Source organism: Camelina sativa, chromosome 15 (genome assembly GCF_030686135.1).
Source record: "Camelina sativa cultivar CO46 ecotype springtype chromosome 15, ASM3068613v1".
Classification (NCBI taxonomy): Eukaryota; Viridiplantae; Streptophyta; class Magnoliopsida; order Brassicales; family Brassicaceae; genus Camelina; species Camelina sativa.
Window position 1 is genome coordinate 23,132,606 of NC_141894.1, and position 63,715 is coordinate 23,196,320.

The 63,715-nt window shown below is 40.7% G+C and overlaps 5 non-coding genes across 5 annotated transcripts; 2 read left to right on the forward strand and 3 right to left on the reverse strand.

The window, feature by feature from the left end:
• Nucleotides 1–8,749: 8,749 nt before the first annotated feature.
• Nucleotides 8,750–8,856, reverse strand: LOC147926960 (small nucleolar RNA R71). Its single transcript, XR_015583056.1, has one exon. It is a non-coding gene; the product is annotated as a small nucleolar RNA R71 (small nucleolar RNA).
• Nucleotides 8,857–17,870: 9,014 nt separating this feature from the next.
• Nucleotides 17,871–17,979, forward strand: LOC147926961 (small nucleolar RNA R71). Its single transcript, XR_015583213.1, has one exon. It is a non-coding gene; the product is annotated as a small nucleolar RNA R71 (small nucleolar RNA).
• Nucleotides 17,980–20,261: 2,282 nt separating this feature from the next.
• On the reverse strand, nt 20,262–20,368 carry LOC147926962 (small nucleolar RNA R71). The gene has a single exon (XR_015583215.1). It is a non-coding gene; the product is annotated as a small nucleolar RNA R71 (small nucleolar RNA).
• A 14,842-nt stretch (nt 20,369–35,210) lies between these two features.
• Nucleotides 35,211–35,317, forward strand: LOC147926963 (small nucleolar RNA R71). The gene has a single exon (XR_015583100.1). It is a non-coding gene; the product is annotated as a small nucleolar RNA R71 (small nucleolar RNA).
• Nucleotides 35,318–38,255: 2,938 nt separating this feature from the next.
• LOC147926964 (small nucleolar RNA R71) lies at nt 38,256–38,362 on the reverse strand. The gene has a single exon (XR_015583072.1). It is a non-coding gene; the product is annotated as a small nucleolar RNA R71 (small nucleolar RNA).
• Between the last annotated feature and the right edge of the window lie 25,353 nt (nt 38,363–63,715).

Here is a 63,715-nt window from a genome sequence, read left to right on the forward strand (position 1 = left end):
ATCAAACCCTACCCTCTCAGTTATAGGATCAGCATTAAGACCATCTAGCCTAGAAGAGATTCTACCACAATCAAGCTTGACCAATTCAAACAAACCTCAAACACAAGCCAGCCTAACCCATCCTCAAGATCCTAAGCAACTACTCACAAGAACACATGATGAACATCAAAGTCATAAACCCCGAAAATACTGAAACTTGCATCAAATCAAAGATAAAGCAAAGATCTACAATATTCAAGAAGGAATCAAACACGAATTCTTAATATCTTGAAAGTTATAGAACCAACAAAATCCAAGAATCTTATGTTTTCTCCTACAAAAGAAGGTACAAGATCTAAGAAAATAAAAGTGCAAAAGGAATAATTCCGAAAAAGATAAAAACTAGGTTTTTGACTATCTAAAAAGCTGGACTCCTTGGTGGCTGCAGGGTACAAGCCCTTATATAGAAAAAGTAGTGGAAGCCCTATAAATGCTAAAAGACAAAATAGCTAGGTGGCTCGGCCAACTCGACCCGGTGCTCGGTCGAGTGACCGGTCGAGTTGGCTTCTCTCGTTCATCTTCCACTTGGTCGAGTCTCTCTCTGCACACGGTCGAGTGTCTGGTCGAGTGGGCGGTCGAGTGGGACTCTGGACCTTGGTTCTTCAGCCTTAACTCTCTTGCTTTCCCTTCATGATTGCTTCAGTTCTCCTCAGCATTGCATCCATGCTCCTTAAGCTCCAAAATCACCTGATTATGCATTAAAAGATGCAATTGCAATGCAACTATACTCTAATGCATGATTAGTCCTAAAGCTATGCAATAATGGTCAAAATGGATAGCAAAATGTGAATATACTAAGGGAAAACAGGGTAAAATATATGAACATCAGTAACCAAGTTTCTTTTCCTATAAAAACTCATGTAAGAGCAATTGAATAATCAACCAACTTTTTATCAAAACCTTTTCTTTCTTTTTAAGGGATTCTATTCTGTTCTTTGTGAAAAACCCAATTGTTTGCTGTGATTCCAAATATCAAAACCTACTGCTTGGTGTGATTCCAACAGTCACAAACCGATCTCCTTAGTGCAAGGCTGAGAGATCCGATCTTTTTGGTACGAGGCTGAAAGATCAAACCGGCATATCAAGAGTCTTTCCGCAACTCTTGTGCGACCATTCATTACACCATCTTTATTCTTGAGGCTTCATTGTCTTTAGAATCAAGTTGTCTCTATCTAGCAATTCGAAGATGCCGATTCCATGGGAGGATCATATCAAGTGGTATCGGAACATCACATCAAGTGGTATCAGAGCACAGCCTTGAGTTTGAAAAAAAAAAGACAAAGAAAAGAAAAAGAAAAAAAAAAGCAAAAAATAAAGAGAAAAAAAAAAGCAAAAAAAAAAAAATGTGTAATGATCTACAAGTTCAAGCACTTATGGGAGAGATACGTCGGTTGATGAGGGTTGAGATGAATACCATCTACAAGAGGTTGGATGAAGTTCAAACACAAGCACAACTGAGGCAACCACAAATTGTGCATCATAAAAGAGAAGGAGATCAACCTAGAATAGCAAGGGCTAATGATTATTACAGTAAGCAATCATCAAGAAGAAGCTATATGAGGTCACAACATAGAGATGACATGGATCAAATTTATGACAACATTGGAGGTAATAAGCTGAAGATTACATCTTTTCAAGGGAAAATTGATCCAAATGCATATCTAGAGTGGGAGAAAAAGATTGAGTCGATTTTTAGTTGTCAAAACTATTGCGAAATGAAGAAGGTACGAGTTGCAGCCACTGGATTTTGTTATTATGCTATTACTTGGTGAGATCAGTTGGTGATAAGCATGAGGAGAAATAGATAACACCCTATGGAGACTTGGGTAGAATTGAAGTTGATGTGTGTAGAATTTCACTCCAAATCTTTTACCTGAAAAGACTACACGACGACTGAAAGTGCACAGTTAATCAATTGTAGTATTTTTGGATCGATCCCACAGAGAGTAATAGCAAACACAAATTGAATTAAAAGAGAAAGAACTATGGCTAAGACTAAAGAATAGATTGGGGTTTTGGTTTTCCTAAAAACTATTGCAAATAAATAAAAACGGTTTGAAACTATAAGACTAGGGCGTTGGGCGTTTTGGGAGTCATCTTAGGGTTTTCATGGTTCTAAGCAATATTAACTGTAAGATCTAACAAGTAAATACTAATTTTCGGTTTAGGTTCTCAACTACAAAACACTAATGAACTAACAAGCTATTCTCATAGAATGAAAGTCTAAAGTCTTCACACTTCGTTACTCAACTTTCGCAGGCAACGTCGCATGTCAACCAGCTAGTTAAACAAGTTCGATACATTCACCAAACTTCGCAACTCAACTTACGCAGGTTACGAGCAAGGCTTCGGTATAACACTAGTTCAGAGAAGTCGGATAACGCGGTTAGCGCTCCCATTCTCTAGATCAGTGCTTGGTGATCAATCCAAGCATAAGCATTAAGATAAAGATGTCCCAAAAGAACTCTAATATAAAACCGAAATTAAGATCTAACAACCTAATTGAAGCGAACCTATGAATTCCCATTGAATCACCCCATAGAACCCAACAAAGTAAACTACTGGCTCATGATGCAAAGAAACAACATTTATATTATGAAGTATAGCATCAAAAGTGAATCAATAAACAAAAGGGGGTTCAAAGTAAACTTCTCTATTTGTCACAAAAGTAACTTGATCCCAAAGCAAAGTAAGTATGAAAGAGTAGAAAAAGTAGAAAGAGAGAGATGGTGGATCTTCAAGCTTCAATGGAACGCCGAGCAAGAGAGAGCTTCTCTGGTCGTCTAGGGTCGCACGGCAGGGGCAGTTTTGGAGGCAATGAAGAACACACCTTGAAACCCTAGGTCTTAAGAGTATTTAAAGGGTTTTGTCTTGGATTAGGGTTTGTAAGGTTAGAAACGTCTTTTCTTCTTGAGTGCAGTGCAGGACAAGGGGCAGCGAAATAGGGTTATGGACCGTGGAGGAGTCTTGGACTGGGCCGCCGTGGTGGTCAGTGGTCAGGCCTTCAAATAAAAGCCCATGGGCTTGATGGTTCTTCTTAGGTCGGTTTAAGGTACGTCTCGGTAAATCGGGCATAACTTCTGGATGGTTGGATGGATCGACTTGATTCCACTTCGAGGAGAAATATGACTCTTCCAGCTTTCCATAGACACCAAGTACGTTGAAATGTGAGTTCTGGAAGTTCTTCAAACGTTGCCCGTTCTTTAAAATTCTGAAACTTTCCTAAAAGGTATTTTCCTTTCGTTTTGGACCAAATTGCTATAAAATCTGTAAAACCTTGTTGAAACCTGAAATAGTTGATAATAGACCTTTTATACCTTAAATCTCATCAAACTCTTCCTAAATGCATATGAAAACTATAGCTAATATGAGTAAAATAATGATGTTATCAACTCCTCCAGACTTAGTCTTTGCTTGTCCTCAAGCAAAAAATCAGAATAAATCATGAAAAAGAGGTTTTGAAAAATGGGAATTCACTTATCTTTGGGGATATTGTCTTTGCACTCTTCTTCACCTTGACATTAGGAAATTACATTTGTAATCCACCATGAGAGTCATCAACGCTCCTTGATCCCACAATTCTTTAGAGTCTCCAGAATTTCCATTGTCATTTCTTTACATAGATTAAGCAATAATAAAAAGTGAAATCTTACCATGGGAAAATCGATCAATGGCTTACAGACTCACTTCAAGACAAGACTTTCTTCATATGATTCCTTTCCTCTCCCTTTTCTCACTTCTTCTTTTTTTTTTTTTTTAATCAAAGGTGTAGGCGAATATCGGGGTCATCGGTAATTTACCTACCCCTCACTTCCAAGCTTTGTGTGATCATTTGACTAGAGAGTAGAATAATGAGGTCACGGGTAATTTACCTACCTCTTTAAACTGATCAAAATCATCTCATCTTTTATTCTTTTTTTTTCTTTTCTTCTTCTTTTTTTTAAGTATTGAAGGGAAGAGAGAGGGGAACATACTTTTGAAGAAGTGCAATGTCTTGTGTGGCTTGAATGTAGAGATCTAGTCCAATGAATACCAATTCCCTGGGCTTGAAAATTAAGTCCGGTTTAGGTCTTATAAAAGTTAGAGACAACGTTAGATCATCTAAATATCCATCGAATAGGGACTTGGGGGATTGTTGAGTCGGCTCACAGTCTTTCCAAACTTTGGTTCTGTTGTCAAGCATAATCAAGAATCATAAGAGTGTTAATCCAAATCAAATATACCGTTATAATAAGATCATAATCCCCTACTAGTTTTGACTCAATAAAAAAAAATGTGACTCGATAAAAATGTCAAAATTATTGATGTAAAAAGTGGAAAAAGGTCTCAAGTCAACAAAATAGAAAGTAGCGTTAGTATAGGATGAAACATCCTTCCCTCCCAGACTTAAATCACACCGTCCTCGGTGGGAAAAAAGAAAGAGATGAGGATTAAAAATGATAAAAAAAAGTGTAGGGTTTCAGAACAATGTCACCTTGATGGAATGTGTTTGTGTCGACCCTAAACGTTTTATGGTCGCCCAAAAATTGTCTAGAGGTCGGCTGTGGAATGAAAATGTGGTGACTAACCGTTTGTAATTGCTTTGGTTGCTTGGTATCGAGTTTGAACTAGGCTAAGTTCATTCGAATTCTATTTGATATATCTCTAAATGCATCCTCCTTAAAACAAAAACTTAAAACCATCAATAATAATGAGGAAATAAAAATAACAAAAACATACCTAAATAAAAGAATGGTGATGGTAGGTGGTGAGGATTGTGGTGGTTCGGAGTTGTCTCGCGGTACACGGATGAATGGTCGCGGACATAAGCAGCAGGTACGGTGGCCATGGTACGCGGTACATAGAATGTGGTACACGGTACGTAAGACATGGCATTGGCTACGGCTGGTACAGCTAGTGGGGACTCTCGGCATCAGTCACTCAAGGATGGTGATGATCCGTCGCCTTCGGCATTCTTTGGTCACATTGGTGGTGCTTGCCACTAGATATGGTGTGCATTGCCAATCAATGGACTTCTTCTTCCTTCTTTTTGGCTTTTCTATTTTTCTATTTTTTGTGCTTGTTTTTTTTATAAACCTGAAACTAAAATGCAAAAATATCAATAGTAAAAGAAAATAATTCCTAAATATAAATACTTACTAGCTTGGGTTGCCTCCCAAGAAGCGCTCTTGTTTAACGTCGTTGGCTCGACGGTAGCGGCCAAGTTAGGCTTGAGAAAAGTCATCTTCGGGAATCAATGCTCCTTCAGCTCCTTTGATATCTTGATAGTCTGCTCCAGCTTCAATGACAAGTTTTCCTTTTGTAGAAGTTTCAAAAACTTTAGCATGAAGAAGAACTTCTTTAGTATGCCTTATCATCTCTTGGATCTGTTCCTTGCTCTCGTTGCTTAGCTCAGGAGGAACTATGATCTTTATCTTGGAAATTTGTGGTGGCTTAGGCTGTTTAGGTGGCTTGGGTAGCAGGTTGTTGGCACTTGTGGATGCAGAATGGTCGAATTGCTTCAGCTTGTCAATGTTAGGATCCATCGGTTCTTCATGTAGAGAGTAGGTCGGCCATGGCTTCAGCTTGGAGAGAGTCAGATATGACCTCTTCTTGTTGATGTAGGCAAAGGTTGTCCTCTTTGACTTGTGGTCTATGATGGCTCTAACAGTAGCTAGGAATGGTCTTCCTAAATTGAATGGTCTCTCGGTCTTTTCTTCCATATCTAGGATGTCAAAATCGGTAGGAACTATGCAGTCTCCTACTACAAGTTTTAGGTCTCGAACAAATCCCTCCGGAAACTTTTGTGATGAGTCTCCAAAGACTAGACTGAGGTTGGATGGAGATATGTCTCGCAATCCTAGTGTATCGGCTACACTTCTTGACATAACATTAACATTAGCACCAGAATCACAAATAAAGTTAGAGAATTCAATGCCTGTTATGGAGCATGAGCAAACAAAGCGTCCTGGGTCTTCATCAAATGGACATGTCATACGAATAACATCTTCATAAGAGTCAAAGAGTGGTACCATAGGCTTGGCGTCACGGTAGGTGAAGGCTGGTACGGCTGAGATAGCATTGCAATATCCTTTAGGATTCTCTTCGTGATTTCCCAGAAGTACAACAACTTGGCGTGGAACGGCATTAGCGGTTTGAGCAACTTGGGTTTCTGATGTTCATATATTTTACCATGTTTTCCCTTAGTTTATTCACATCTTTTGCATCTTTTGTTAGCCATTTTCACCATTATTGTGTAGCTTTAGGACTAATCATGCATTAGAGTTTAGTTGCATTGCATTTGCATCTTTTCATGCATAAACATGTGATTTTGGAGCTTAAAGAGTATGGAAGCAATGCTGAAGAGAAGTGAAGCAATCATGAAGGGAATGCAAGGGAGTTAAGGCTGAAGAACCAAGGTCCGGGGTCCAGCTCGACCAAGCACTCGACAGTGTGGGAAGATGGACTCGACCGAGTGGAGAAAGCACGAGAGAAGCCAGCTCGACCTACCACTCGACCGAGCACTGGTCGAGTTGACCGAGCCGTTGACTACTTTGACTTTTCCCATTTTTAGGGCTTCCACTCCCCTTCCTATATAAAGCCACCAAGAGGAGTCAGCTTTTTAGATATTCCCTAAACCTAGTTTTTACCCTTTTGGGATTTATTCGTTTTGCAATTTTATTTTTCTTAGATTTTTGTACTTGAAAAAGACTAGATTCTTCAATACTGTGAGTTTCATAACTTTCTTAATATTGAGAATTTGAGTTTGATCCTTTTTATCAATATTAAAGATCTCTGTTTTATCTTTCTAATAATGCAAGTTTCAATAATTTCTGGGTTTTTGATTTGTTTCATCATGTCTTGTTGTGAGTAGTCTTCCTAGGATCTTGAGGATGGTTAGGATGGACTGATCTTGTGGTTTGTGTGATTTGGTCAAGCTTGATTGTTGTAGATCTCTTCTAGGGTAGATGATCTTAATGCTGATTCTATATCTGAGAGGGTAGAGTCTGATTTCAAGCTTCTTAGCATCACACCAATGTTTAGGAAGCATAGATAAGGCTAGATCTAGAGCTTACCATTAGGCTTGCTAAGAGATTAGGAGTCTTGTTTGGTTTGAGATGTATTGCTTAATGCCTGCTTGTGTAGATTCTTTACTTTGTGAGAACAAGTCTAGAAGATGCTCAGGCTTGATTGTTTCTTGACCATGAGAGTGGGAGAAACTTGTCTTAGATTCATATGTCTAGAGATTAGCTCATAGTTTGCTTGAGATTTGTTGACCAAGTTAGACAGCCACAATGATCAGTTCATCCCATGAATCCATCCTCAGGACCTTCCTTGTTTATTGATTTTAAAGTCTTAATCTTGTTGCTTGCTTGTTGCTTGATTTGGTTTAGCATTACTCTGTTTTTATTGCATTGCTCTGTTTCCCGGATTTGACTAGCTCGACCACCCACTCGACCTACACTCGGTCGAGTGCTGCTCGAGTTCATCCCCAGAACTCTGTGTTTTATGATTTGTGATTGTCCTGTTTCATTCCTGTTTCATTCTAGTTGCATACATTTAGTTTTCAGTTTATTAATTGTCTTGCATTAGTTCATTAGTAGTAGTTTCTATTTCTGTTCTTGCATCATTTCTGTTATAATCATCTTGTTTTATTTGCATCTAGTTCTTAGTTCTTGTAGTTTACTTTCTGCTTTTTACATTTTAATTTTAGGATTGTTAGTGACAAACAATCTTTACATTTGGCTTGACTTAGATTCATATGCATATTTTGATTGTTCACAAACACTCATTTAGGATTGACACCGCTTATACTACAACTGCATAAGGGGAATTGAAACACCCATCCATCCATTTTATATCTCATCATCATACACATTCATCTTTCACCATCCCACAAATATTCTTGTTTCAATTTGGCGCTGTTGCCCATTTGAGTGTGTTTTTGTGACATTTAGGATCCATATTAGTCAAAGATTAAGTTCTTTTATACACTTGTGAGGTTGCTGCACTCGAATCTTCTGTTTTTGGGTTGAAGTTCCATTTCAGGTACCACTCAACCAGTCACTCGACCACCACTCGACCGAGTCGTGATCGAGCACCTGCTCGAGCCAGAGGCCGGATCCCTATAACCCTCTTTTTCCTATCGACCTACCCTCCTACTTGAGCCTGTGCTCAGTCGCTTGCCTGGCAAAAATCGTTTGTGTCTGTTGATGCACACAAGGTCCAAAGGAAAGGACAATCTTCTTAGGCCTATTGACAACATCAACAAGTTGACCAAGAGTTTGGGAGCTAAGCAAAGGAGAGTTGTTCAGCAACAACAAGAGGTTATAGTAGCTATGGATCATCAGGATCAGGTCCCAAGACCAAGAAACAATTGTGCTGGAGATGCACCCAACACTCACAACCAAAGAGCTGGCATTGTGCCACCAACTGTTGCCAACAACAACTTTGAGATCAAGAATGGATTGATCTCAATGATTTAGGCAAATAAGTTTCATGGATTACCTATGGAGGATCCACTAGATCATCTTGATGAGTTTGCAGAATCTGTGGTCTTACCAAGATCAATGGAGTAAGTGAAGATGGTTTCAAGCTGAGGTTGTTCCCTTTCTCACTTGGGGACAAGGCTCATTTGTGGGAAAAGACCCTCCCTACTGGTGCCATTACTACTTGGGATGCCTGTAAGAAGGCTTTCTTGGCCAAGTTTTTCTCCAATGCTAGGACAGCAAGGCTGAGGAATGAGATCTCTGGATTTACTCAAAGGAGCAATGAAAGCTTTTGTGAAGCTTGGGAGAGATTCAAGGGGTACCAAACTCAATGTCCTCATCATGGTTTCAGTGTGGAGTCTTTGTTGAGCACATTGTACAGAGGAGTGCTTCCCAAGTTCAGAATGCTTCTTGATACAGCCTCCAATGGAAACTTCCTCAACAAGAATGTGGAAGAAGGCTGGGAGTTAGTAGAGAATCTTGCACAGTCTGATGGGAACTACAATGAGGACTATGACAGAACCATAAGATCATCATCAACTGATCAAGAAGACAAGTACAAGAAGGATCTGAAAATGGTGAATGAAAAGCTTGATAGGATCTTGCTCAGCCAGCAAAAGTCTATTCACTTTGTTAGTGAAGAGGAGCTTCCAGTTCAAGAGGGGGAGAATGAGTTTGCTGAGCTTTGCTATATGCAAAACCAAGGAGGCTTCAAGGGTTATAACCAAGGAGGGTTTAGGAACAATAATCTGTCCTATAGGAGCACAAATGTGGCCAACCCACAAGATCAAGTCTACCCTCCTCAACAGCCTCAACAGCCTCAACAGCACCAAAACTATGTCCCCAAACAACAGCAACAGGTGTTCCAGCCCAAGGCCAGGAACAAGACCTTAGAGCTATGATACAGCAGCTGTTGATTGGTCAAACACAAGGGAAGATTGAGGAAGCCAAACAGTTTGCTGAGTTGAATCAAAGGCTCACATCCCAGTATAATGACCTGAATATGAAGTTTGAAGGTCTTAATTACAGAGTTAAGTATATGGAGAGTAACATAGCCTCTTCTCCAGCTCCAAAACCCAACCAACTTCCTGGAAAAGCTGTCCAAGACCCAAGGGAGTTCACAGCCAAAGCCATTCAAGTTCATGAGGAGGAAGCCACTGAGGACAGTGCAGTTCAAGTTTGGGGGAATTCATTAGTTACTGAAGCCCCAAGTGATGTTTGTGCAAGTAAATTGGAACTCGCACCTAAGCTCGACCATGGACTCGAGCAGCCACTCGACCGTGTGCGTGCTCGAGTGGTCGATCGATCTGGACAGTCCGAGGCTGACAAACCTGCCAAGTACATTCCTCCTGCCTACAAGCCTCCACTACCTTTTCTTGGGCGTTTCAAAGCACAGAAGATTAAGGAATTAAGGGAGATCATTGAGAAAAAGGCAATGTTGGCTAAGCAACAAGAGGAAGAAAAGGTTTTGAATGAGGAAGCTGTGGTTGAGAAGAAGGAAGAAGTGTTGGCTATACAAGAGATCACCATTGCTTACCAAGAGGAGGAGAGAGGACCTGCCTTGGAACAGTATGAACCATATCCTCTCTACAAAATTTTTTTGCTTGATTTGTCTAAGAAGAAGGCTGAAGCTCAAGATGAGAAGGATCTTGAGAACCTTGGAGGAGTGATCATTACAATAAAGCTTAAGGACCCTGGACCTTTCTATCTGCCCTGCACAATCAGTTACCTTCACTACAATCAATGCCTTTGTGATTTGGGAGCTTCAACAAGTGTCATGCCATATTCCATAGCTCAAAAGCTTGGAAGAACTGATTTCAAATCCACTAATCTCCATGTTTTCCTAGCTGATGGATCAAACAAAGAAGTAGTTGGAAGGTTGGAGAATGTCCCAATCAAGATAGGAAGAGCAAGGATTCATACTGATTTTGTGGTGATAGAGATGGACAAGGAACCTGAGGATCTAATCTTGCTAGCGAGGCCATTCTTAGCCACTGTTGGAGCAGTTATTGATGTCAAGGAAGGTCTTGTGACCTTGAACATTGCTGAGGATGTAGTCATGAAGTTCAATATCTACAATCCAACCAACCTTCCCACCATTGATGACCAGCCTTTTACTATCAAAGACAAAGGTGGTCAAGAAGGGTTAAGTGATAAGGCAACTCCAAAAGTTGAGTTCCCACTTCAACAGGATTCTGTGGAAAAGCTTAAGAGGTCAGTTCAAGAGTTGACTAGTATGGTTGAGGATCTTCAAGTTAAGCTGAACAAGAGGTCTTTGAGGAAAGCAAGACCAAGACTCAAAATGAAGAAGAAGTATGGTTTTTGTGCTAAGGGTGAGGTGATCAAGGATCAGCTTCAAAGTGACCAAGAGGTTCCAGGGAGGATTTTATCACCTCCTTGGTATTTGAACCAAGTCTAGAAAGACAACCAAAGTCAAGCTTAGTGACTTTAAACAAGCTCACTAGGGAGGAAGTCCCTAAGGTATCCTTTGTAAATATGGTTTAATTTTTTAGTAGTTTTGATGTGTTTTCTTTTATGTTTTTGTTGGACAGGCTTTTTAGTGAGAATGTAGTTGGGTAAGGAGAGTTGTGGACTTGGAGAAGAAGACTCGCAGGCCCACTCGACCAGGCCACGAGGGGTACTCGACCGAGCTGGATAAGAATTGAGGCCCATTCGATTCCCATTCTTCTAGAATGATCGAGTGGAGGGAAGAACAAGGAGAAAAATATTCGAAATTTCAAATTTGGTCAAGGAGCTCGACCACGTGCTGGTCGAGTGTGGGGTCGAGTGGCAGCCAAAAGCAAGTCAAAGATTCCCAATTCAAATTTTGAATGGTAAGGACGCTCCACCCTTGTCTCCTTGTCTCCTTACCTTCTTTATATAGACCTTGCTCGATCCTATACCTCTCACATTTTCTCATTTGCTCAAAACATTTAAATTCAAGCTTTAAAATCTCTTTCAAAGTTCATCTCTTGCTCTAGCTTTGTTCTTTCAAGTTTTTGGGTCACTAACCTATTAACTTTGAGCTTTGAGTCTATTCCCTTCAGTTTCTTTTGAAACTGTCTTCCAAGATAACCAAGAAGTCTCACAAAACCGCTGCAAGCTCCATGGAACGTCGTGATGCTGACCTTGAATCAAGAGGTGAAGCTGGGAGAGCCACTCGACGGTCCACTCGATTTACCACTCGACCGAGTGACGGTTCGAGCAACCGGTCGAGCCAGGTGCCGAGTCTTAGGAGAAAATCAGTTGAGGAGGATCCTGAGTGGACTGAGAGTGAGGAGGAAAGGAAGCCTACTCTTGATGAGATGATAAGGAGACACAAGGCCAAAGGGAAGAGGCCAGCTGTTGAAGTTGAACAAGAGGAGAGTTAAAGTGAAAGTGAGGAAGAAGAAAGTGAGGATGAAGAGTTGTTGGATGATGGAGAGGCTGAGTCTTGTGGATTGTCAAAGAAGCAGCTTTATGATGCTTTCATGAGAATGGAGTTCTTGGGAACTAGGTATCCACGCAAGGAGACCATGGAGAAGCTTGCCATTGATGAGGATGTGGAGTGTCTCTTTGAGAAGAGCAGCCTTACCAAATTCATGGGGCTTTGTATGGAGGGCTATAGAGAGGAAAGCAGTGAGTTCCTAGCCACTGTCAAGCTGCACACATATTTGAGGAAGGATGCTGAAGTAGGAGCTGGTCATATCTCCTTCACAATCAAAGGGAAGAAGCATGAGTTTTCAATGAAGAAGTTTGCTGATGTGTTTGGTTTTGAAGTTGGGAGCAATAGGAGCCTTATGGTTCCAAGAGACGAATTGTATGCTGTATGGGAGACCATTGGGGACAACAAGCTTTACTCATCCTCCAACTCCAAGAGCTCAAGGATTAGGAGCCCAGTCTTGAGGTACTACCACAAAGCTCTTGCCAATACCTTCTTTGCTAGGAAGGAAACTGGAAACATCAATGAGGGAGAGCTAAAGATGATTGACTTGGCTCTCAATGGAGTTCTTCTTCAAGCAAGGAATGGAACCATCATCCTTGGTAGCACTGTGGAGACTGATCTTGCAATGGTGCTGATAGACCATATGATATATTTGAGAAGTTGGGTAGGCAAGCTTGAGAACAAGGGTTCAAGAGGAGCACTTACCATTGGAGGCATCATCACTCCAATCCTTCAAGCTGCTAACATCCCACATAGAGGACAAGGGGTCTCACCAAGATGGATTGACTCAAGCTACCTTACCTCCACTCTCATCCTAGCCAAGGAGATGCATCAAGGGAACCACATTTTCAACTTTGAGCTTCCAACACTTGGGAAAAAGCAATTCATATTGCCTAACCAAGAGCTCACCACCATTCAAGAAGGAGCCAACATTGACTTTTGGCCAGCTGAGGAGCATTGGTTTGATGGAGTGGTTCAACCTAGAGTTGAGGAAGCTGGGAATGCACAAGTGGCTGATGGAGAGGAGCAGTTCTATTTTGAAGACTATGAGCCCAATCCAAGAGATAGTAGAGGAGTGAGGGAGAATACAAAGAGAATGACTCTTTTGCAAAAATGGAATAAGTGGCATGGGAAGAGGTTTGACAAACTGAAGAAGAAGGTGACAAACTGAAGAAGAAGGTGACTAACATGGCTAAGTCCATCAAGGGACTAAAGAAGGAGATTGCTGAGCTGAAGAGTGGAAACTCAACTCCAAGCCATTCAAGCCCTTTGAGGAGAAGTAGCTCAACTAGAGCACTTTCAAGAGTTGCAAACCCCGTGGAACCAGCTAGGGCTTCAATGTATGAGCCAAATCAGAGGAATAGGCGCTCAAGTACCCGATAACAACAATTTTCGAGGCACTCGACCGGGTCACTCGACCGAGCACCCCCAATGCACCCGGTCGAGCACCAGCCCAGATCACCCTATGGCTTCCCACCTCCAGCTGCTTATCCAGGTTATCCATATTACCCTCCCTTCCCACCCCAATACTTTATGGATCCAGCACTATACCAGCAAAACCAGTAGTACCAGACTCAAGATATGGAGACTCGCGGTCCAGCTCGACCCCCCCACTCGGACATGCACTCGACCGAGCCACGGTCGATCTCTATCGTCGAGCTGCCCCAAAGTCCATCTCCGAGCCACCAAGAGGACCCCAACTACTCATATGACAGCATGCAGATGGATGTGGACAACTTCTTCCACAGTCCCTAAGGTACCATCATCACCTTCACTTGTATATATCATTGCATTTGATGTTGTATTTTGTTGATTTTTAGTCTTGAATCCTCAATCAAATTTCTTTCACACAAGGGACTGTGTGATTTAAGTTTGGGGGAGGGTTTGAGATAGCATTTGATGTTGTGTTTTGTTTTCTTATTTCAAATTTTTATCATCATCATGTTAGCGCTTGCATAATCATCTAAGGCATAGAAAAACCATAAAAAAATTTGAAAATTTTTTGCAAAAATCTTTATAAAAAGAGTGTTCATGTAGTTTGCATTGCATATTTAAAGTGTTTTGTTTAGCATATAGGACTGTTTGCATTAGGGATCTATAAAGAGTTTTTCCTTGTTAGCTTGTTTAATTCACTAGACTAGGATCAATGCCCAAATTAATAGTACTTTGATGCTAGTTGAGTGGTTAGAAGCATAAGATTGAATCAAGCCTTGAATTCCTGCATTGCATTTGGTCTAAATTGAAGCATGTTGTGATTTGATTCCATTTCCTATTTATAAGAACCTAATATTGACTTTTAATTATCAATGTGTGCATTGCTTTAAACTCATGGATACCAGATACATATTTGGATCATCTCTTCCCTTTTTGCCACTCTTGTTGATGCAAGTAGCTGATTTTCACTTTTAAATCAGTTTCCCCTACCCCTTAACGAAACCTTCTTTCAAGCCTTGTTTATTCTTGTGTGTGTGAGGCCTATTTTTGGGATTGAGCTTGGTAGAAAGTGTTAGGTTTGAACTGACAAGATTAAGACCTTGTGTAGTTCTAGTTTGCAATTTTCAAACTAGATAGGACTAGGTGGTTCACTTGTTGGATTTGGGACTTGGCTGTTTTGAAAAGGAAAAGAAAAAGAAAGAGGAAAAAGAGAAAGAAAGAAAAGGGTAGAGTCTTTAGGAAAGGAATGTGTTTAAGTAAAAGCTAAAGTCTAGTGAAAGGATGGGAAGTAAAAGTTGTTATCTAATATGGTTCTAGTTAAAGAAAAGAAAAGAAAGCAAAGAAAAGTTTAGCAAAAAGCTTATATGTCTTAAGAATAAGAAGAAAAGAGAACCATAGCATTCAATTAGAATCCCCCATTCCACTAGAAAGATCAAAGAAGAAACCTCTCCTAAGACTTGAAAACCAAAAGAGAAAAGGGATAAAGAGAAATGAAGAAGTTAAAGGGTAGCACTAGGATCATTTGGGTTTAGATTGTTAGGATAAACACTTTGGGCACCTTTGGATAGACAAGGTTTTGTTCTTGTATGTGTCTAAGTGTTCTTACCTTTAGAATTCTTCTAAAGCTCAATCCATTTCATGAGAGAACCTTGATATTGACAAGCCCCACTCTAAAAAGAGACCATCTTTGTCTCAAAACCCTTATTACCAAGCCAAATGAGTTTAAGCATTGCATAGAATTGATTCATATTCTTGATTAATGAATGTCAAAGGAAATGGTTGATTTGAATGCATGTGAATATCTAAGGCTCAAATCAGTAAAGGTTGTGATGTGCTTGTCTAAATTTTTTTAAGTAAGGCTCTTCACCTTGCATCTTAGTACTAGTAACTTGGACATTGATTCTAGATGGTCTATTTGCATGCTTTAGGAGCTGTGATCCCACTTTTAAACCTCATCTACCTTCTTATGTCTTGTTTATTTGCTTGAGGGCAAGCAAAGACTAAGTTTGGGGGTGTTGATGTTCATATATTTTACCATGTTTTCCCTTAGTTTATTCACATATTTTGCATCTTTTGTTAGCCATTTTCACCATTATTGTGTAGCTTTAGGACTAATCATGCATTAGAGTTTAGTTGCATTGCATTTGCATCTTTTCATGCATAAACAGGTGATTTTGGAGCTTAAAGAGTATTGAAGCAATGCTGAAGAGAAGTGAAGCAATCATGAAGGGAAAGCAAGGGAGTTAAGGCTGAAGAACCAAGGTCCGGAGTCCAGCTCGACCAAGCACTCGACCGTGTGGGAAGATGGACTCGACCGAGTGGAGAATGCACGAGAGAAGCCAGCTTGACCTACCACTCGACCGAGCACTGGTCGAGTTGACCGAGCCGTTGACTACTTTGACTTTTCCCATTTTTAGGGCTTCCACTCCCCTTCATATATAAAGCCTTGTACCTGCAGCCACCAAGAGGAGTCAGTTTTTTAGATATTCCCTAAACCTAGTTTTTACCCTTTTGGGATTTATTCCTTTTGCACTTTTATTTTTCTTAGATTTTTGTACTTGAAAAAGACTAGATTCTTCAATATTGTGAGTTTCATAACTTTCTTAATCTTGAGAATTTAAGTTTGATCCTTTTATCAATATTAAAGATCTCTGTTTTATCTTTCTAATAATGCAAGTTTCAATAATTTCTGGGTTTTTGATTTGTTTCATCATGTCTTGTTGTGAGTAGTCTTCCTAGGATCTTGAGGATGGTTATGATGGACTGATCTTGTGGTTTGTGTGATTATGTCAAGCTTGATTGTTGTAGATCTCTTCTAGGGTAGATGATCTTAATGCTGATTCTATATCTGAGAGGGTAGAGTCTGATTTCAAGCTTCTTAGCATCACACAAATGTTTAGGAAGCATAGATAAGGCTAGATCTAGAGCTTACCATTAGGCTTGCTAAGAGATTAGGAGTCTTGTTTGGTTTGAGATGTATTGCTTAATGCCTGCTTGTGTAGATTCTTTACTTTGTGAGAACAAGTCTAGAAGATGCTCAGGCTTGATTGTTTCTTGACCATGAGAGTGGGAGAAACTTGTCTTAGATTCATATGTCTAGAGATTAGCTCATAGTTTGCTTGATATTTGTTGACCAAGTTAGACAGCCACAATGATCAGTTCATCCCATGAATCCATCCTCAGGACCTTCCTTGTTTATTGATTTTAAAGTCTTAATCTTGTTGCTTGCTTGTTGCTTGATTTGGTTTAGCATTACTCTGTTTTTATTGCATTGCTCTGTTTCCCAGATTTGACTAGCTCGACCACCCACTCGACCTACACTCGGTCGAGTGCTGCTCGAGTTCATCCCCAGAACTCTGTGTTTTATGATTTGTGATTGTCCTGTTTCATTCCTGTTTCATTCTAGTTGCATACATTTAGTTTTCAGTTTATTAATTGTCTTGCATTAGTTTATTAGTAGTAGTTTCTATTTCTGTTCTTGCATCATTTCTGTTATAATCATCTTGTTTTATTTGCATCTAGTTCTTAGTTCTTGTAGTTTACTTTCTGCTTTTTACATTTTCATTTTAGGATTGTTAGTGACAAACAATCTTTACACTTGGCTTGACTTAGATTCATATGCATATCTTGATTGTTCACAAACACTCATTTAGGATTGACACCTCTTATACTGCAACTGCATAAGGGGAATTGAAACACCCATCCATCCATTCTATATCTCATCATCATACACATTCATCTTTCACCATCCCACAAATATTCTTGTTTCAGTTTCAAGCTTCTTGACATGGATAGAAATGCTTTCAAACTTCCCATTCAGTTCGGTATATATGTTATCCATCCTTGAGTTGATATCTCTTGACTGCTTTTGAAAAGCAACAAGGAGTTCTTGAATCTTTGTGTCGGTATTAGCGTCAGCTTGAGTGGTAGGCGCCTGGGTTGGTCCGGATTGGAAAGGCGGCTTGTTGTTGTTGAATTGAGGTCTCGGCTGAAAGTTGTTGTTGTTGTTTCCACCAAAGTTGTTGCTTTGAAAGCGGTTAGCTTGCTGAGGATAGTTCTAATCTTGGGGATTCTCCACATTTGGGTTCCTATAAGAAAGGTTAGAAGTGTTTCTAAAGATGTTGTTGAAGTTGTTGTTGTACCCACGGTTTTGGTAGTAACCTTGAGCACCAACATACTTCTTCTTCTTGGTCATAACTTGGAAAGGCTCCATGTTTCCATTGTTAATAATCTCACAAGAGTTTACTCCACGTTGTTGATTCCTTAGAAGTTGGTTCATCATGTTCTTGAGGTCGGCAATCTCCTTAGAGTCAGAATTGCTAGAACGGATGCTTCTATCAGAATTGGTGCAAGTGTTGCTACTACTTGCGGCAAGATTGTTGATGAGAGCTCTTCCTTCTTGAACGGTTTTAGTAGTGATATCTCCATTGCTGGCCATGTCGAGTGAAAGTTGATACTTAGGGTGCAGTCCTCTATAGAAAGTACTTAAGAGGTTACATTGAGCAAAACCATGATGGGGGCAGTCACATTCATAGTCCTTGAAACGTTCCCATGCTTCATTAAAGGATTCGACCGGTCCTTGTTGAAAACTTTGCAACTTGTGGCGAAGAGAGTTGGATCTTGACTTGGTGTAGAAGGGGCTAAGAAAGGCTGTCTTGCATCCTTCCCAGCTTGTAATCGATCCAGGAAGTAGAGACTTTAACCATCTATGAGCCTTGTCGGCTAGAGAGAAAGGAAAAAGCTTACACTTCAAGAAATCTTCGGGAATTCCATTGGTTCTTGTTGTAGAGCAGATTTCTTCAAACAGATCAATGTGGTCCATCGGACGTTCGGTAGTAAGGCCATGGAACTGATTTTGTTTCACCAAACCAATAATTTGAGGTTTAATCTAGTAGTCACGTCTTGGGGGATCAGTGATACGGATAGCAGCGCGGTCTTGAATAAATTGGTTAGGAGCATCATAATCGGCTATGGTATGGTTACGTGCGGCACGTCTTCGCGGGTGCACATAAGCATGTTGTCTTCCGCCAGCTTGAGGTAGTGGTGGATTAAGGACAACAGCAGGCTGGTGAGGAGGAACATCGAGGTTATCTCCCACCCCTAGAGGACTAGCATCATGAGGAGCTTGTTAGTTGTCTCGGCCAACTTCAGAGTCGAGTTGCGGATCAGCGGCTACAAGGTTGGGGTTACCACCTTGTGTGAGAATTGGTTCTCCTTGCTCGTTGATATGTCATGGTTTTGTGGTTTTTAACCATGATATAAAAAGTCTTTTAGTGTCTTTTGATTTGTTTTCTAGGATGTTTTTGAGTCTTTACAGGTTTTATAGGATTTTGGCATGAAAGGAGTGAAATTGAGCAATTTGGATCGTTTTGGAGCATTTAATCAAAGAAGTCAATTTGGAGTCTGATCAACTGACCAGTGTCGATCGACACTGAAAGAGCATCGATCGACACCCAGTCCAAACCGACGAGAGAGCCAAAAATTGGAAGTTTTACAATTTAGACCAAAGTCTTTCATATTTGCAACACAAGTCCCTGCCGTGTTTTAGGACATATAACTAGTATTTTTAGGTTTTACAAACCATTAAATTTGATTCTAGCAAGTTTTTATTTTTCTGCAACCCCGTGAGATTTTGAGAGCTTTGGAGAGAGAGAACTGTTTTGTAGAGAATAATTTCTTGAACTCCCTTTTACTCTTTTAATTTCAATTGCTTATTATTTAGAATCATGTCTTGTTCTTCATTAAATATGTCTGAGTAGTTTGCTTGTTAGGTTCAGGGTTTTTCATAGGGGTTTTATGAATTATTAGATCTGTTTATTTAGGATTCATTATCTATCTAGATCTTCATCTTTGGTTGTTCTTCATATTAATTCTTGATTGATCACCTAGAATTAATACTCTAGGAAAATAAATTGATATGAGAATATAATTGATTTTCCTGATAAAACCTTTTGATGAGCAAAATTACTTTCTGCAAAGAGATTTGATTTAGTAATTTTGTGAACAATCTAAACTTGTTTTTAAAGCTGATTTTTAACCTAGAATTTTGCAATGAGATTTGGATTTTCTGGTTTTAAATTTAGATAATATTTGCAGTAAGAACTGATTTATTTTACAAGAGTGTTTAGAGTTCTAGATCTGATCTTAATTGCTTGAATCCTAATTTATTGATTGATTTAATATTCCATAATTTTCTAAGAAATTTCCTAGACCTAGCTTTTTAATTCTCTGAATTTACAACAGTTTTATTTAATATTTTACATTGCTTTTATTTTACAGTTCTAGATCGGGGACTCTTTGATGTACCATTAGATTTGAGTTTTTGATTTTGTCTAAATTTTTCTTTTTATTTGAAATTTACACGCTTTTGTTTTCTTTTCTCTTGTGTGTTTCAAGTGTATGCCTAATAAGCCTAACACAAGGAGCAACAAGACTGGTCCAAATATGAAATTTTCAAACCAAGAGTTGGGAAAACTTGAGCGTGAGAACCAAAAAGCAGCCAAATCCTTGAAGATGGTTAACACAATCATTCTGATGTGTGATGAGGATGGTGCTATGAGGGATCAAGAGGGCCACTTGCGCAATGAGCTGGGCCAAAAGTTTGATGCAGAAGGCAATGTGATTGCTGAAATTGCTGTTGTCGACGAACCAGCTGATGGTGTCGATGGTGTCGATCGAGAAGCCTTTGGACCACATTGAGCACTTCCCATACTCACTTGACCAGTATCAAGGCTAATGGAGTGACTGAAGATTTCATATTCTGTAAGCTCTTCTCATACTCACTTGCAGGAGAGGCATCTCAGTGGTTGAAGCAGTTTCCAGCTGGATCTTTGACAAATTGGCATGATATCAAGGTGGCTTTCCTCAACCATTTCTATGATGATGCAATGTCATATGAGCTGAGAGTCAAGATCTCTTCATTCAAGCAAGGACATGATGAAGCTTTCAAGGCAGCTTGGGTGAGATTCGAAGCTTATCAGAGGGACTGTCCACACCATGGTTTTTCAAGGGTACAACTGTTGAGTATCTTCTTTAGAGGGTGTGACTGGAAGTATCAGTTAGCTTTGGATGCGGCAAGTCATGGGAACTTCAAGACAAGATTTCGAGAAGATGCTGAAGTTTTGATTGAGAATTTAGCTTCTAGCAATAGCACTAAAAGAGCTGATGCTGAAAGAAAGAGACTGCATGGAGAGTTCGATTCAAACCAGCTAGCTTCTTTTTATGCTAAGCTGGATTCAGCACACAATATTCTTATGGGTAAGAAGTCAGTCCAATTTGCTGCTGAAGTTGAGACATTGGAGCCAGAGCCAGAGAATACAGAGGAGAATGTCAAATATGTGTATGGAGCTGGGTATCAGGGAGAAAGATTCGGTAATCAGCAAGGCAACAGACCTTACAATGGTGACCAGAAGCAGCAACAGCACAATGGCTATACAAGAACCTATGGGAATTCATCTTATCAGTCTCCACCTCCTAAGACTTCTTCTGAGAGTAGAATGGAGGCCATGCTTGAGCAGATTCTTCAGGGATAAGAGAATTTGACAGTGACATTCAATGGAAATATTGACAATGTCTATACTAAGCTGAATAAGAAGATAGAAGCATTGAACATTCATGTCAAGAAACTAGAGAATCAAGTTATTCAGACTGCTGGGTCTATTAAACGACAAGAGGGGTATCTTCCTGCGAGAACTGAGTCAAACCCCAAGCATGCTTGCAATGCCATATCAGTGAGAGATGAAGATGATGGTGAAATTGCTTCTGTAGAAAAAGGAGAGAAACTGACAAGTCTCTCGGTTTCAGATGATGGGTGTCGATCGACACAACCTGGGTGTCGGTCGTCACTCATCCCAGACGAACCCAGAACCTGCAAAATCTCAGGTTCCAACAGTTGAGAGGGTGTATCAACCTAAGGTTCCTTTTCCTAAGCCTAGGAGGTCTAAAAAGGAGCTTGAGGAAGCTATATGCAAGGCTATGATGGACAAGGTGATGATTGAGATGCCTTTGATTGATGCAGTAAAGCTTTCACCACCCCTTAGGCGCTATGTCAAGAGAATGGTATCAAATGGTTTGAGCCCTCAGGAAGGAGCACTGCTTACTAAGGATGTCAGTGCGATTCTGTTAAATCAGCCTTCACAGAGGAAGAAGGAAAAGAAGCAAGAGGTGGTTTTCTCAAAGGAAGTGAGTGCAATCATTCAATGTAGGACTGCAGAGAAGTTACCAGATCGTGGAAGCTTTGTACTTGATTGCTCTATCTCCACAGGAAGGTTTGCTCACTCACTTTGCGATCTTGGCTCCAACATCAACTTGATGCCACATTCTGTTGCTGTGAGACTTGGGATGACAGAATTCAAGCGAACTCAGATTTGTCTAATCCTAGCTGATCGATCCCGAAGAATTCCTGAAGGTGTTTTAGAGGATATTCCAATTAAGGTTGGCAACTTCATGATTTCCACTGACTTTGTGGTGCTGAAGTATGATACAGAGCCTAAAGATCCTCTCATCTTAGGAAGATCTTTCTTGGCTACAGCTGGTGCCATCATTGATGTGAAGAAGGGGCACATAGCACTGAATGTGGATTGTTTGAGTATGAACTTTGAGATGGATAAGCTGATGAGGGCTCCTACTATTGATGGATTATGTTGAAAAAGTTTCTGCTACACGAGCAACAGGCTCAGTGTTGATCGACACACCGTCAGCATCGGTCGACACTCCTCCACATCCGAGACTGAACTTGTCTACAACTGATGCTTCAAGTCAGAAAGCTGTTCCCAGACAGAAAGCCCCCTCACTCCACACTCTAAGGTCCTCAGGTAAGGCAAAGGTATGCATATTCTTTACCCAAACCTCCTCTTATCATCAATAAGACCTTCAAAGATACAAAAACTGTTTTACAGTTAACCAAGCCACGAGATTACCGTAAAGTGCTTGTTTCTTCTGTTGATGATTTTGCAGGGCTTAAAAGAAGCAAACCCATCCCTAAATCCCGCCCTGGTCCTGTTCCTTGCATACTTGGCAAGCCTCATGCACCTAAAGCTTATACACCACCTTGGATGAAGAGGTCATTCACTCAGAGGCATTCACTGCCACGTTCTGATCCACCGGATGCCTGAGCTTAAGCACAGTCAAGCTAATGACTGAAAACAAGCACTTAGTGGGAGGCAACCCACTTATAGGTTTTTCTTTTCCTTTTGGGTCATTTTTGTTTTTGCATTGTGTCAGTTTGTGTTTGAAATTTTTTTGAACTTATGAACTATCTATCTATCATGTTGCTTTTGACTTGTGTTTGAGTGTCTCTTAACAGAATAATCATCCAAGGATTGATCTAACAACTCAACAACACAACTAACTGCAACTAACAAGGAGTTACGGCCAAAATAACAACCATTCGTGATGAGTGTCGATCGACACTAAAATGGTGTCAAATCCCAAAAGAACTCTAATATAAAACCAAAAATAAGATGTCCCAAAAGAACTCTAATATGAAACCAAAAATAAGATCTAACAACCTAAGAACTCTAACTTCCGGATGGTTGGATGGATCGACTTGATTCCACTTCGAGGAGAAAGATGACTCTTCCAGCTTTCCATAGACACCAAGTACGTCGAAATGTGAGATCTGGAAGTTCTTCAAACGTTGCCCGTTCCGTAAAGCTCTGAAACTTTCCTAAAACGTATTTTCCTTCCCTTTTGGTCCAAATTGCTATAAAACCTGTAAAACCTTGTTGAAACCAGAAATACTTGATAATAGACCTTTTATACATAAAATCTCATCAAACTCTTCCTAAATGCATATGAAAACTATAGCTAATATGAGTAAAATAATGACTTTATCAGAAGTCTATTTTGAGAAAACGATATGTTCCCAACCATCACCATCGTGGTTCAAATCATATTCTAAGGAGGGCTTCTAGACCAACTGATGGAGCGTCTACCGTCACGTAAAGTTACCAACGAGAAAAGACGTCTCTTGTTTCTAAGGAAGAGAAAGTTGTATTTGATTTGTCATCATCACCAAAGGAGCATAAGGAGTTGCTGGTTCAGGATAATCTGTTGGAAATAACAAATTCTCCGAGTGAGCAAATAGAAGCCGAAGAACCAAAGCATTAAGAGGTCAGCAAAGATTGGAGTGAGGAAGCCACAAAGGAAAGCATGATCATTAACAACCTTCGCAGTATGGATGATTCAGCTAGTGCATCAACAAAGAGGTGTCCAATATTTTCTACACTTGAAGTATATACCATGGATTTCAAAATGGTGGAAGCAGTGGACTTTGTTTTTGGAGATTCAGCATTTGTCAAACCAGAAAAAAGAGTAAAGAGTTTACTAGCAGAGGTTACAGAACCAAGTAGAGAAAAACCAATGTTCCATTTATTGTCAAGCAAGATAGAGCAAGTTTTGGATTTTGTAGGAACCAAGAAAGGTCTCACTAAAAGTAGTGCAATTTTGCCTCATGGTCAACAATATGGAGTCTTATATTCCCTGAAAGAGAAGCCACCAGAATCAGTTCAACACTCTCCAACCCAAGGCCTTATGATGTAGTAATTTTCAGTATCAATTATTTATCAATCCACAATTTGCAATCAACCAACACACCAAGAATACACAAAATGCTTAATCTATTCTTAATCAAATAAAAGTTCTTTTGTCTCCAACTTAACTAATTAAATGACTCAAATAAAGCAAACAAGAAAATGCAATTAAAGGCAAATAGAACACAACTAGCAATAATATTGAAAATCAAGAATTAACAAGAGAACTTTGGGCAAGGTAACTGACTTGGGAGATAGCTAATCAATTCTAGATGTCTAAGCAACAATCAAGAACAATCCTATGGCTAAGAACACTTATGCAAATCAATTCATTTCCATGATAGAGATTCTATGCTAATCAAGTGATAATCAACAATTTCCAAAGGCAATCACAAGGTAAGCATGCATTAATATCAAGTCTAAATACCACTAAGCATCCTAATCATCAATTTCCATTGGCTAGGTATGCAAAGCTCTTGATTAATTTGGTTCAGGAATTTCATCAAACACCTTCTGGGCAAGGAAATCCTAAAGTCTAGATTCAAGCTTTGTCAAGGCTATCTAGCATTATTATCACTAATCAAGATAGGAAATACATAGACAAAGCCCTAGACATCAAAGATCAATCATCTATCTCCCTAATCCACCTAGCCCAAAGTTCTTAAGGATCTACTCACTCATGGTTATGATCAAACAAAGGTAGAGGTTTGATCTTTGTGAAATCATAATTAGAGATTGTAGATTAGGAGATATGAAAGATAAACTGCTATCAAAAACTGGAAAATCAACCAAGAATCCAATAAACCAAGAGTAAACAAGCTTAAGAACCCTAAGTGGCTGCTAAAACAAGAGATAAGATAAGATATAAGGTAAGATATGAGTCTCCTTAATAGGTTTAAAGTATTTATAGGAAAGTAGAAAAGAACCTGGTCAACCCAAAACAAACTGGGTCAAACCCGGGTCAACATTAAAACAAGTGAGGAGATGGCTCCAGCGGCCATGGTTTGGCCGCTGGTCCTTGGCCGCTGGTGTACTCGCTCCAGGCCTCAACTCCTCACGCGGCCAGCTCTTGGCCGATGGTCCTTGGCCGCTGGTGTACTCGCTCCAGGCCTCAACTCCTCATGCGGCCAGCTCTTGGCCGATGGTCCTTGGCCGCTGGTGTACTCGCTCCAAGCCTCAACTCATCACGCGGCCAGCTCTTGGCCGCTGGTCCTTGGCCGCTGCTCCATACGCTCAATGCACGTCCTCTGGCTATATATACGGTCACTAAATCAGGTATATCTCTTTACAAACACATCCGATTGTCCTGAAATCACCTCCATTGCAAAGATGACTCAATTTCGAATAACTTTTGTGAAGAACTCCAGAGCTAAATCCCAAGGAAAGGTCTTTATACGAGTCCATCTTTGAGGGACTGCAGACTGGTTCCGGATCATCAATCATCTTGTGCGCATCCAAATGTGTGTCTTCCATTATATTGCTACTTCTTGACTTATTTAGCTCCATAGCACACTTTTCTTGTACATCTCTACTCCAACACCTGAGATATCAAACTTGATGCAAAATGCAGCCTAAACAGTCTAAATGCTAATGCATATGCACAAAACAATGAAAAATTAAGCTTTAAAATCACATAAAAACACAAGATATCACCTTACAGTTTCGAGGACGAAACTTTTTCAAGAGGAGGGATATGAGATGATCATGAAACCATCCAAGACGACCTTGGAGTCAAAGATGAATTGTTCCAGCCGAACAACCATTTGGGATACATTCTTACCGCATCTAGAGCATATCACGAGGTGGAATCTGTCCAATAGGAGTTCAGATGAAGGAGTTATTCATTTTACAAATGAGGTGAACTCATGGCAACGCGACCTGGAGCTACGAGCATTCAAAGGAGGATTCCGACAAAGCCAGAAGAATTCAAGCTGTGAACCAAACTGTTATGGAATCTTGATCACTCCTTGAATCACAAAGAACTGGAATCACATTAAAATCAGTTCGTACTTGAAAGATATGGATATTTCAAGTCAGTGGATCTGTCCCAGTCCCAGTTTCGCGTCTGAGCCAATGATTGTGTTACACAGACCAACTCATCATCAATTTTGACACGATGTCAATGGATCTCTTATGTTTCCAACAACCTAAAGAACACAAGATTTGGTCAACAAACCACAAAGATACGCCCCATTTGCCAAAGGAGGTCAATATAGTTCTTCACTTGAAGAGTTTTTAATCCAATTGGTTTAGGAGCTTCCAGAATTATGTTTGGCAACCAGTAGTTGTTTCTACTAAACACAAGGTCAATAAATGGTACAGCCCATGTTGTTTATCATTAGCAAATTGGACCAAGGAGTCAAAGAGCTAAGAAGCTAAGGAATGCACTTAATGGGCTAATTCAAGAGATTATGGGCAATGAGAGCATAAGAATTTTTATTGGGATGATGTATATCAATTCCAGCCCAATTTGAGCTTAATTCAAGTCCAAGAAAGCCCAAAATAATCACTTCTGAAACTTGTTATTGTGTGTGGGTGATGAATGATGAATGAGATGATAAACATGTGGAATGCAAGGAGTTTCAATTTCCCTTATTCTGTTGTAGTATAAGAGATGTCAATCCTAAATGAGAGTGATGTAAGCAATCAGGATGTGAATACTTGTCTAAGTTAAGCCAATTATAAAGAATGTTTGTCACTAACAACCTAATGATGAATGTAAAATGCAGAATGTGAAAGCTATTAAGACTAGATACTAAATGCAAAGAGAACATAGTGATTAAAGCAGTAATGTAATGAAAGAGAAACAAAAACTACAGTAATGCAAGACAAGTAATGAACAGGATTAAACAGGACTAAGATAAATGCAACAGAAATGGAACTACAATGAAACAGGAAATGAAACAGGACAGATGCAGAACATAAACAATAGATACTGGAAGGAGCTCAAGCAAGCACACGATCGGATGCTTGATCGAGTACTAGGTCGAGTGGGTTGAAATCCCAGAACAGAAACAGATCATCAACAAAACAGAGCAGAACAAAAGTAAAGCAAACAACAAGCGATTAAACAGGATTCAAACAGGTAAATCAATAGATAAGGAAAGTCCTAAGGATGGATTCATGGGCTGGACTCTAGCTATGATTATCTAAAACTGGTCAACAAGCCTCAATCAAACATGAGCTATCTCTAGACAATGATCTCCTAATATAAGTTAATCCAATCTCTTGGCAATAACAATCAAGCTAAGATACTCCCAGTCTAGCTCTCACTAGCAAAGATCATATAAAAGCAGGCATTAAACAACAGATCATTATAGTCAAAAATCAACAAAACATCTAATCTCTTAGCATGCTTCATGATAATCTCTAGATCTAGCCTTATCTAACAACTTAGACATTGGTGTGATGCTAAGAAGCTTAAGATCTAACATTACCCTCTCAGATATAAGGATAGCATAGAGCATATCTAGCTTAGAAGAGATCTATAACAAACAAGTTTGACCAATCTAAAGAATCACAACCATCATCCAGCCTTAGCCATCCTTAAGATCCTAAGCCACTACTCACAATCACAAAACATGATGAAAAAAGTCATAAACCCAGAAATCAATGAAACTTGCATGATTAGATAGACAAGATAGAGATCTACAATATTGAAGAAAGAATCAAACAAGAATTCTTAATACTTTTAGAGTTATGGAACAAGCAAATATCAAAGATTTCTTATAAATAAACAAAAGTGGCTAAGAGATCTAAGCAATAAAAAGCAAAAAGAAATAATTTCCCAAAAGGGTAAATACTAGGTCTAGGTTTTTGTACTCTAAAAGGTCTCTCCTTTGGTGGCTGCATGATACAAGGCTTTATATAGAAAAAGGAGTGGAAGCCCTGAAAATGCTAAAAGACAAAATAGAAGGACGGCTCGGTCAACTCGACCCTGTGTTCGGTGGAGTGCATGGTCCAGAGGCCTCTTCTCCTGCTTCTTCCATCCGGTCGAGTCCTTCTCGCACACGGTCGAGTGGACTTCCGGACCTTGATTCTTCAGCTCTAACTCCCTTGTTTTCTTCTCTTGATAGCTTCACTCCTCTTCAGCATTTCTTCCATGTTCCTTAGGCTCCAAAATCACCTGTTTATGCAAGAAAATATGCAAATGCAATGCAACTCTACTCTAATGAATGAACAGTCCTAAAGCTATACAATAATGGCCAAAATAGAAAGCAAAATATGCAAAAGATGTGAATATACTAAGGGAAAACAAGGTAAAATATATGAACATCAACACCCCCAAACTTAGTCTTTGCTTGCCCTCAAGCAAATAAATAAGACATAAGAAGGTAGGTGATGTTTGAAAGTGGGATCTCAGCTCCTAAAGCTTGCCAATAAACTAGCTAGAATCAATGTCCAAGTTACTAGTACTATGATGCAAGTTGAATGAGCTGTACTTAAAGATTTTAGACAAGCCTACCACAACCTTTACTGATTTGAGTCTTAGACATCCACTAGCATTCAAATCAACCATCTCCTTTCACATTCATTAATCAAGAACATGAATCAACCTTATGCAATGCTTAAACTCATTTGGCTTGGTAATAAAGGTTTAGAGACAATGATGGTCTCTCTTTAGAGTGGGGCTTACCAATATCAAGGTTCTCTCATAAAAAATGGATTGAGCTTTAGAAGAAGGCTAAAGGTAAGAACACTTAGACACATACAAGAACAAAACCTTGTCTACCCAAAGTGTCCTAGTTCTACCCTTTATCTTCAACTTTTCTTAAATACCCTTTTCTCTCTTGTTTCTAAGCCTTAGGAGAGGTTTCTTATTTGAATCACTAGTGGAATGGGGGTTTCTTTCTTATTGCTATGGTTCCCTTTTCTTCTTAATTCTTAAGACATAAAAGCTTTTTGCTCTACTCTTCTTTTCTTTCTTTCTTTTCTTTGACTAGAACCATCTTTAAACAATCTTATACTTCCCATTCTTTCACTAGAGCTTTACTTAAACACATTCCCCTCCTAAAGACTTTAACCTTTTTCTTTCTCTTTTTCCTCTTTTCTTTTCTTTTCTTTTCAAACAACCAAGTCCCAAACCCAACAATAAAACCATCTAGTCCTATTTAGTTTGAAAAATGCAAACTAGAACTACACAAGGCTTTACTCTTGTCAGCTCAAACCTAACACTTTCTACCAAGTTCAATCCCAAAATAGGCCTCATACACACAAGAATAAATATGGCTTGAAAGAAGGATAGGTTAAGGGTAGGGAAACTGATTCTTAATGAGGAAATCAGCTACTTGGATCAACAAGAGTGGTAAAAAGGAAAAAGATTATCCAAATATGTATATGGTATCCATGAGTTTAAAGCAATGCACAAGTTGATAATTAGAAGTCAATATTAGGTTCTTATAAGTAGGAAATGGCATCAAATCACAACATGCTTCAATTTAGACCAAATGCAATGCAGGAATCCAAGGCTTGGTTCAATCTTATACTTCTAACCACTCAACTAGCATCAAAGTACTATTAACTTGGGCATTGATCCTAGTTTAGTGAATTAAACAAGCTAAAAAGGCAAAACTCATCATAGATCCCTAATGCAAATTATAAAACAGTCCTCAATGAAACATTCTAACAAGATCCTAATATGCAATGCAATCTACATGAACACTCTTTTTTTTTATAAATATTTTTGCAAAAAAATTCAAATTTTTAGGTTTTTTCTATGCCTTAGATGCAATGCAAATACTAACATGATAATGCTAAAAATTTGAAATAAGAAAACAAAACACAACATCAAATGTTATCTCAAACCCTCCCCCAAACTTAAATTACACAGTCCACTGTGTAAGAGAAATTTGGAAGAAGATTCAAGACTAAAAACAAAACACAACTAGATATGCAATGGTATTTGCAAAGGTAAGGTGATAGTGGTACCTCATGGATTGTGGAAGAAGCTATCCACATCCTCATTCATGCTGTCATAAGTGTAGTGGGGGTCTTGTGGTTGACTTGGAGATGGAGAAGGAGGCAACTTGACTATGGCCATTGACTGGTACTCGGTCGAGTGCCGGGTCGAGTGGGTGGGTCGAGTTGATGCGCGAGTCTTCGTTTCTTCCTCTGTTTAGACTCCCTTGCTTTCCTGACCGTGAAAACACCAAAACAAAAAAAAAAAAATTCCTAAGGAATATAGACAAAGATACCTTAGGGACTTCCTCCCTAGTGAGCTTGTTTAAAGCCACTTAGCTTGACTTCTTCTAGTTTTACAAGCCTGAGGAGCATCCTTGAGAAGCATTGTATTCTTCACATGTTTCTCCTTTTCTCCCTAGTACTTCTTAACCCTCTGACCATTAACTGTGAACTCACTACCATCTTTGTTGAGAAGTGTGACAGCTCCAAATGGTAGGATCTCTTTTATTTCAAAAGGACCTCCCCATCTACTTTTCAACTTTCCAGGAAACAGTTTGAGCTTTGAGTTGAAAAGTAAAGCTTGGTCTCCAGGCTTTAGATCCTTAATGAGAATCTTCTTGTCATAGAAAGCTTTTGTTCTTTCCTTGTAAATTTTGGAACTCTCATAAGCTTCCAATCTGATCTCTCCAAGTTCATGCAGATCAAGGCTTCTCTTAGCTTGAGCTATTTCTAAATCCAAGTTCAAAAGCTTGATTGCCCACAAAGCTTTATACTCAACTTCAACTGGGAGATGGCAAGACTTTCCATAGACAAGTTGGAATGGAGTTCTCCCTATTGGTGTCTTGAAAGCTGTTCTATAAGCCCAAAGTGTTTCATTAAATTTGCTAGACCAATCTTTTCTTGTTGCTCCCACTATCCTTGATAGAATGCCCTTGATTTGCTTATTTGATACTTCAACTTGCCCACTTGTTTGAGGGTGATAAGCTGTTGAAACCTTGTGTTTAACCCCATATTTCCTTAACATTTCTTCAAAGATTTTGTTGATGAAGTGTGTCCCTCCATCACTAATCACAACTCTTGGAATTCTATATTTTGGGAAGATTATGGTCTTGAAGAGCTTTAGAACCACCTTGTGATCATTAGTAGGGCTGGCAATAACTTCTAACCACTTGGAAACATAGTCCAGTGCTACTAATATGTAGACATTCCCATTTGAAGGAGGATTAAAAGGTCCCATGAAATCAATTCCCCACACATCATATATCTCAACCTCAAGAATTAGATTTTGGGGCATCTCATTCCTTCTTGTGATATTCCCCATTCTTTGGCAAGCATCACACTTTGTGATAAACTTGTGAGTGTCCTTGAATAATGTAGGCCACCATAAACCAGCTTGTAAGACTTTCTGGGCTGTCTTGAAAGTTGCAAAATGGCCTCCATAAGCAGAACCATGAAAATGTCCTAACACTCCTTCAACTTCATTCTCTGCTATGCACCTTCTAAACAAACCATCTAATCCCTTTTTGTATAAGTAAGGTTCATCCCAATAGTATCCATTGATGTCCTTGAGGAGCTTCTTCTTCTTATAAGGGTTCATGTCTGCTGGAATTTCTTCACACACCTTGTAATTGACTATGTCAGCATACCAAGGTAGATCTTCACTTTCAAGTGCCATCCACTCCTCCATCTTATCCTGCTCGACCGCGTGGCCAAACACACTCGATAGAGTGTCTACTCGAGTGGTAGGTCGAGTGACTTCAAGTTGCATCAATTTCTCCTCAGGCATTGAATCGTCGATTGGAATTTCATCCTCTATCCTCATCCTAGAAAAATGATCAGCCACTCAATTCTTTATACCCTTCTTATCCTCTATTTCCATGTCAAACTCTTGGAGAAGTAGAATCCATCTTAACAACCTTGGTTTGATGTCCTTCTTTGAGTAGATGTCCCTCAAAGAAGCATGATCAGTATACACAATTACATTGGATCCTACCAAGTAGCTCCTAAATTTTTCAAAGGCGAACACCACTGCAAGAAGCTCCTTCTCTGTTGTTGAATATCTTCCTTGAGTTTCATCCAACGTTCTACTTGCATAGTGAATAACATGCAGCTTCTTATCTTTTTTTCTGGCCTAGAACTGCTCCTACTGCAAAGTCTGATGCATCACACATAATCTCAAATGAAAGATCCCAGTTTGGGGCCTGGACTATTGGAGCTGAAATCAAGGCAGATTTGATCTCCTTGAAAGCCTTCAAGCAATCTTCATCAAAGTTGAATTCAGTCTCCTTGCAAAGCAACCTTGTTAATGGCCTAACTATCTTTGAAAAATCCTTGATGAACCTTCTATAGAACCCAACATGACCAAGAAAGCTTCTTATATCCTTAACTGTCTTTGGTGGTTGAAGTTGAACCATGACTTCAATCTTTGCTTTATCAACCTCAATACCGTTCTCTGAAATTTTGTGACCAAGAACTATCCCTTCTTCAACCATGAAGGGACATTTCTCCCAATTCAAGACTAGATTTGTCTCCTCACATTTCTTTAAAACCCTGCATAAATTAGCAAGACAAGAAGAGAAAGAGTCTCCATAGACAGAGAAGTCATCCATAAAAACGTCAACCACATCCTCAATAAGATCAGAGAAGATTTACATCATGCACCTTTGAAAGGTAGCTGGAGCATTACATAACCCCAATGGCATCCTCCTATATGCAAATGTACCATATGGACATGTGAATGTTGTCTTCTCTTGATCATTAGGATGAATAGAAATTTGGAAAAATCCAGTATATCCATCCAAGAAGCAGTAATGGGTATGATTGGCTATTCTCTCCAACATTTGATCAATAAATGGAAGGGGAAAATGATCTTTCCTAGTAGCAGAATTAAGCTTCTTATAATCAATACACATTCTATGTCCTGTTATGGTTATAGTAGGAATTAACTCATCATGATCATTCTTTACTACAATAATTCCTCCTTTTTTAGGGACACAATGCACTGGTGAAACCCAAGTACTATCAGAAATAGGATAGGTTACACCAGCATGAAGCAACTTAAGAATCTTCTTTTTGACTACTTCTTTTAGGTTGGGGTTAAGCCTTCTTTGAGGTTCAATGCTAGAGTAAGATTCATTTTCAAGATGGATTCTATGCATGCAGAGACTAGGTGAAATTCCTTTAATGTCATCCAAAGAATAACCAATAGCTTTCCTAAATCTCCTTAGCTCAACAACTAGCAAATCAAGTTCCTCTCTACTCAATATAGCATTTACTATTACAGGATAAGTTCTCACCCTAGAAAAACGTACCTTAGCCCAAATGGGAGAGGTTTAAGTTCAACCTTTGGTGCATTTAGCTCAGACCAGTCTTCTGTAAGAGTTTTGGCAATGCACTCGGTCGAGTGGTTATGGTGCTCGATCGAGTGCGTATTCGAGTGGGTGGTCGAGCTTTCTGTACTTGCTACTTGAACTGACCAGACTTCCTCTCTTAATGCTGGTAACCCCTCAAAAACCTCTGGATGTTCTGATTCACTACAGGAGTCTAGTATCTCTTCATAGCCCTTGGTTTCTTTATGGATGAACCCTTCCTCTCCACTTTTGGTCAAAACAGTTCTAAGGTGATCTTGTTCTGCTAGCTTTCCATCAATTGTCCTTATAATTTGTCCAACTATTCAACCCAAAAGACTTGTCCTCCAATTATTGGTTTCTTCATAGCCTCTACAATGTCAAATGTCATTATGAGGTCTTCTCCCAAGTTGAGATCAATCTTTCCTTGTCTCACATCAATTATTGCTCCTGCTGTAGCTAGGAAAGGTCTCCCCAAGATCAAAGGATCTTTTGGTTCTTTATCCATTTCCAAGACTACAAAGTCTGTTGGGACTTCCACTGCTCCAACTCTAACTGGTAGATCCTCCAAAACACCATGTGGTAGTCTTACTGATCTATCAGCTAAAATCAGAGATATGTTGCATGGCTTAGACCTTGTAAACCCTAAGCGCTTAGCAACTGATAGAGGCATTAGGCTTACTGAGGCTCCCAAATCACAAAGGCATCTGTTGAAGGTCAAAGGGCCTATAGAGCAAGGTAGACTGAAGGAACCATTATCTCTTAACTTTTGAGGGTTCACTTGCTTTTGGATTATGGCACTACACTCATGGCTAAGAATCACCATCCCTTGAACTTCTTTGATCCTTTCTATCACAGCATCCTTCAAGAATTTTTGGTAAGGAGGGATCATCACAAATGCATCTATTAGAGGCATCCTAAGCTCAATCTCTCTAACTTGTTTGTCAAACAATGCCTTGTATTTTTCGACCATCTGTTTCTTAAATCTTCTTGGAAAATGTAGTGGAGGCTTGTAAGGAGGAGGAATGAACCGAACTTCTTTTTCTTTGGTGGAAGCTGGCTTAACTTTCTCCTGAGAGACTGCTCAATCAGCTGCTCGATCACCCACTCGATCATGTGCGCGGTCGAGTGGCTCATCGAGTTCAGTCATCTCCTTATTCAGAGTCTCTTCTTGTTGAAAACCCTCCCCAACTTGATCTACACTGTCCTTAGTGTCTGGTAATGCTCCTTGTCTTGTTGGTAAAACTCTTCCACTGCGGAGATTGATAGCATTAGCAAACTCTATAGAGTGCATAATAGCTTTGCCCTTGTTTTGGTCTTGCTTAGGGGAAGAATCCATTCTGGTCTCCATAGTCTCAATCCTGGAAGTCAGTGTGTCAAACTTGGCATGTAGTTAACTGTATATATTTTCCATCTTCTTGTTTATCTCAACAAATCTGTTTGCTGCCTCAAGCTGCTCATTTGCTTGCCCAATCAACAATTGTTGCATCATAGCTCTTAATTCTGGTTCTTGGCCTTGGGAGGTCTGAAACCCTGGAGGGGGACACAATTGAGGCTGGAACCCTTGGTGTTGTTTCTTGGGTGCATAGTTGTTTTCCTCTTTAGGCTGTTGAGGTGGGTAGACTTGATCTTGAGGATTGGCTACATTGTTGCTTCTATAGGAGAGATTGTTGTTTTTGAATCCTCCTTGGTTGTAACCATTGAATCCTCCTTGGTTCTGCATGTAGCACAACTCAGCAAACTCCCTATCTCCATCCTGAACAGGAACCTCTTCTTCACCAATGAAATGAACGGCCTTTTGTTGGCTGAGTAGAATCTTGTCTAGCTTCTCATTGACCATCTTCAACTCTTTCTTGTACTTCTCCTCTTGATCATTGGAGGTGAACATATTGTTCTTTCATAGTCTTCATTATAATTCCCATCTGACTGAGCTAGATTTTCTACCAACTCCCAGCCTTCTTCCACATTTTTGTTGAGGAAGTTACTAATGGAGGTTGTATCAAGAAGCATCCTTATCTTAGGTAGAACTCCTCTATACAAAGTCCTGAGCAAAGACTTATTGTTGAATCTATGGTGAGGACACTGAGTTTGGAAGCCTTTGAATCTCTCCCATGCCTCACAAAAGCTTTCATTATTCCTTTGTGCAAAACCAGAAATCTCATTCCTCAACCTTGCAGTTCTTGCATTGGAGAAGAACTTGGCTAGAAAAGCTTTTTTGCAAGCATCCCATGTGGTGATAGCTCCAGTTGGAAGTGTCTTCTCCCATAGATGAGCTTTGTCTCCAAGTGAGAAAGGAAAAAGCCTAAGCTTGAAGCCAACTTCACTAACACCATTGATTTTGGTGAGTCCACAAATCTTGTCAAACTCATCAAGTCGGTCGAGGGGATCTTCCATTGGCAAACCATGGAACTTATTTGCTTGAATCATAGAGATCAATCCACTCTTTGGTTATGTGTGTTTTGTGCATCTCCAGCACCAATGTGCCTTGGCCTTTGAACTTCATTAGCTTGTTGCTCCATTAGCAACTGATTCTCCTGTTCTTGTAAGATTCTTGTTCTCTGCTGTCTCAGATCTCTTAGTAGCCTGTTGATGTGGTCAAGGAGCTTCTGAAGATTTTGATTACCCTTGGACCTTGTTTGTATCAACGGACTCGAGCACAGACTCGGACAGACACTCGGTCGAGCACAGGCTCAAGTGGATGGTCGAACTGACTGAAACGAGACGTCTAATTGTATCCGGGTCTTGGCTCGATCAGGTACTCGATCGTGACACGGTCGAGTAGTGGTCGAGTTGGTGGTCGAGTTTGTGCCTAAAACTCAACACAGACAGGCATATGAAAAATCGAGATTAGTAGTGAACAAGGGAACAAAGGAACTTAATCTTAGACTCATATAAATCCTAAATGTCACAAAACAAACTCAAATGGGCAACGGCGCCAAATTGAAACTTGTTATTGTGTGTGGGTGATGAATGATGAATGAGATGATGATATGTGATGATGAACAGGTGGAATGCAAGGAGTGTCAATTTCCCTTATGTTGTTTTAGTATAAGAGATGTCAATCCTAAATGAGTGTGATGTAAGCAATGAGGATGTGAATACCTTTCTAAGTTAAGCCAATTATAAAGGATGTTTGTCACTAACAACCTAATGATGAATGTAAAATGCAGAATGATTAAAGCAGTATCGTAATGAAACAGAAACAGGAACTACAGTAATGCAAGACAAGTAATGAACATGATTAAACATGACTAAGATAAATGCAACAGAAATGGAAATACAATAAAACAAGAAATGAAACAGGACAGATGTAGAACATAAACAACATATATTGGAAGGAGCTCGAGCAAGCACTCGATCGGATGCTCGATCGAGTACTAGGTCGAGAGAGTTGAAATCCCAGAACAGAAACATAGCATCAACAAAACATAGCAGAACGAAAGTAAAGCAAACAACAAGCGATTAAACAGGATTCAAACAGGTAAATCAATAGATAAGGAAGGTCCTAAGGATGGATTCATGGGCTGGACTCAAGCTATGATTATCTAAAACTGGTCAATAAACCTCAATCAAACATGAGCTATCTCTAGACAATGATCTCCTAATACAAGTTAATCCAATCTCTTGGCAATAACAATCAGGCTAAGATACTCCTAGTCTAGCTCTCACTAGCAAATATCATATAAAAGCAGGCATTAAACAATAGATCATTATAGTCAAAAATAACAAAACATCTAATCTCTTAGCATGCTTCATGATAATCTCTAGATCTAACCTTATCTAACAACTTAGACATTGGTGTGATGCTAAGAAGCTTAAGATCTAACCTTACCCTCTCAGATATAAGGATAGCATAGAGCATATCTAGCCTAGAAGAGATCTATAACAAACAAGCTTGACCAATCTAAACAACCACAACCATCATCCAGCCTAACCAATCCTTAAGATCCTAAGCCACTACTCACAATCACAAAACATGATGAACAAAGTCATAAACCCATAAATCAATGAAACTTGCATGATTAGATAGAAAAGATAGAGATCTACAATATTGAAGAAAGAATCAAACAAGAATTATTAATACTTTGAGAGTTATGGAACAAGCAAGTATCAAAGATTTCTTAAAAATAAACAAAAGTGGCTAAGAGATCTAAGCAATATAAAGCAATAAGGAATAATTCCCAAAAGGGTAAATACTAGGTCTAGGTTTTTGTACTCTAAAAATTATCTCCTTTGGTGGCTGCAGGGTACAAGGCTTTATATATAAAAAGGAGTGGAAGCCCTAAAAATGCTAAAAAACAAAATAAAAGGGTGGCTCGGTCAACTCGACCCTGTGCTCGGTCGAGTGCATGGTCGAGTGGCCTCTTCTCCTGCTTCTTCGAGTCCTTCTCCGCACACGGTCGAGTGTCTGGTCGAGTGGGCGGTCGAGTGGACTTCCGGACATTGATTCTTCAGCTCTAACTCCCTTGCTTGATAGCTTCACCCCTCTTCAGCATTGCTTCCATGCTCCTTAGGCTCCAAAATCACCTATTTATGCAAGAAAATATGCAAATGCAATGCAACTCTACTCTAATGCATGAACAGTCCTAAAGGTATATAATAATGGCCAAAATAGATAGCAAAAGATGCAAAAGATGTGAATATGCTAAGGGAAAATAAGGTAACATATATGAACATCAACTTCATTTTGTGGTTAAAGAGGAGTGACAAAAATAGAGATACATGCACCAAGAATCACTTATGAAGAAAGGATACATGCACCAAGAGTTAACTATCTATATTTATTTTTTTTAGTTTCAAAACTAGTTAATACTTGGCTTTGTTACCAAGTTTCTTTTCTGATGTGATTCTTACAAGGAATCGACGGTCAAAGTTTCATGGTTTGGCAATGGAGGACCCCCTTGATCACTTGGATCAGTTTGATAGATTTTGTGGGACTGTTAAGATCAATGGTATCTCTGAAGATGATGTCAAGCTACGCCTCTTCCCATTCTCTCTTGATGACAAGGCTCAGATTTGGGAAAATAATCTGCCTTACAACACCATTACCTCCTGGGATCAATGTAAGAAGGCTTTCCTATCCAAATTCTTCTCTACTACAAGAACACCAAGACTAAGGAATAAATTATCAAGTTTTACTCAAAAGGGAAATGAGATTTTTTGTGAAGCATGGGAAAGATTCAAGGGGTACATCTCTCAATGTCCACATCATGGTTTCTCCAAAGAGTCACAGTTAAGTACACTCTATAGAGGAGTCTTGCCTAAGTATAGAATGCTTCTTGATACAACAAGCAATAAAAACTTCTTGGGTCAAAATGCAGAATGATAACACTCTAATTTACATGTTTTTAGCATCCCTTTTTGTCCATATTTTGCATTGTTCATACCTCTAATTTAGCATTTTTAGACCATTTACTGTAGGAATCAAGTTTTAGAGCATTTAGGGTGTTGCATTTCTGCATTTGCATGTATTGGATGAAAACAGGTGCTAAAGAGCCAAAAATGGGGAAAAACAAGGACAACTCGAGCATGTACCCGAAGGAGCCATCGAGCTACAAGAACAAGTCTGAACCCCAACACGATCGAAGAGGATCCAAGAGCGCGAAGAGCAACCCGAAGATCCACCCGAGGAGTTACCCGACTCAAGCCTCGTGTACCCCATCGAGTAGACCATCGGTCAGGTCTGGGAAGGTAGGCCAAATGGGTTTCCATATATAAACCCCCTCTTTCCCTAGCTCGCAAAGGAGCAAGCCGCAGACCCTCAAACCAGAGAGCGAGAGCTTCTGTGAGAGAACTGAGCGACTCAACATTTTTTTCTTGTTTTTGTACTTTTAATTTGTAGTTTTTCTTAGATCTTTTATCCCTACTCTTTTCTACTCTACTCTATCTTTTTAATAATGTCATTTTCGTTTATTTCTATGGATTTATCATTCGTTTCTATGTCCAAGTAGTGTAGCAAAGTTTCTAGGGATGGGATAGATGATTAGGTGTTCTTGATCGGTTAGGATGCTTTAGTTGATTGATATGATAGATAAATTTCCTTCTAGGTTGATGTTCTTAATGCGGTCAACAGACCGACAGGTTGAGACTAGATCTAGGGCGTTTACAATGCTACAGGACAAAAGGAGTAGATAAAATGCTTGATTAGGTCAATGCTAGAGGTATAATTAACTTTGAGTGACAAAATCAGATAAGTCTAAGTGTACTGACAAAAATGAATTGTTCTTAATGCCTGCTTGTTCATATTGCTAGTGCGACAGTGTGGTAGTATGTTCAAGGTTGATTGTTACTAGTGCGACAGTGTGGTGACAAGGTTTTAGAGGTTCATTGTCTAGGAAATAATTGCTTGAGGCATGTAAGGCATCTGTATTGGTCTAGAACACTTAGGATTCGATTACCCCCATCCTTAGGAACTTTCGTATTTCATTCTTTGCATTTTCCTTACTTACTCGACTACTTACCCGATCAGGTACACGATAACCTGCATCGAGTAATACCTCGAGCTGTTCATAGTTCATTTGCATACTCGATCACCCCACTCGATCCTGTACTCGATTGCTTGCATCGAGTGCTTAGGTCGTGTGGTTAACTTGTTTATATTCTTTTACTCTGTTTATATTAGGACTGTTAGAACCAAACCCCCTATTGCTTGGCTTGACTTGCTTGATTCTGATTGCATCCTATCTGCTAGCATAACAACCATTTGGATTGATAACTCTTTGTACTACAACTGCATAGGGAATTGATACCCTAGGTGAAAACCAGTCTATCACAGAACAAGGAATGTTATTGGTTGAGAATCTTGCTCAAAGTGATGGGATTTATGGAGAAGATTATGATAGAACTCCCAGGGACTATAGTGATATGAATGAGCAACACCGCAAGGAAATCAAAGCTTTGAATGACAAGATGGATAAGATGGTAATGACAAATCAAAAGCATGTTCACTTTGTCAATGAATGTGAATTTTATCAAGAAGGTATGGAAGCTTGTGTTGAGGGTCAAGAGGAGGTCAATTATATAGGTGGCCAAAGGTATAATAAGTTCAATCCTAATTACCGCAACCACCCTAACCTCTCTTACCGCAGCACCAATGTGGAGAACCCACAAGATTAGACTTATCCACCACAAAAACCTCCTGGTTTTCCTTCCCAACCTAGCTATCAGCCTCAACCTCAAGGGAACTACCAAGCCAAGCCTCAAACCTATTCCCAACCTCAGCAACAAATGAATGCACCACACCCTCAAAGTCAAGTAGATGACAAAAATGCTCTACTTAGACAACTCCTAGAAGGACAAGGGAGAGGTGCCATTTAACTTGCCACACAAATGAAGCCATGCACCAAAAACTTGAGAATGTATATGGTGAGTTAAATGCCAAGATTGAGAGTTTGCAAACACAGGTCCAGGGACAAGCTTCTTCCTCTTCAACAAGACAAATCGATTCTCTACTGGGAAAACCGGAACCAAACCCAAAGGAGTTTTGCAATGCCATCTTCAAGGAAGAAGTGAACAAGGTTACTAGTATGAGTTTCAAAAATCAAAAATGGATCGCCATGCTGATGAGAATGAACGGTTTATAGAAGAGATATCTGCTATTCTATATGGTCCTACTGTTGAGAGTTTGGTGGTTGCTAAAGTTGAGAAAACTGAGAAAGGATCTAGGGGTAATGAGATAGTCGCCAAGGAGGTTGAAAAGAAAGATGCACCAAGTGTTGCTCTTCCTCTTTATAGTCCTCCACTTCCATTTCCACAAAGGGTTTTTACAAAAGCAAAAAAGAAAGTGCTCTCAAGTTTTAAAGCTAATATGAGTAGAGTTGGACCACATTTCCCTTATGTGGATAGCTTGTCTCAAGTTCCTCTCCATATAGACTTCATCAAAGCTATTCTAGCAAACAGAGAGAAGGTGGAAGAAATCATGGGAATATTTGATTCACCAAGTGAACAACAACCCAGACCAAAAACACTTTCCAAGCTTGAAGATCCAGACAGATTTACTATACCTTGCTCACTTGGTGTTTTACAACTTGATGATGCCTTATGCGATTCAGGAGCAAGTGTTAATATAATGTCACTTGAGATTGTAAAGAGTCTTGGGATCAAAGACATGAAGCAGCCCTTTTCTTCCATCATGTTTGGAGATGCTCCATCAATATCATGGTTCGCTGGTTTGGACATCGGCTAGCATAGTGTCCTATCCCATGATATCTTAAGCATTTGATATCTCGGTTCCTTGTGTGAGTACCCTCAGCTTTTCCTTTTGAATCTTGTCCAACATTATTTGGCTTAGCTCCCACATATGGTTTGAATTCTGTTCTAGGCCGAAAACTTGACTTCCCTCCTTGTAGTAACTCGGCTTTGAACTAGAACCAATGACTTTTTGAGTACTGCTCTTCCTCTTAAGTTGCTCCTCAATTAGAATCACCTTATTCAATATCTCTTCCATGTCTTCATAGGTCTGCAACTCCATTTGATCTTGAATATTTCTGGCCAATCCTCCTAGAAACCTTGTCATAGTTGCATCTCCTTCTTCTTCAATGTCAGCTTTAATCATAAGAGACTCCATCTCCTTTAGAACATGTTCTTTTTTTTTTTTCCTTTTCTTCTTCTTTTTTTTTCTCTACAAAACTGAATACAAAATAAATAAATAAAAATAGAAGATGAAAAAGATAGAAGGTGAAAGAAAGAAGATGAAAAGATAATAGATGAAAGAAAGAAGATGAAAAGATGGATAGATGAGAAGATGAAAGATTTTGATTAGAAGAATACCAAAAGTCCTTGAGCGGGCTCTGATACCACTTGATGTGATTCTTCCAAGGAATCGACGCTCTAAGGTAGGTAGATTGATACTCCTAGAACGCCAATGGCTCGCAAAGCAGAATGATAAGGCGTGATATAAACTCAAAAATCCTTATGCCCCAAACTCTCTTAAAACAAACCATACAAAGCAAGGCGGCGGAACTTTAGATAGGAGCTTCACGGAGACAGAAGACATGGCGTGAGAAAAATCCCAAAAATACTTGTGCCCTAGACACTCTTGTAACGACTCTTGAATCCTCAACTAGTAAATGGCAACGTCAAGTGCGACGGAATCACTTGATATATAGAAAACTCTTTGATGTAACCCACCAAGGAGGAAGAACAAGTTCCAAAGGAACAAAAGAGTTTACCACTCTCAAATAAAAGATGAAAGATTTCTTGACTGAATGATTTTCTCAAATGAGATTACATGTGTTAATGAGATTACATGATTTTCTCATATAGGGATAGAAAAACTTGGTAACAAAGCTAAGTATTAATTATTCTTGAAACTAAAAGACAATAAAGATAGATAGTTGAATGAAGACCCAACTCTTGGTGCATGTTTCCTTCCTCCAAAGTGACTTTTGGTGCATGTATCTCTTATTTTCGTCCCTTTTCTTTAACCACAAAACAAATTGATTATTTTGGGTTTTCTTGGGCTTGAATTAGGCTCAAAGTGGACTGGACTTGATATATATCATCCCCAATAGAAATTTTCATGTTCTCTTTTCTCCAAATATCTTCAAATATTAAATGAACAGCTCCAGCAAGTTGTTTGGTCCTTGCCCTTGTCATTGGTCCGACAGGTACAAGCATAGCATCCTTAGGAAAAGGCTCAGCTTCCACTTGATCATCCTCATTACTTTCCATTATCATATCATTTTCCTATATAAACTCATGTAAGACCAATGAAGTATCAACCAAACTTTTATCAAAACCTTATCTTTCTTTGATAGTGATTCAATTCTGTTCTTCGTGAACAAAACCAATTGTTTGGTGTGATTCCAACTATCAAAACTGACTGCTGTGTGTGATTCCAACTGTCACAAAACCGATCTCCTTGGTGCGAGGCTGAGAGATCCGATTTGGTGCGAGGCTGAAAGATCAATCTGTTATATCAAGAGTATTTCCGCAACTCTTGTGCGACCATTCGTTCCACCATCCTTATTCTTGAGGCTTCATTGTCTTTAGAATCAAGGTGTCTCTATCTACCAACTCGAAGGTGTCGATTCCTTGGGAGAATCATATCAGTTTTGAAATTCTAAATGTAACAAGAAACAATCAAATGGTAACGCAACCAAATTGATAACAGAATTTTCACCCAGAGTATTAATTTCCTATGCAATTGCAGTACAAAGGGTTATCAATCCAAATGGTTGTGATGCTAACAGATAGAATGCAATCAGCACTATGCAAGTCAAGCCAAGTACTAGGGGTTTTAACTGACAACCTAATATGAACAGAAAAAAAAAAAAATAAAGCAAGGAACCACTCGACCAAGGTACATGATGCAAGCAGTCGAGTACCGGATCGACTAGGTGATTGGGTTACAAGAAACTAAGAACAGAATGACGAACCACTCAAAGGTCCACACAATTCAAGTGATCAAGTACTTGATCGGGTGGAGGATCGAGTTACTGCAAAAACTGTAAACAATCAAAATACGAAAGCTCCTAAGGATGGGGTAACTGTACATAAGCATTCCTAATCAACCTAGAATGGTTTACATGCCTCAACCAATCTATTCCCTAGAAAATGAATCTCTAACCCTTGCTAATCCATTCTCATAAAAGGAACAATCAACCTCTATCACTTCCCTACCCAACTCTCGTTGGAGAAACATGACCAAGCAAGCAATAAGATCTGATCCATTAATTTCAATGAATTCCTTACTCATCTAATCTCTTAGGCTAAGTAAATAAATCTTTCGCATAAATTGGCTCAAGCATTCAACAAACATCTCTCAATGGAGAAACACCTAAGATCTAGTCTCAACCTCTCGGTCTGAAACTAACATTAAGAACACTAATCCAGAAGTGAATTTTTAATAAGAACAATCAATCTAAAACATCCTAATCGATTAAGAACACTCACTAACCTATTGATAACTCTCTAATTTACACTTTCTTAAGCATCATTTTATCCATGTTTTGCATTGTATATAGCCTAACCATAGCATTTTTAGGTCCTTAACCTTAGGAATTTGCATTTAGGCTATTTAGGGTGCTGCATTGTTGTTTTAGATTGATTGTTCTTATTAAAATTCCCTTCTAGTTAAGTGTTCTTATCTTATCCCTCTCTCGGTAGAAACCCTACCAGCTGACTTTCTCTATTTAAAGATCCCCGAGCCTCTCCTCCCCAACATCACAAATTGATAAGTTTACTGTCAACCCTAAAAACTCTTTAGCTTCCAAGTTTCTACTTTCTCTCTAAAAATCGAGTGTTTTTCGATCTTTGGGAACTAACCCTATTTGATCTTGAGTTCAGCTCTTTCATCTTTTCAAGGATCCACCTATGGCTCCAAATATCAAGACCTACAAGAAGAAAGGAACCTCTTCCACCTCCGCCTCTACCAAATCCGGAGAAGGAGGCGAACTTGCTCGAGATTCCCAGGGAAGAGGAGATATTTCGTATGCCTTGCCGATAAGTGGACGATTCCAATGCCCAATTCGAAGCTCAAACCGATCCGCCACCCGAGGTGATACTCAGGTACTCGATCATGTGAACACTCAAGTCTGTTCTTCAAGCCCAGTAGCAAGTGCTGTCCGCAGATCTCCATGATGTAGGAACCTGTCTACGTCAGAGAAAATGGTAACTGACACCATGGAGAATGACTCGGATGCTGACGGAGGAAGATGGGAGGAAAACCAAACCGCCTATTTGAGAAACAGAGCTGCGGTTGCGAAGGGGAAGAGACCGGCTTGGGAAAAGGCCGAGAAGGTGGCTGAGAGAGCAGCGGAAGAAGAAGAGGAGCACACTGATGGTGAGAGCCTTGACCAAGACGAGGAGCAGTGAGAACACACCCAAATGGCGTCGAGGAGGCTGAAACAGAGAGAGATAGAACCACCGGTAAGCTATTCAAGGTTCTCCGCAAGATAAGCTTTGTTGGAACCGCTACCCCCACCATGAGATGATGAAAAAGCTAGGGATTGCAAGAGATGTCGAGTTTCTTTTTGACATGTGCCACGTGGGAAAGCTAATGAGAATTAATCTAGATGCATATGAGGAGGAGACGGTTCACTTCCTCACCACACTACGGTTACACTATTTCGAAGACTACCCGATTAGGGAATCGGGTTCATCACTTTCTCAGTGCGTGATAGCTCTCTAATTTACATGTTTTAGACACCTTTTTGTCCATATTTTGCATTATACATACCCTAACCTTAGCATTTTTAGGTCCTTAACCGTAAGAATTTGCATTTAGGCCATTTAGGGTGCTGCATTCTTGCATTTGTGCATTTGGATGAAAACAGGTGCATTAAAATGGGGAAAAAAGGTGAAACCCGAGCATGTACCCGAAGGAGCTATTGTGCAAGAAGAACATTCCGAACCTCAACCTGATCAAAGAGGATGTAAGAGCAGGAAGAACAACCCGAAGACCTACCTGAGAAACAACCCGACCTTATCCTCGTGTATCGCATCGAGCAGACCCTCGGGCAGGACTGAGCAGCTAGGTCGAAAGGGTTTCCATATATAAACCCCCCTCTTCTTCCTCTCGCCCTAGCACGCCGCAGAAACTTATAACAGAGAGCAAGAGCTTCTGAGAGAGATCTTGAGCGGCTCAAACACTTTTCCCACTTTGTTAGGATTTGTTTTTATTTCTTTCGCATTTCATTCTAGATTTTTATTATGTACTCTTCTACTTTTATTTTATTTTCAATACAATGCAATTTTTATTCATTTGTGTTTTTGTGCTTTCTACCATGAGATCCGAGTAGTGAAACAAAGTTTCTAGGGATGGGATAGACAAATTTGTGTTCTTGATTGGTTAGGATGTTTTAGCTTGATTGTTTGTTTTATATAAATTTCTTTCTAGATTAGTGTTCTTAATGCTATTTTCAGACCGAGAGGTTGAGATTAGATCTAGGGTGTTTTGCCATTGAGAGATGTCGTTGAAATGCTTGAATCAATCAATGCTAGAGATTTACTCACTTAGCCTAAGAGATTAGATGTGTAAGGAGTTTATTGACAATAATGAATCGGTTTGTAATGCCTGGTTGGTCATGTTTCTCCAACGAGAGTTGGGTAGGGGAGTGACCAAGGTTGATTGTTTCTATCACGAGAGTGTTTTAACAAGATTTTAGAGATTCATTTTCTAGGAAATGTTTGCTTGAGGCATATAGGACATCCATACTAGTCAGGAACACTTATGAGTCGATTACCCCATCCTTAGGAGCTTTCTTATCTTGATTGTTTCACTTTATTCTATAACTCGACCCCTTATCCGAACTGGTGCTCGGTCACCAGCTTTGTGATACCATCGAGCTAGTCATCCTTGACTTCTTGATCCGACCATTCCACCCGATCCTGTACTTGAATGCTTGAATCGAGTGCTTAGGTGGTGTGGCCTTACCTTTTTATTTTCTTTTGCTTATTTAGGATTGTTAGCTTAAACCCCAATTATTGCTTGGATTGGCTTGCTTCCTTCTGATCATATCTTATATGCTAGCATAACAACCATTTGGATTGATAACCCTCTGTACTACATGCATAGGGAATTGATACCCTGGGTGAAAATCCTGTTATCAATTTGGCGCCGTTGCCATTTGGTTGAATTTTGTTTGCTACGTTTAAGATTTCAGCACTTGCTAGATCAAGTTCTTTTCTATACTTTGGTTCGGCACTAACTTGTTTACTTTCCAGTTTGTTTGTTTTGTATTTCAGGTACAACCCGAGTATCCACCCGACCCGTCACTCGATCACCTGGATCGGGTAGACCTTCGTGTACTCACTCAGTCACTGATTGTGCATGCAAATACGGTCCAAGGGTAGCCAACACTAGAAAATCAAATGAAAGAGAGGTAGAGACCAAGCATTGCCAAAGCTTGGTCTCTCCATGAGATTATAGAGACTAGAATCTAACCCTTTGAATGTATAAGACACGATTTTAGTAAGGGTAAAACCCCCAATTGGAGAGCTTGTTTTTATTAATGATATATGTTACATATTTATACAATGAGTGAATGGGATATGTGTCTCCCTTCTAAACCTAAGTGCAACGGCCACATATACATACACATATACACATTTGGGTTTGTAGAAAGTGAAATGAAGAGAGAGGGGAGCTGGTCCCAAGCATGTAGATAGTGACAGCTCCAAAGTGACCTCTTAAGCCAACATGTGACTCTCACACTTGTTCCTTCTCTCTCTAATAGCAACTTGTGACCTTTGAATGTTGTTGGACGCCCAAGAGTGATAGGGACACCTCCTAAATGGAACTTTAGGTCATATGTGACTCCTTGCAACTTGCATTCACTCCAAACTCACATGGGACCACCTTTTGCCGCCCAAACTCTATTTGAATCCTAGGGTCTTCTGCACTCCATTCATTGGCCCTAGGTTTGTACATCTTCATCAACATATCTTGACCCTACATTTGCACAACTTCATCTTCAATACTGACCCGAGGTTTGCACATTCTTCTTTTGTAGTTTAACCTCGGTTTAGCACATCTTGATCTTGATAACTTATGACCCGGATTATGCACACGCTGTAGTCTTGATTACTCAACCCGGACATTGCACATTTGTTTCTTGATGGAGAGTGGCGAGTGAACTCCCGGGTGTGTGACTTCTTCATCCGGTTCAATACTCATTGCAGCTTCCTCTCTAATACTCCGCCTCAAGCTTGGGCGGTGGGGACCAAAGACCAAGCTTGCAACACACAAAGAAATACCTCTTGGGATAAAACTTTGCCAAGGGAAAAAGAGTATAGCCTTCATGGTTGAATTGTGTAGCTATGGCCTTGGTTTTGAATGTGGGATGGCTTTGGCTTCTTGCTTCTTTTGCTCACACACCATTGCTCCATTATCCAAGTGAAACTCTTCTTCTCAGCTAGCTTACAAGTGGCTTTCTTTCTTTTACACCTTCAACAAAAGATGTAAAGATTCTTAAGTATATTTGCCATAAGAATAATATTAAGCTTAGATTGAGACATGAGAGAATAAATTGGAAAATGAACTAGCATTTACTAAGTCTAAATTCATTTTAATATATAACTAAAACTCAGATTTTAAACATGCAAATTCAATTTTAAATTATGCTAAATCCGGTTTAAGATTCAGTTTATAAACTCATAATTCAACAAGATAAACTTCAGATTTTAATCATGAATTTAATTCCTAAAGTCAATTTTTAAAATGACAAATTAAATATTAATAATCTGTTTTAACACAAGGCAATTCTCTAAAACCACAACCTAATATTTGTTCTCTAAATTTAGATTCTAAACATAATTCACTAAATGCATGACTAATCTGATTCAAATGTGATTGATGAATTAATTATATTGAAAGAGTTAAGGGTTTAGAGATAGCCTTTGATCTTCTTTGTTGATTGAGACATTCTTTGCACCACCACTTGAGTTTCTGCCCCATGGGTCTCCTCTTTATGGTTAATGACTTCTTGATCCCAATCTACACTCCTTTGAAGCTTGATTGCATCAAACTGCTTCTAGAGCTCCATGACTCTCCCCCTCAAGATTGGCTTAAATAATGTATTAGAACCAATCTTGAAGCTTTGTTCACACCCTTCTTGTCACTTCTTCTTGTCACATATATCGCGACAACTTTGTTGAAAAAAGCGGAGGCTGAATCGCAGTCGAAGTCATCTGTACGAGTCGATCTTTGAGACGTTTCGGCAGAGATTTTGCTTGTTGCCGAGAATAGAGTATCCAGAACTTGTCGCTGAGTAACCCAGAGTTTTGAAACCAGAATGAGAGTATGAGTAACCAAGATTTTGAGAATAAGTATCCATAAGAATAGTGTAACCAAGAATGAGAGTATGAGTAACCAAGATTTTGAGAATAAGTATTCAAGAGAATAGAGTAACCAAGAGTAAGAAATTTTGTGTTTGAGTGTTTATGAAGCTTTGAATAGAGGTTTGCTCTGTTTTCCCTCCATTGGACACTCTTAGAAGCACAGATCTTGAGCCTGCTCTAATACCATGTTGGAATTTGAAGAGAGTGAGCTGCAAGATACACTCTACTCCAATATAAACTCACAAGAACACTTAAAACGAAATTTTTGTGTTTATGTGTAAAGCCTTTAAGATTCAACTCAATGAGAGTGTTCTTAAGGTAAAGAAGGAGTTATACACGCCAATATAAGATGTGTATACTCAAGAATAAGTATGAGAGACAATAGAACTCTCACACCAAAGATAACCCAATAACCCTTTAGAATAGTTTAGAGAATGGTGTAGAGAATTAAATGAAAGAGAGGTAGAGACCAAGCATTGCCAAAGCTTGGTCTCTCCATGAGATTATAGAGACTAGAACCTACCCATTTGAATGTATAAGAAACAATTTTAGTAAGGGGAAAACCCCCAATTGGAGAGCTTGTTTTTATTAATGATATGTGTTACATATTTATACAAGGAGTGAATGGAATATGTGTCTCCCTTCTAAACATAAGTGCAACGGCCACATATACATACACATATACACATTTGGGTGTGTAGAAAGTGACATGAAGAGAGAGGGGAGCTGGTCCCAAGCATGTAGATAGTGACAGCTCCATAGTGACCTCTTAAGTCAACATGTGACTCTTCCACTTGTTCCTTCTCTCTCTAATAGCAACTTGGGATCTTTGAATATTGTTGGATGCCCAAGAGTGATAGGGACACCTCCTAAACAGATCTTCAGGTCACATGTGACTCCTTGAAACTTGCATTCACTCCAAACTAACATGGGACCACCTTTTGCCGCCAAAATTCTATTTGAATCCTAGGGTCTTCTTCACTCCATTCATTGGCCCTAGGTTTGTACATCTTCATCAACATATCTTGACCCTACATTTGCACAACTTCATCTTCAATACTGACCCGAGGTTTGCACATTCTTCTTTGGTAGTTTAACCTCGGTTTAGCACATCTTGATCTTGATAACTTATGACCCGGATTATGCACACGCTGTGGTCTTGATAACTCAACCCGGACTTTGTACATTTGTTTCTTGATGGAGAGTGGCGAGTGAACTCCCGGGTGTGTGACTTCTCCATCCGGTTCAATAGTTAGCTTCATGCTTCCTCAACTGTTGAGGGGCATAAGAAATCACTCTACCGTTCTGCATCAATACGCATCCTAGTCCTCGACCAGACGCGTCCGTGTACACCACATACGGTTCATCCAGTTCTGCTAACGCTAGAACTGGAGTACTTGTAAGCATATCTTTCAGCTTCGAGAAACCCTGCTCACACTCGACCGACCACACAAAAGGTTTGTCCTTCCTCGTTAATTTGTTCAGTGGTTGACCAGGCTTGCATATCGTTTCATGAATCGTCGATAATATCCAGCTAGCCCTAGGAAACTTCTTATTTCCGAGGCTTTCCACGGTCTAGGCCATTCTGCTATGGACCTAGTCTTCTCTTGATCCACGGACACTCCCTTGTACGATACAACATGTCCTAAGAACCCAATCTCTCTTTTCCAAAAGCTGCACTTACTAAGCTTGGCGAACAGCTTGTGCTCCTTTAATCTTCCCAACACCTCCCTCAAGTGCGTACTTTGCTCCTCCTTACTCTTCGAGTAAACCAAAATGTCATCTATGAACACAATTACAAACTCATCCAGGTATTCTCGGAACACGTTGTTCATTAGCTTCATGAAAGTTGTGGGGGCGTTAGTTAATCCAAAAGGCATGACCACAAACTCGTAGTGGATGTACCTTTTCTGAAAGGCTGTCTTTCGAATGTCTGTTTCCTTGATAGGAATTTGATGATATCCTGAAGCCAAGTCGATCTTCGAGAAATACGTCGCTCCCTGGAGTTGGTCTAACAATTCATCGATCCTCGGCAATGGGAACCTATTCTTCACCGTCACCTTATTCAATCATCTGTAGTCAATGCAAAGTAAAAAGGTTCCATCTTTCTTCTTCATGAACTACTTGGTTTCACAAATCCCTTATCCATCAACTCACTCAGCTGTTTCTTCAGCTCGACCATCTCCGCCAGTGCCATACGGTACAGAGCCTTAGATATCGGGGCCGTACCTGGTTCCAGTTCAATGGTGAATGTATCAGATCGTGTTGGTGGTAACCCGGACAATGGTCCGAGTACACTCTCAAACTCTTGTACCACCGATATGTCTTGTAGTACCACATTCGTGCCTTCGTCCTCTATTGTGATGTACACTTTGCATCTGTTACTGATCAACTGTTCAACCTAAACTGCCGATACAAATAGATTTCCCAAGATTGGCCTGATGCCCTGATATTCCAACATTCCCTTCGTGTTTTCAAAGAGAACTCGCCCGCGGTGGCAATCCAGATGAGCAATGTGTTTACCGAGCCAGTCCATTCCTAGTATCACATCGTGTGACTTCACTCGACAAATTACCAGGTCAGCCGACATATCCATGCCACACACCATGACCGAGATGTTTCGTACTACTCCGTACATCATCATCACCGGGTTACCAATTCAAAGTTATCACCGGGTTCTTTCTGAAATCCACCTCTCCCAATCTTATACGGGCTAACAAAACATTGCATAGCCCCGGTATCAAACATCACATGAGTTTCCACACCACCCATGAATATGGTCCCTACATAATTCCTACTTGTTAAGAACCTAACCAAACAAACACACAATTCTCACACACAAAATTTCGACAAAGGCAGCATAAAAAATTACCAGTTATCTGCCGAGACGAGCTTGCCCCCACCAACCACTCATCAATCGAGTACACACTAGGCATAATCGCCGGTGGCTTCGGTGGTGGTGGCAACGGCAACACCTTGCTGAATGTGTCCAGGCTGGCCTTACTAGTAGCATATCCTGGGGTTGTTCCCTTTTTGAGGATAGCTGCTGGCCTCATGGTCCTTTCCTCCATACACAAAACACGCACCCTGAAACTGTCAGCACGGTCCCGAGTGTATCTTACGACAGGCGGACACACTCATACACTACCCGAAGCCCTTCCCGCGGGTTTCCGTCCCGTGGTCTGCTTCGGTCTGGTACCAGGTTCAGGTTTCACCAGCGGTACCTGTTGTACCGAGGTTCCTTCAGAGTTTTGTTGAGATTCCTCGGCCAGCCCATTTTCCAACATGGCGGCCTTCTCAACCAGCTCCGCAAGACTCCCATATTTCTGTATCATGCATCGCTTATGGAAATCCACCCTCATGCCCCGCAAGTTTTAACGTACCTGAACATGTTCCTCCTCCATCTGATGACCACCGTACCTTTTGAGTCGGTTAAACTCGGTTTCATACTCTCGCATGGTCTGAGTCCCCTTCCTCAAGTCCAAGAATACTGATTTAAGGCGGTCAAGAGCTTCTTGCGGAATGTATTTCGCAAGGAACAATCCACGAAAAGTCTCCCATGAACAATTCGGATTAGTCATGCGATATACCATGCCCTTCCACCACGCATGGGCTTCTCCGGACAGATAGTGGATTGTAATATCCCTTCGATACTCCAACTGATGTGACCCGAAGACGCTGTTGCGGTACGGTCGCGACTTGAGCTCTCGGCAAACTCACGAACGGTGAAACTTTCCTCGGTAAAGATTCGTGGCTTTGGATTTATACGAGAAACAAACGAGGGAAACGAAATTTGAAGCGATTCAAACGAGCCGTTTAGGATTACGACCATAAGGTCTCTTCGTATCGTACGGATGCGGCCAAATGCGACTACCGAGTGAAAGTGGTGGATGCGATGGTGGTAAGAAGTCGAGATGGTATGATGATGACTCGAGGACTTATGAAGGAGAACTCGAGGTTGCGAAGGTGGAAAGATGAAAACGAAGCGAGGTGGAAATGAGAGTGGATAAGGAGACGACACAAGAGGTTTGACTCTCCTCTTGATACGGTCTCTAACAAGGTCGAACCCGGTTCGAGGCTTGTTAGGGTTTTCTCAAGGTTCAATCTCGGATTGAAGAAAGAGAAGAGTGAGACAAGTTTCAAGAATCTCTCTTGAAGAAAATTTTTATTTTCATACAAGTCTAAAGGAGGAACAAAGGCTAAGAGGAGTTTAAATAGTTAGGTCTAGGTAGGGGCTTAAGGACACGCGGATTCATCTTGATCCGCACATCATCCTTTGACGTGTTCTATTTGCAATAAGAACACGTTGCCACCTTTTGACTAACACGCTAGCCACAAACTCTCTCAACGTTCATAAGCAAAAGCATCAAGATAGGAATATTCCCCAAAGTTAAATTTTAAACCAATATAAGAAATAAAAGAGATAACCGCCTTGGCCTTGCGCGGGAAGCAACTTGGCTTAAGGCGTTGTCCGTTTAGCTCCATGCCTCGTTAAAACCTTCTCCGGTAAACCCATTGGGAGAAACCCGGTGTAAGGAAAAAGAGTACACTTCCTTGCTTAACGACTTGATCGTCTTCACTCATGGGTAAGAGTGAAGACTAAGCGGACTGATCCTTCGGAGTTTTCATGGGCTGGCGTTGAATGAATGATCGGACAAATAGGCAGAGCCGCTTCTTGGCCGCCTTTGCTGAGCTCTTGGACCGTCTGGTGGCTCCGGGAAGGATTATTGGAGCCTTGGCCGCGTCTGAAGAGGTTGTCCTGGTCGCGTCCGATGCGTCTTTGTCAGGCGTCTCGGTCGCGTCCGGCATGTCTTGGTCTTCTTGTCCGAGGTCGCGTCCTGCGTTAACATCATTCCCTCCCCCTTGAAAAGGTTTTGCCCCCAAAACATCTCCGTCTTCGCCTACATAAAACGAAACGAGGTCAGTAACATTGAATGAAGTCGATGTACCAAACTCACCTGGAAGCTCGAGTCGGTAGGCGTTGTTATTGATCTTCTTGATGACTCGGAATGGACCATCTCCTCGCGGACTGAGCTTGTCCCTGTGTTTTTGCTGAAACCTCTCCGGCCTTAAGTGCAACCAAACCCAATCGCCAGGCTTGAACAGCATCGGTTTTCGTCCTCGGTTGAGAAAATGTGCGCACTGCTCGTTCCTTCGTTCTATATTGGCTCGAACCTCCTCGTGTAATGCATTGACTTGAACCTGTATGCGACTTCGAACGGTGACCTCTTCGTGGACGAATGCACCGCTTGGTTGTACGCGAACTAGATGATCGGAATGCACTCGAGCCAAGAGCCTTTGTTGCTTGCGATAGCCATGCGGAGTAAGGCGCCTATTGATCTGTTGACAACCTCCGTTTGTACGTTGGTCTGAGGGTGAGCCGCGGTGGAGTAGAGGAGCCTCGTCCAGAGCTTTTGCCAAATAGTGCGCAAGAAGTGGCCAAGGAACTTGGGATCCCAATCAGAGATGATGGTGCGAGGCACGCCATGAAGCCTTATGACCTGACTAAAGAACAAATTTGCCAATTGCACAGCATCATTGTTCTTGTGGCACGGGATGAAGTGAGCCATCTTCGAGAACCTATCAACAACCACCATGATACTATCTCTATGCGCCAGAAGGGGTAGACTGATGTTCATATATTTTACCATGTTTTCCCTTAGTTTATTCACATCTTTTGCATCTTTTGCTATCCATTTAGGCCATTATTGTGTAGCTTTAGCACTAATCATGCATTAGAGTTTAGTTGCATTGCATTTGCATCTTTTCATGCATGATCAGGTGATTTTGGAGTTTAAGGAGCATGGAAGCAATGCTGAGGAGAAGTGAGCCAATAATGAAGGGAAAGCAAGAGAGTTAAGGCTGAAGAACCAAGGTCCAGAGTCCAACTCGACCGCTCACTCGACCAGACACTCGACCGTGTGCTGAGGAGGACTCGACCGAGTGGAGAATGCACAAGAGAAGCCAGCTCGACCTGCCACTCGACCGAGCACAGGTCGAGTTGACCGAGCCGTTGACTATTTTGTCTTTTAGTGTTTTTAGGGCTTCCACCTCCTCTCCTATATAAAGCCTTGTACCTGCAGCCACCAAAGTGTGCAACCTTTTTAGAGAGTCAGAAACCTAGTTTTTACTTTTTAAGGAATTATTCCCTTTGCCTTTTTATTTTCTTAGATTTTGTACCCTTTTTAAGAAACCTCTTAGATTCTTCAATATTGTTGGTTCCATAACTTTCAATATATTAAGAATTTGGGTTTGATTCCTTTTGCAACATTGTAGATCTTGTTCTTATCTTTCATTTGATGCAAGTTTCGAGATTTTCTGGGTTTATGACTTTGATGTTCATTATGTGTTCATGTGAGTAGTGCTTAGGATCTTGAGGATGGGTTAGGCTGGGCTGTGTTTGAGGTTTGTTTGCTTTGGTCAAGCTTGATTGTGGTACAATCTCTTCTAGGCTAGATGTTCTTAATGCTAATCCTAAACTGAGAGGGTAGGGTTTGATTTCAAGCATCTTAGCATCACACCAATGTCTAAGGAGCATAGATAAGGCTTGATCTAGAGCTTACCATTAGGCTTGCTAAGAGATTAGAGGTCTTGTTTGGTATGAGATGTATTGCTTAATGCCTGCTTGTGTAGATTATTTACTTTGTGAGAACAAGTCTTTGAGATGCATAGGTTTGATTGATTCTTGCCATGAGAGTGGAAGAAACTTGTCTTAGATTTATATGTCTAGAGATTAGCTCAAAGCTTTGCTTGAGATTTGTTGGCCAAAGTGTGATAACCTCATTCATTAGTCTAGCCCATGAATCCCTCCTCGAGGCCTTCTTTGTTTATTGATTTTTAAGTCTTAATCCTGTTGCTTGCTTGTTGTTTGATTCGTTTTTGCATTGCTTTGTTTTTATTGTGTTGCTCTGTTTCCCGGATTTATCTAGCTCGACCCGGCACTCGATCTACACTCGATCGAGTGCTAGCTCGAGTTCATCCCCAGAACTCTTGTTTATGTTTTGTAGTTGTTCTGTCTTATCTCTAGTATCATTCTATTTGCATTTCTGTTTCATTTACTCATTGTCCTGTTCATTATTGTCTTGCATTAGTTCATTAGCATAGTTTCTATTTATGTTCTTGGTTCATAACTACTGCAATCATTCTGTTCTATTTGCATTCAGCTCTTAGTTATTGTAGTTTACTTTCTACATTTTACTTTTTCATCTTAGGATTGTTAGTGACAAACAATCTTTACATTTGGCTTAACTTAGATTCATATACATATCTTAATTGTTCACAAACACTCATTTAGGATTGACACCTCTTATACTGTAACTACATAAGGGGAGTTGAAACACCTTACCATCCATCCATTTATATCTCATTGCATACATTCATCATCATTCATCACCCACACCAAAAAGATCTTGTTTCATAGACCGAGAATGAAATCCATGGAGAGATCAATCCATGGCGCGGTGGACACAGGTAAGGGCATGTAGAGGCCATGCGGGTGAGTTGTCGACTTGGAGGTGCGACAGACAATGCAACGGCCGACGTGCCTCTCCACCATACTTCGCATCTTTGGCCAGTAAAAATGTTCGTTGAGCACGGCCAACGTCTTGGTGATGCCAAAATGACCCGCTAAACCACCACTATGAGCTTCGCGAACAAGCAGCTCCCGGATAGATCCATTTGGTACGCACAACCTTCGTCCTCTAAACAGGAACCCCACATGAAGGTAGAACTCGATGTAAATTCCCTTCCCATGGTTCTGAAAACAATCTCAAAACTCAGCATCCCCAGCATAAGCATCCTTGATGCTTTCAAATCCCAACACACGTGCGTCCATAGTGGTGATGAGGGCGTGTCTCCTTGACAAAGCATCGGCCACCACGTTCTCTTTGCCCTTCTTATATCTGATGACGTAGGGGAAAGATTCAATGAACTCCAACCACTTCGCATGACGTCTTTTGAGGTTAGTCTGGCTGCGGAGATGCTTTAGTGTTTCGTGATCAGTGTGAATCACAAACTCTCTCACCAATAGATAATGTTGCCAAACCTCCATGGCACGAACAAGGGCATATAACTCCTTGTCATACGTGGGGTAGTTAAGCGTGGCTCCACTACGCTTTTCACTGAAATACGCCACTGGTTTGCCTCCTTGAGTCAAGACAGCTCCGACCCCGACTCCCGACGCATCGCACTCAACCTCAAAAGTTTTGTTGAAGTCAGGCAATGTGAGCAAGGGGGCTTGCGTGAGGCGTTTCTTGAGTTTGGTAAACGCCCTGTCTTGTTCTTCTCCCCAATAAAACTCGCTGTTCTTCTTGATCACGGAGGTGAGAGGCGCGGCGACCGTACTGAAGTCTCGCACGAATCTCCGGAAAAACTGGCTAGGCTGTGGAATGAGGGGAATTGAGTGATGCTTGTTGGCGTGGGCCACTCCTCTATTGCCCGTATCTTCTCTCCATCGACTTTGAGGCCCTGCGAACTCACAACAAAGCATAAAAAGACCAATTCATCAGCAGCAAACACGCACTTTTTCAATTTTGCGTAGAGTTGCTCTTCGCGGAGAGTAAACAAGACAGCCTCTAAGTGTTTAACATGGTTGTTTAGGCTAGAGCTATACACTAGTATGTCATCAAAATAAATCACTTTGAATTTGTTGATAAATGATCTTAAAACATGGTTCATAAGACACATAAAGGTAGAGGGGGCGTTAGAAACACCAAATGGCATTACCAACCATTCGTACAAACCCTGTTTTTTTTTAAGGCCGTCTTCCACCCGTCGCCCTCCTTCATACGAACTTGATTGTAGCCGCTCTTCAAGTCGATCTTTGAGAAGACGCTGGCGCCACTTAGTTCATCAAGCATATCATCAAGGCGTGGAATCGGGTGTCGATATTTGATGGTGATGTTGTTGACGGCCCTACAATCAACGCACATCCTCCAAGATCCATTTTTCTTTGGGACTAAGAGCACTGGCACGGCACACGGACTCAAGCTCTCTCGAACGTAGCCTAGTGCCTTAAGTTCTTTGACTTGTCGCTCAAGCTCCTTTGCTTCTTCGGGGTTGACACGGTAGGCTGGCCGGTTCGGTAGTTGTGCGCCAGGGACAAGGTCGATCTGGTGCTCAATGCCTCTGATCGGTGGTAGGCCTTCGGGAAGCTCCTTGGGAAACACGTCCGCGAATCGCTTCAGGACATCGCGTATCACCTCCGGTAAGGCGTCGATCGGACCTTCCAGACATGAAAGCAGCACATCTCAAAAAACCATCAATAACACTTGGCCAGAGTCCCTAATGGACTTTCTAACATCACCATATTGAACCAAAAAGTTCTTTTTATCGTTCGAGTCTTTAGACAACTTGTTTTGCATTTCATGCACTTGCATGGGGTTCAAGGGTTCAAGAAAAGTTGTTTGTTGTCATGAACGAAGGATTATCGGTTTGTGTGGCCGCAATGCGTAGTGCGCTTATCAAACTGCCATGGACGCCCCAATAAGAGGTGGCTAGCTTGCATAGGCACTACGTCGCATAGGACTTGGTCCTTATACGGACCAACACTGAATGGGACCGTGACCTGTTCCTTTACATGGATCATGGTCTTATCGTTTAACCATTTCAAACGGTAAGGGTGGGGGTGGTTTTTGGTTTCAAGAGAAAGTTTCTTGACAAGACTGGAACTTGCCACGTTAGTGCAAGAACCTCCGTCTATTACCAAGCCATAAACGCGACCACTTACAGTGCACCTCGTGTGGAAGATATGGTCGCGTTGATTGGCGTCGCGGTGGCTACGCTTGCGTTCAGGATGCGGCGTATCATCAACAGCTCTCCGACTTCGGGCTCAGCAACAGCTTCCTCCAATTCAACCTCTCCTCGAACGTTCTCCTCGGTGGCTTCATCGTCGGACTCGATTTTGCCAGCCATGGTCAGTATCATCGTGCGCGCGTTCGGACACTCTCAAGCGTAGTGGCCTCTCCCTTGACACTTAAAACACACAATGTCATGGCTCCGGACGTCGGTGGTGTTGCGTCGCGGATCTTGGCGCTCATTGGTGGCCGGCTCGCTTGGTTTAAATCTCGAGTCCGCACTGGTCGCCTTTGGCTTCTCTGGCAATCGGTTCGATGGCGACCCGTTAGGAGTCCAATTTGAAACTCCTTGGGTTCGGGCACGAGGCGCTGATGCGCTCTTCTTCTTGATTTGACCCTCGATTTGCACTGAAAGGTGTAACAACTCTACAAAAGTATGATAGGGCTGGAGCTCAACCTTGCGCGCAATACGTTCTTGCAATCCGTCCAAAAACTGAGCCATAAGAGACTCTTCGGAGTCATCTACTTGCAATCGATTGTGCAAGTGTTCAAACTCTTTGTAATACGCCTCCACGGTTCGCGCGCCTTGTGTAAGTCATTGGAACTTCTTTTGGAGCTTGCGGTGGTAGTATGGGTGCACGTAGCGCCTTCGCATTTCCGCTGTCAAGACTTCCCTAACGGTGATAGGTCGGTCACGGTTGCGTCGTTGCTCAGCTTCCAGTCGATCCCACCCAGTGAGGGCGTGATCGGTGAATTGAGCCACTGCATATTGGACCTTTCGCAGCTCCAGGTAGGCGTGTAACGAGTATAAGTACTCCATTCGGCTTTCCCATTCGAGATAGGCCTCGGGGTCTGATTTTCCCACGAACGTGGGGGCAATCATCTTGTGGTTCGGCTCGTGATGTCTTGGAGCTTCGTCGTACTGATCGTCATACCGGTGTCGTCGCCTAGGCCGTGGTTCAAAGTCCTCATCGGACTGATCGCTCGCCGGCTCTCGTCGTGGTTGTCTCGCGGGTAATGGGTCCTCACGGGGAGGGTTCATAAGCTCGATCCTTGTGAGACGGTCGGCAAGCTGCTCTAGACTGGTGCATAATGCGACAAAGGTGACGCCAATTTCTGGAGGCGCTGGTGGAACTTCTTCGGCCATCGTACAGACTGGTCGTTGGTGACATGGTGCGGCTTGTGGTGAAACTTGAATTTAAACCTCGCAAAAAGAATAAACACAAAAGTAACACGCGTGAGTTTCACTCGTTCAAGAGGACCACATAAAATTTTGTTTCACCAACAATGATTGAAGACAGCTATGATATATTCAAACCTACGACTAAAACAAATAAAGCAAAAGTAAAAGTAAAAGTGCAAGACGACAAGAACTGCTTTGTGACTCAAAAGGAAAAATCGCAAACAAGAACACACTCCTAGCTTTATCGATTTAAAAGAGGACTCACAAGAACACGGTTCAACAGAGTTATGAACACGATGAACACAAATGAAAACTAACACCCTAAACAAACGACAAACAACCTTAATCATGTACCAAATTAAACCAAAAGAACAAACAGTACCTATGGAACAAACGAAACAGCCTGACAGGAGCTTTTAAAGCTTTGATACCAAGCTGATGTGACCTGGAGACGCGGTTGTGGTACGGTCGCGACTTGAGCTCTCGGCCAACTCACGAACGGTGAAACTTTCCTCGGTAAAGATTCGCGTCTTCAGATTTATAAGAGAAACAAACGAGGGAAACGGAGTTTGAAGCGATTCAAACAAGCCGTTTCGGATTACGTTCGTGAGGTCTCTTTGTATCATACAGATGTGGCCGGATGCGACTACCGAGTGAAAGTGGTGGATGCGATGGTGGTAAGAAGTCGAGATGGTACGATGATGACTCTAGGACTTATGAACGAGAACTCGAGGTTGCGAAGGTGGAAAGAGAGTGGATCGAGAGACGACACAAGAGGTTTGACTCTCCTCTTTATACAGTCTCTAACAAGGTCGAACCCGGTTCTAGGCTTGTTAGGGTTTTCTCAAGGTTCAATCCCGGATTGAAGAAAGAGAAGAGTGAGACAAATTTGAAGAATCTCTCTTGAACAAAAGTTTTATTTTCAAGTCTAAAGGAGGAACAAAGGCGAAGAGGAGTTTAAATAGTTAGGTCTAGGTAGGGGCTTAAGGACACGCAGATTCATCTTGATCTGCACATCATCCTTTCACGTGTTCTATTTGCCATAAGAACACGTCGCCACCTTTTGACTAACACGCTAGCCACAAACTCTCTCAACGTTCATAAGCAAAAGCATCAAGAGAGGAATATTCCCCAATGTTCAAATTTAAACCAAAATAAGAAATAAAAGAGATAACCGCCTTGGAGTCTAAGTTCCGCTCGAGGCAACTTTTCCATTCATCAGCCTTGGTCGGGTTTGCTCCACCACTGAAATACTGTGTACCCAATTTCAGCATATGATCCATGATGGTCAGGTACAAAGGAGCACCTACTTGCACTGGCACCACATTCGGCACGAGCGGATTTGCGATCGGTGTCTAGGCCATTCTTTCCAAAATCTACACTAGCGCTCCTAGCACTTGCCCCATCTCCACCGGTGCAGCCGTGTTAACACCCGTACCTGGTGTCGGCATTATCCCCTACCGACTCCTTCGGTACCCGTACCGGTTCTTGTACCGGTTCCCACTCCTACTTTCCCAGCGTTCACCGCTGCAGGGTTCGGAGCATCATCATTCCCTACCACGCTCTGATACCAAATGTAAGACCCAGACCCTAAGGTTCCGGACATAGCCATATATACTAATTAAAAAGTTTTAGGGCCTATTAAAATTCTACCCATTCGTTTACCAATATGCAACAACAGCGAAGTAAAACAGGTGAAATAACTTAAAAATAGGCATTCAATTCATCATAAGGTTATAACATCTCAAATCCATGCAATAGGCGAGTACAATCCCTTAGAGATAATAATCGTAAATAAAACTACCCAAAGCCACTGATAATAGGATTTTTGTGTGTCTATCCTAGCAGGTTCAATTAACCATATGCGTTGTAATACTTAAGGTGTCAATCCAGTTGGGAAACCTTACTAACAATTAAAATGCAATCAAGAAATCACAAGTCAAGCCAATTCAAAGATAGTGTTTGTCTAACAGTCCTAGAATGGTGACAATACAAAACGGAAATGAGCCACAGAACTAGAAACGAAAATGTATGACAAAAAGCAAAAATGAATAAGTGAAACTGAAAACGATTCAAGCATGAACAAACGAAACAGTTCCAGGAATGTAACAAAAATCAGAAAGAAAGAAATCCTAAGGATGGGGTAATTGATGTCGGTGGAGTATCCTAGTCTACAAAGTGTTTAACATACCACAAGCAAACTATCCCTAAACAATGAACATCACAACTTAGCTAATCCAATCTCTTGGCAAAAGCTACTCAGACTCAACCACTTCCATACCTAGATCTCGCTAGAGAAACGTGGTTGAGCAGGCATGACAAACAAGTTCATTCACGTCAACAAACATCCCAGACAACTAATCTCTTAGGCTAGGAACATAAGTCTCTAGCACTAGTTGGTCAGACATTTCATCAAACACCTTTTGGGTGTGGAAATGTCTCGAACCTACTTCCAATTGATCAGAGAGAAACTAGCAATTCTAACTCTAGTCCAGAAGGGAATCATACAATCAAAGCTTAAACACTCTACGTCCTAAGATCCTCCACCTAATCTATCCCATCCTCAAGAACTAACATACTACTCAGATCCGTAAATCATCACCAAAGATACAAACTCAGAAAACATTGAAACAAGCATTATTAGGTAGATAAAAATAAGATGAAAAACTTTGTAGAAATAGTCAAATGCAAAATCTCAATAAATCTCAATGATATCGGAATACAAGTCTCAGAACGTATTTTTCTAGCTAGGTTAAAACCTTCTGGGAACGAAAACGAGATAAAAGATAAGATGTCTCAGCAAAGACTTAACAAAATGTATATATAGTAGTCCAACATGGAAAGCCCTAAAACGACAAGGTAAAGCGTCGGTTCGGTAATCTCTTGAAGAATGTGAAACCAAACGTCTTTCTTCCCGACATGTGCGATCGAGTCTGTGCGCGTCGAAGAAGCATGGCTTGATCAGACAAGCTGGAGTGCGTGGCGGGGGAGCATGGCTCGATCAAACAAGCTGGAGTGCGTAGCGGAGGAGCATGGGTCGATCAAACAAGCTGGAGTGCGTGGCGGGGGAGCATGGCTGGGACGTGGTGTATAGGCATCCACTAAAACAATGATAACTCTTGAACCACACCTACGATTGGCTTGAAATAAACGGCGTAGGAAAGATAACTCAATTCCCTACAACTTTGATGAAGACTTCGAAAGCGAAATCCCACTCGAGTGGGACGGCTCGAACGGATGGCTCGGACAACAATGGCTCGGACGACAATGGCTCGGACGACAATGGCTTCCAACGTCTCCTAAATACCTGAAATACTCCAAAATGCACAATATATGCAAGGATGATGCAAGAACTACCTAGATGTGCAAAGTGTATAGAAAGAACTAGAATACGATGCAAACCAATGAGTTATCCTAGCTAAATGCATGATAAAAATAGGCTGAGGAAAGACAAAATATAGACATATCAACTCCCCCAAACTTACTCTTTGCTTGCCCTCAAGCAAACAATCAAGAATAGAGTATGGAGAAGAGGTGTGAAGATGGGGTCTCAGAACCTAAAACATGCTAAATAAAATAGTTAGAATCAAGGTCCTTGTTTTTAGTTCTATAATGCATGGTGAAGGAACTGTATATTTTTTCTACACACTCAATCCTATCAATCTTTCCCTTTAACATTCATTAACAGAGAACCATGAATCGAGCTAAGCAATGTCGTTGAACTCATTTGGCTAGGGTAAAAGGTTAGAGACTTAGATGGTCTCCTTCTCAAGTGGTTTCATCAATTCAGAGCAAGGTTCTCTCACGAAA